This window comes from Amblyraja radiata, chromosome 30 (genome assembly GCF_010909765.2).
Source record: "Amblyraja radiata isolate CabotCenter1 chromosome 30, sAmbRad1.1.pri, whole genome shotgun sequence".
Classification (NCBI taxonomy): domain Eukaryota; kingdom Metazoa; phylum Chordata; class Chondrichthyes; order Rajiformes; family Rajidae; genus Amblyraja; species Amblyraja radiata.
Genome location: NC_045985.1, coordinates 19,284,671 through 19,356,380, shown reverse-complemented (window position 1 = coordinate 19,356,380; position 71,710 = coordinate 19,284,671). Strand labels below are relative to the sequence as shown.

The 71,710-nt window shown below is 49.8% G+C and overlaps 1 protein-coding gene and 2 long non-coding RNA genes across 3 annotated transcripts; 1 reads left to right on the top strand and 2 right to left on the bottom strand.

Annotated features, from left to right (window-relative positions):
* Positions 1-5,335: 5,335 nt before the first annotated feature.
* Positions 5,336-6,565, bottom strand: LOC116989995. Its single transcript, XR_004416379.1, has 2 exons — positions 6,464-6,565; positions 5,336-5,512 (listed from the first exon to the last, which is right to left on the bottom strand). It is a non-coding gene; the product is annotated as an uncharacterized LOC116989995 (long non-coding RNA).
* Positions 6,566-38,067: 31,502 nt separating this feature from the next.
* LOC116990017 (helicase SKI2W-like) lies at positions 38,068-50,547 on the bottom strand. Its single transcript, XM_033047541.1, has 9 exons — positions 50,001-50,547; positions 47,829-47,965; positions 45,387-45,546; positions 44,296-44,422; positions 43,219-43,429; positions 41,746-41,856; positions 40,501-40,719; positions 39,411-39,551; positions 38,068-38,289 (listed from the first exon to the last, which is right to left on the bottom strand). Exons 1-9 carry the CDS (start codon positions 50,545-50,547, stop codon positions 38,089-38,091), a joined length of 1,854 nt encoding a protein of 617 aa, XP_032903432.1. The 3' UTR covers positions 38,068-38,088.
* Positions 50,548-51,550: 1,003 nt separating this feature from the next.
* Positions 51,551-59,022, top strand: LOC116989989. Its single transcript, XR_004416374.1, has 3 exons — positions 51,551-51,638; positions 57,922-57,960; positions 58,933-59,022. It is a non-coding gene; the product is annotated as an uncharacterized LOC116989989 (long non-coding RNA).
* Positions 59,023-71,710: the final 12,688 nt, after the last annotated feature.

Genomic DNA, 71,710 nt, shown 5'->3' with positions numbered 1-71,710 from the left:
ATAAATGTCTTGATCTCGAAGCTCGCTCAATACGCCAAAATTTACGAATACTGGGAGTAACAGAGGGAGCAGAGGGGAACAACGCCCATGAGTTCACTGCCAACTTAATCAAACATGTACTCAATTTACCTGTGGAACCGGAAATTGAAGTGGCACATCGAATACCCAGATTTAAGCCAAGATCACAAGCAGATCCAGCCCATCCACGACAGATCATAGTCAAACTTCGGGACATTTCAGCACTTGAAGAGCTGATGAAAAAAATCAAATACGGAGTGAAGATGACGTTTGGAAACGACTTTATCAAACTCCTCCGGGATTATCCCTATGAGATCGTGCAAAAGAGAAGAAAGTTCTCACAGACAAGACAGATTCTCCATGGAGTTAAAGATGTCAGATGTGGCGTTTTTTATCCGGCCAGGATGCGCATTACTTTCAAGGGAAAAGAGAAAACTTTCACTAATTCGGACACATCTTATAAATATGCCCAAGAGATTGTGGCAGAAACAGAAGATTAATCAGGGCAGCGGGACGGTATGGACAAATTCTTTCCGTTTATTACTTCACAGAGAACACCCGAAGATAAGGGAAGAAACACCATTTTCTAAAAGTTTAAAATGGAAGAGCATTTCCACGTGCGCTGGTCTAGACACCTTATCTCCTTTGGACGCTTTGGAATTCAACTCAAGGACTTTCTTTGTTCAAAATGACACATTTAGTCTCTGCAAACTTGTTTTTCCATAGTTCGACCACAGGTGCACAGTATAAAGTGGTGTGCAATATGCTCTAAATAGCGACATCTTCACCACATCTGTACACGCACCAAATTTACGCAAGAAGGCATCCGCCTGTACATACAGCATGCGTCGTTGCCTATAAATATCCTCATCATCTGTCATTTGTTCTGTAATAAAATGCCCTAGATATTTTACCTTATTACAGACACTAAGAGTATTGTCAGACAATTTAAAATCAGGAAATTTTAGACATTCATCCTCTTTGGTTCTACGGATCATAACAGCGCTCTTACAAGCATTATATTTAATATCATGTTCCACACACACACAGAACATAGAGTAACGAGATGCTGTAGACCAGCGCTAGATGGACTAAAGACCACAAGATCATCTGCATACATAATATGGTTCACTAAAATATTACCAACCATGCACCCAGATCTGAAACTTGATCTGAAAAGGCACACAATCACATTCAGGCATCGTTTCTTCCCAGCTGTTATCAGGCCATTGAATCACCCTACCACAACCAGAGAGCAGTCCTGAACGACTATCTACTCCTTTGGTGACCATTGGTCTACCCTCTATCAGATTTCTATGATTTTAAGACGGTTAACACGGACTGAGCAGAGGTGTTCAGGGATCGCTGGTCGGTACGGACTCGGTGGGCCGAAGGGCCTGTTTCCACGCTGCATCTCTAAACTAAACTAAACTAAGCTAAACTAAAAGTTAGTGACGCCAAATGTGGAACGGCAAGTCTGTATGTATTGGATGTATAATGGTAATAACAGCGAGAATGTCAAATGGTCGATTCTAGCTATCGTCTTCTGAAACCTCAAGGAGCGTAGTTCAAAGATAGGGAAATTAATAGGTTGACAACCGGTACTAACTGGCAGCTTGTTTTAATGTATTGATGAATTGTACACCTTCAATAGCTTTTGGGATATCCACATGACTCAGTGTGGTCCACAGTCTTACCATCTTGTACCATCTTGCAGTGTTGTCAATGAACAAGACCTAATGCAAATAAGAGGAATATCAATGCATAGAGGAGAATGCACATAGTCCTTTACCCAGAGTGGGGGAATCAAGAACCGGAGGGCATTGGTTTAAGATGAGTGGAGGAAATATTCAAGGAAGCCAAGAGGTATTTTTTCCACACAGAAGGTGATGGGTGCTTGGAATAAGTTGCCAGAGCAGGGAGTTGAGGCTGGGACTACAACACCATTTGAAATACACTTCGACAGGTACCTGTGTAGGAAATATTTAGAGGGATATGGGCCAAACGTGGGCATGTGGAACTAATATAGATGGGGCATCTTGGTCGGCATGGACAACATGTGTCGAATGCCCTACTTCCGTGATGTATGAATCTATGCCTTCTGGGATGAACTCTGCTGCCTTCTGGGAGGCGATACAGGTCTCTGAAGGCCCGCACTTGTAGACTAATTAACAGTTTCTACCCATGTGCCATTAAAGAAATAAACTCAAATAGATAACACTGCAGGCACCACGATACAATTCATGGTGCGATATAAAAATTTGTCTGCTGGGGTGTGCAATATAACGTGCAATATTTCTACTATCTATTTACTTATTTTATTCATTGATCTTGCCGGTAAATGTGAGAGTTTATGGTTGATTGTATTTTTGTTCTTTTAAATCTTTTTATCCTGTGACTTTTATCGTATACCACTGAAGGAGATGCACTGAAATTTCGTTGTACAGTTGCTGTGCGTTGCTGAGCGGGATTTTTGAACACGGTCAGTTTTTCGGAGCCCTGCGCGATGTCGGGACCAACTCCGCACAACTCCATATGGCTCCGGCGATTGAAGTGGGACCGGCCCCGCGAGGCCGTACGCCTCAAGCGACCACGTTAGGTCGCGCTTGCCGCATGGAGTTGCATGCTCGTGGGACAGGCCCTTAATTCTAATTCTAATTCTAATGCCTCTCTATGAATCTGATAGAGAGAGGGAGAGAGGGTACAGAGGGAAAGAGCGAGGGCATGGAGAGAGAGAGAGAAGGTTTAGATTGCACGAGGAAGAGAGAATGAAAAGGCCTGTATTGCTTTATGATTCTATGGCTCTAAAAAGAGAATTTCACTGCACTTAGGTACACATTACATTAACATGCCATTGGCCCATTGTACCATTGTAATATTTAATCATTAAACTATTGCCAATTGTATAGTGAAACGACTGGAATATGGAACCTTTGGAATATTGACCAATAGACCATTGAACCGTGGAGCGATTGAACCATAGAAACATTGGAACATTGAACCTTTGAAATATTGGAAGATTAAATATTGAAAGGTTGAACCATTTGACAACTGACCAGTGCATCATTAACCCATTGAGAACCATTCAAACATTGAATTATCGAGCCATTGAACCATTGAACCATCGAGCGATTGTGCCTTTGTATCATCGAAACATCGAGCCATTGAACAAATGAATCATTTAATTATTGAATCATTGAATCCTTGAACGGAAGGGATAAATTGGCTCGGCACGGAAACCTAGCTGAAGCTTGAACTCAGGATTAGATGAAAAGTTATACTTTATAATTTACGAACCTATCTCCAATGACGTATTATTAGTAATTCATTCCACTCTTTTTTCTTTTTTGACATTTGTAAGTTTTTTTTCTCTCTCTTTCTTTCTCTCTTATTTATTATCTATATATATAAAAACTAGAAGCAGAATCAATCCACAATTGCGTTTTTGTATCTTCGCCAAAAAGCGATGAAAATTTTAGAGAATATATATGTGTGTGTGTGTGTGTGTGTGTGTTTGTGTATTCACACACATTGAACTTTTTTTCTCATTCATTATATTGTGTACAGATTACTAGAGTATGTTTATATATTCTGTTGTGTTGCTGCAAGGAAGAATTTCATTATTCTGTCTGGAACATATGACAAGAAAAACACTCTCTCTGACAGTATTTCCTAAGATTTCTCACACTATATTTTGAAAGAGACATAGATTCCCACATCACAGAAACAGTTTTTTGGCCCATCTATCCCATGTCCCTCAGCACTAGTCCCATTTGAACCATATCCCCTACACCTTTCCAACCCACGCACCTGTCCAACTGGCTGTTATAGTACAACCCTCAAAAATCTCCTCTGACAGCTCATTCCATATACCCACCACCCTCTGCGTGGAAAGGTTGCCCATCAGGTGATCGCTGGTCGGTGCGGACTCGGTGGGCCGAAGGGCCTGTTTCCATGCTGTATCACTAAACTAAACTAAATTTGTCTTTCACATTTTGGCATTGATTGAAAGCACCATGGTTAAAAATCAAAAATGTTATTGTAATTTCTGATTGGAAGGCAGCGGGTTTTGTCAAACAGGTCGAGTGAAAAAAATAAAGACTTTACAAACACGAACGTGTCAGGAATCAAGATGCAGAAACAGCGAACTTAGCAAATTGTTATTAGAGGAGTCGGCATTTTCAACGCATTTAAAGTCGAGTCACAGGGTTAAACTGGAGGGAGGGCGGCACTGCAGGGGCTGTAGGGTCAGAGGGAGGTGGGGGAGTGTGGTGGAAGAGGGGAGGGAGAGGGGAGGGAGGGGAGGGGAGGAAGGGAGGGAGTGAGGGAGGAGGAGAGAGGTGGTTGAGTGTGCAAGAAAAGGGAGGGTGGGGTGTGGGGCGTTCAAGGAAGGGGAAGGGAGAGGTAGAGGGTGGAGAGGAGGATGGGAGGGCGGAGGAGAGAGGGTCCAGGAGGATGTTGGGGGGAGGTGAAGGGAGGGGAGGGAGAGGTAGGAGGAGGGGGGGGGAGGGAGGGACAGGGAATTTAGAAGGAGAGTGGGTGTTAGACGGTTAATGGGGAGGGATGAAGTTAGAGGGAGGGCAGGTTGTTGAAGGAGGGGAGGAGGAGGGCTGGGAGGGGGAGGGATGGGTTGGGGGATCTGAGGGATCTGAGGAGGTGGAGAAAGGGATATGGAGTTAAGTGAAGGAGAGGTAGGGGAGGAGGGGACAGTGGTGGGAGTTTGGGGGAGGGGTGAGAGAGAGGTGGAGGGACGTGGAGTGAGTTGGAGTGAGGGAACGGGAGGAGGTGATGGAGTTAGTTAGGTCATTCTACCTCCTCCCCATCCCAACTATACAGAGAGGGGGAGGGGGCAGCACAGAACGGTGTGTTGAGAGAAGGCTAAATGTAGACATTGACCCTACACCCACCCCTCCATCGCGTTCCCCCATCCCAGCCCCCCACCTCCCCCCAATCCCGTTCCCCTTCCCCACCCCTCGCACTCATTGCTCTTATTTAAGGGGCGGCACGGTGGCGCAGCGGTAGAGTTGCTGCATTAGAGCGCCAGGGACCCGGGTTTGATCCCGACTATGGGTGCAGTCTGTACGGAGTTTGTACGTTCTCCCCGTGAACTGCGTGGGTTTTCTCCGAGTGCTCGGGTTTCCTCCCACACTCCAAAGACGTGCAAAGGTTTGCAGGTTGATTTGCCTCGGTAAATTGTAAATTATCCCAAGTGTGTGTAGGATTGTGTTAATGTGCGGGGATCGCTGGTTGGTGTGGACTCGATGGGCCGAAGGGCTGTTTCCGCGCTGTATCGCTAAACTAAACTGAACTAATTTCAAAACAAGCGCATTCTGTGGGTAGAGGATAGATTTGCAAAGAAGCGATTTTCAGGCCAATGGAACGATGCGATGCTGTTTTATCCAGAGGTTGTTTCCTGCAGGAATTGGATGATCACAAAGCAGCCTCGTGCTGAAGAGGAAGGACTTACAGCTTTGACAATGGTCCTGCAAGCAGCCTGTTCAAAGATAATTAAAAAACATATTATTACCATGATACTCCCTGATGTGTATGCACCTCCCTGGTTAACTCATCCCTTCCCACCCAACCCACCTCCTCCCCAGGTACCCTGCCCTGCAACTGCAGGAGATCCAACTGCTGTTATACTTGGGACGGCATGGTGCCACAGTGGTGAAGTTACTGCCTTACATTGCTTACAGCCCCTCGCACTTTAAACTTATGTCCGATCCATCTATCTGTCTGGTTCAGTTTAGTTTAGTTTTAGTTTAGTTTAGTTTATTGTCACGTGTAACGAGGTACAGTGAAAAGCTTTTGTTGCGTGCTAACCAGTCAGCAGAAAGATATTACAATTGATCCATTTATAGTGTACAGATACATGATAAACAAATTGCGTTTAGTGCAAGGTATAGCCAGCAAAGTCTAATCAAGGATAGTCTGAGGGTCATCAGAGAGTTAGATAGTAGTTCAGGACTGCTCTCTGGTGTGGTAGAATGATTCAGTTGCCTGATAACAGCTGGGAAGAAACTGCTTCTTAAATGCTTCTTAAACGTTGCAATTGTACCCGACTCAAATACCTCGTCCGGCAGCTTATTCCACACACCCACCACATTTTGTGTGAAGAAATTACCCCTCAGATTCCTATTAAATCTTTCCTCCCTCATCTTAAACCTATGTCCCCTGGTTCTCGATTCCCCTACTCTGGGCAAGAGACTCTGTGCGTTTACAAGACCTATTGCTTTTATGATTTTGTACACCTCTATAGGATCATCCCTCATCCTCCTGCTTTCCAAGGAATAAAGTCCTAGCCTGCCCAACCTCCCCCTATAGCTCAGGCTGTCAAGTCTTGGCAGCATTCTCATAAATCTTCTCTGTAAACCTTTTCCAGTTAACATGTAAATTTAGGACAAAATGCTTGTTATGACATGATCCTGGACCAGGTACACATTACCTTAAAGTTCAACCTTCATGTGATGGGCGTGAATGGCCCGACATTCTTTCATGGAGGATGTGATGGTTTCGAAGATGCAAGTCAACACATCTGCATCTGAAGTGAAATAAGGGACAGAATCATTGCAGAAACCAAGTGCATCCAACACAATTAATGTCGTCCATCGTTCAATGGTGGTCACAAATAGCAGGAGTAACTCAGTGAAACAGGCAGCATCTCTGGAGAGAAGGGGTGGGTAACGTTTCGGGTCGAGACCCTTTCCCATGCATTTTTGAGATACATTGTGGACCCAGCCTCATGCATCCCCCCCCACCCCCTACACCTCCCCCACTACCCACCCAACTTGATCCCCAATACAGCACTCCTTCACGACAACTCTCACCAACTTCTACAGATACACCTGAGATACATCTTTATCTCAGCTTGCTTTGTGAACAGCTCCGTCCACGACCGCAAGAAATTGCAGCAAATTGTGGACGCAGCCCAGACCATCACACAGACCAACCTCCCTTCCACCGACTCCATCTACACCTCACGCTGCCTCGGCAAGGCCAGCAGCCCAGACCATCACACAGACCAACCTCCCTTCCATTAACTCCATCTACACCTCAGGCAGCCTCAGCAAGGCCAGCAGCATAATCAAGGACGAATCAAACTCTGGGCATTCCCTCTTCTTTAGATGTGGAAGCACACCGGAGGAAACTCACTTGTCACAGGGAGAACGTGTCAACTCCACACACATACACAGCACCCGAGATCAGGATCGAACCCGGGTCTCTGGAGTTATGAGGCAACGGTTCCACCAATGGATCACTGTGCCTTATAGTGCCAGAGACCCAGGTTCCATCCTGACCTCGGGTACTGTATATATGTGTGGAGTTTGTACTTTCTCCCTGTGACTGCGTGGGTTTCCTCCGGGTGCCCTGGTTTCCCCCCACATCACAAAGACGTGTGGGTTTGTAGGTTAATCGGCCCTCTGTAAATTCCCCCCCAGTGTGTTGGGAATGGATGAGAAAGTGGGATAATGTGGAACTAGTGTGTGAACATGCGATCGATGATCGGCGTGGACTCGCTGGGCCGAAGGGCCTGTTTTCCTGCTGTACCTTCCAAATTAATTCGATCAAGTGACCAAAAAGCGGGGTAAAAACTCCTGGTTTCGCACTCCTGGTCCTGGATTATATTTTGTTGGAGTGCAGGTTTTGGCTGAGGAATCGTTCCGACGGCCGTTCTGTGTGTTTTAAAAAAAAATTCGCCCAACAAGTTATTCGCTGGAGTGATTTTAAAATCAGCTTCTGAAGCCATCAACGACGACAACGAGGGTGGATTTTACGTAGGGGACAGGTAAAAGAAAGTAGTTTATTTTTATGTAAGTGTTTCTTCAGATCGATTTAATTCACATTTTAAGTTGCGAAACATTGATTTTTTCCCCCGAACGAACCAGCAGTGTATTTGCTGCCGATATGGGGGATTAAATACACCGCAACTTCAACGTTCCAAATGGTCGCGTTCCAGAAAATCCCACTCGCAAGCTGATTTAAATGGCCATTAATTTACAGGTATTAAACATTAAATTCCTTCCTTGGCCTATAAACCCATGACAATGAGATTTAAAAGTTATGTTATATTGTGAATTCTTGTGTGAATGTTATTTCACTTAGGCTATTTAAAAATGTTAATCTATTCTTAAGAAATGGATAGATGTTTAGATCTAGTAATTGAATTTTGTAATTAGCTACAATTAGGTAACTAACTAATTATATGCTTTAATTTCAAGTCATATAAGTAAGATTGTTTCATATTTGTTTCACAATGCTTCAATCTATAATAACTAAATATTTATTTCAGTTCTCTTAATTTTTAAGAAAGTTATGGGCTTTTGACTGTTCTCGATCACAGCTTTTGTGTTAAGTCAATGAAAAAGCAATAGGGTACAAGATGCTAATATCCAAGTATGAAAATGGCCATAACTTTTTCAATACTGAAGATATGAAAGTGAATTAGGTGTCAAATTAAACTTATTTTTATGCTTTATCTGAGGGGATAAATTACAGACTTGATTTATAAAATCTCAACATTTTGTAACATTGCTACCATCAGGCTATCAAACACTACAACATCCAATTAATCTCATAGACTACATAGGCTGGCATTGGTTTGGTCTTTTTCAACTATTATTGTTTGTTTGTTTTTATGTGTATGTATGTGGGTGTGTGCGTCGATATGACTAATCCTTAGAGTGCAGGATGGTGAAGGGTGATCTTATAGAGATGTATAAAATCATGAGAGGAATAGTTTAGGTGAACACACAGGATCTCTGTGATTCTGTGACTCTAACACTCTGTGGCTATATGGCTCTATGCATCTGACAATGACTCGATGACTGTGGCCACGGAGGTGTCCACAGTGGACTCGGTGGCATTAGTGGAGAGGTCGGCAATGGAGTCGACCGACGTATGAGGATGGAACACGTGGAAGTGACGACGCCGCTGCCGGGAGAAGGAACAAAGGAGGACCCGGCAAAGGGCGACTGCCGTGAGGGAGGGGGAAGAACAATGGGGGACCTGGAGTGGGGGGACCGTGGTGAGGTGGGGGGGTGAAGTACAAATGGGGACATGGCGTGGGGGGGAGGTGTAAATTTGTATACGCCCTTTATAGGCTACTATTTGCATTCCTTAGCAAAGTATGCAAGCAAAGGATTTCATTGTGATGTCACATGTGACAATAAAGTCTTCTATCTATCTATCTATAACTCCATGACTCTATAGAGTCATCGTCATAGAGTGATGCAGTGTGGAAACAGGCCCTTTGCCCCAACTTGCCCACACCAGCCAACAATGTCCCAGCTACACTAGTCCCACCTGCCCGAGTTTGGTCGATATCCTTCCAAACCTGTCCTCTCCATGTACCTGTCCAACTGTTTCTTAAACGTTGGGATAGTCCCAGCCTCAACTTCCTCCTCTGGCAGCATGTTCCATACACTCACCACCCTCTGTGTGAAAATTTTACTCCTCGGATTCCTTTTATATCTTTTCCCCTTCACCTTGAACCTGTGTCCTCTGGTCCTCGATTGCCTTACTCTGGGCAAGGGACTCTGTACATCTACCCAATCTGTTCCTATCTAAACACTATGTGCAATCTGTGCATCTACCCGATCTGTTCTAACTAAACACAAGGGCCTGTTTCTGCGCTGTATCTCTAAACTAAACTAAGCCTGTCCTATCCATGTACCTGTCTAACTGATTCTGAAATGTTGGGACAGTCCCAGTCTCAACTATTTCCTCTGGCAGCTTATACCCAATCTATTCCTCTCATGATTTTGTACAGCTCTATAAGATCACCCTCATCCTCCTGCGCTCCAGCCTACTCAACCTCTCCCCTTAGCTCACACCCTCTAATCCTGGCAACATCCTCGAAAATCTTTTCTGACCCCTTTCAAAGTTGCCAATATCTTTCCTATAACATGGTGGCAGAACTGAACACAATATTCTATATGGAGTCTCACCAGCATCTTATACAACCGCAGCATGACCTCCCAACTTCCATATTCAATACTATGACTGATGAAGGCCAAAGTGCCAAAGCCTTTTAGACCACCTTATCTACCTGCGACTCGACCTTCAAGGAATCATGTGCCTGCACTCCCTCCTAGATCCCTCTGCTCTACAACACTACCCAGAGGCCTAACGTTCACTGTGTGCAACCTGCCCTTGTTCGACGCCCCAAAATGCAACCTCTGTGTTATATTTCATCAACCATTCCTCTGCCCACCCGGCCAATCGATCCAGATCCTGTATGACTATGGCCCTATGAATACATGAATCTATGACTGGATTTCCCCTGGTCAAGGAAAATTTATCTGCAAATTCCCTTGTTGCACTGGGAGAATTTGTCTTGGAACTGAGAAAAATGGCTTTGTTGCTGGGTCAGAGGTCCCAGCCCTCTCCCCTCACACGGAATTGTCAAAAATAACAACATACAAGGTGCTGGAGACAGCAGCTGTGGAGTGAATGGACAAGTGATGTTTTGTGTCAAGAGAACGACTCAAAATTCTGGAGTAACTCAGCGGGACGGGCAGCATCTCAGGAGAGAAGGAATGGGTGACGTTTCGGGTTAGGACCCTTCTTTAGGCTGAGAGTCAGGGGAGAGGGAGACACAGAGATATGGAAGGGTAAGGTGTGAAAATTACAGATCAACGTGTGACGATGTGCAAGGAAAGATCGAATGGTTCATTGTTAGCTGAGGGGAAGGTGACAATAATACATAGAATCAGTAAAATTAATCAAGAGGACTGTGAAACTAGTCGGAGAACTAAGATGCAGAGGGATGGAGAGAGAGGGAAAACAAGCGTGACTTGAAGTTAGAGAAGTGAATGTTCATACCGCTGGGTTGTAAGCTGCCCATGCAAAATATAAGGTGCTGTTCCTCCACTTTGTGTGGGCCTCACTCTGACAGTGGAGGAGGCCCAGGATAGAAAGGTCAGTGTGGGACTGGGAGGGGAAATTAAAGTGTACAGCAACCGGGAGACCTAGATGGACTGAGCGGTGATGGTCAGCGAAACGATGACCTTGGTTTTTGCGATATTGTTGGGATTTCTTCAGACTGTTTTGTTTAGTTTAATTTAGAGATACAGCGCAGAAACAGGCCCTTCGGCCCACTGAGTCCACACTGGCCAGCGATCCCCGCACATTAACACTATCCTACACACACTCGGGACACTTTACATTGATACCAAGCCAATTAACCTACAAACCTGCAGGCCTTTGGAGTGTGGGAGGAAACTGAAGAACATACAAGACAGCACCCGTAGTCGGGATCGAACCCGGGTCTCTGGCGCTGTAAGCGCTGTGAGGCAGCAACTCTACTGCTGCGCCACTGTGCCGCCCCTGTTCAATAAACACTTCTGCAAAACAAAACGTTCTTACCATTCATCCACAGCGATTCAGAAACATCAACACAGGGTTTCATTTCATCAAACCACAGATCTATCGAGCACTCCAAAAAATCTGTACATATAAAGGAGAAAGGTGATTTTTAAAGCATCAATCACCATCACATACAGCAGAAAAGCAGGCATTTTACCTCAACATGCTTTAGTTCATAGATATAGCGTGGAAACAGGCCATTCAGCCCACTGAGTCCATGCCGACCAGCTATCCCCGTACACTAGCACTATCCCATACATTAGGGACGATATACAATTTTAACCAAATACAATTGGCCTGCAAACCTGCACGTTTTGGAATGTGGGAGGAAACCAGAGCACCCAGGGAAAACCCACGCAGGTCACGGGGAGAACGTGCAAACTCCGTGCAGACAGCACCCGCTGTCAGAATCGAACCCGGGTCTCTGGCGCTGTGATGCAGCAACTTTCTACCGCTGCGCCACCGTGGCAAACACTTCTATCCCTTCTATCTCGCGAGAATTTAGAAGATTGAGGGGGGATCTTATAGAAACGTACAAAATTCGTAAGGGGTTGGACAGGCTAGATGCAGGAAGATTGTTCCCGAAGTTGGGGAAATCCAGAACAAGGGTCACAGTTTAAGGATAAGGGGGAGGTCTTTTAGGACCGAGATGAGAAAAACTTTTTTCACACAGAGAGTGGTGAATCTGTGGAATTCTCTGCCACAGAAGGTAGTCGAGGCCAGTTCATTGGCTATATTTAAGAGGGAGTTAGATGTGGCCCTTGTGGCTAAAGGAATTAGGGGGTATGGAAAGAAGGCAGGTACAGGATACTGAGTTGGATGATCAGCCATGATCATATTGAACGGCGGTGCAGGCTCGAAGGGCCAAATGACCTACTCATGCAACCTATTTTCTATGTTTCTATGTTTCTATCCCTTTGTCCACTCCATGGGCATTAGCGGCAATTCACGTGGGGTGGGGGGGGGGGGGGGGATTGGGGAGACCTTATCCTACCAACCTGCACGTCTTTGGGGTGTGGGAGGGAACCGGAGTGCCTGTTTGTCAGGGGTTACGGGAAGAAGGCAGGAGAATGGGGTTGGGAGGGAAAGATAGATCAGCCATGATTGAATGGCGGAGTAGAGTTGATGGGCTGAATTCTGCTCCTAGTACTGATGAACATGAATTGAACTCACCACGAGTGGTTTTGCTGCTCTGGACAGGATAATCAGGTTCATCTGCAAAAGAGATAAAGAAGGCACATATCCAATTAAACCTTGCCGCCCACTTCATTTTGAAGAATTAGTTCCTCTGCGGTACTGTTCTCATTCATGGTGGCTAGCATTGAGGCAGTGGGTTTAGGGGCATGTTTCTGTGCTGTCGACTCTATGATTCTGATTCTATGAATCAATAATGTTTTATTATTAATATTTAATGTATTATGTGTCATTCCTAACTGTCAATGTGTGTCATGTTGACATTTACGGGAGGAGCACCAAGGCAAATTCCTTGTATGTGAAAACTTGGCCAATAAACATTCATTCATTCTATTCCCCATACTGTCCATATCTCCCCATTCCCCTTTCCCCTGGCTCTCATTCTGAAGAAGGGTCTCGACCCGAAACGTCACCTGTACATTTTCTCCAGAGATGCTGCCTGTCCCACTGAGTTACTCCAGCACTTTGTGTATTTCCAGTGGTATGAATGTTGATTACTCTAATTTAAAGTAATGCCCTGCATTTCCTCTCCTCACACCCCCCCCCCCCCCCCCATCCTACTCATTCTACTAGTTCCACTGTTTACATCCATGTATCTCTTCGTAATATCCTCTTCCCCAGCCAACAATGGGCCATCCTTGGTCAACTGTTGCCGGCCCTGCTTTGTTCTGGCCTTTTCCAACCTCCAGTTCCCTCCCCTCCACTTTCAGTCTGAAGAAGGATCCCGACCAAAAACATCACCCATCCCTTTTCTCCAGAGATGCTGCCAGACCCAATGAATTACTCCAGCACTTTGTGTACATCTTACATTTGGTTTAGTTTATTTCAGTTTCATTTAGTTATGGGGTTACCGGGAGAAGGCAAGAGAATGAGGTTGGGTGGGAGAGTCAGATCAGCCATGATTGAATGGTGGAGTAGACCTGATGGGATGAATGCCCTAATTCTACTCCTATTCCTTATGAGTTTATGACTGTTAGACTGTGATCCACTTACCGAGATAATCGTACAGCTTGAACAGAGCAGGTTTAAAGCACACCTTCATCTGGATTAACGTTTGGTGAATGGAACAGTCTGGAGAAAAAAAAACCACATTCGTCCACTTTCAAAGAAAAATAATATATAATTTTAGTTTAGAGGTACAGCTCGGAAGCTGGCCGTTCAGTCCACCTAGTCCGCGCCAACCAGCGAACCCTGCACACTTGCATTTTCCTACACACACGCACACAAGGGACAATTCACAAACCTACAAACCTGCACGACATTGGGATGTGGGAGGAAACCGGAGCACCCGGAGGAAACCCCTACGTGGTCACGGGCAGAACATACAAAATGACACAAAGCTGGGTGGCAGTGTGAACTGTGAAGAGGATGTTAGGAGGTTGCAGGGTGACCTGGACAGGTTGAGTGAGTGGGCAGATGCGTGGCAGATGCAGTATAATATAGATAAATGTGAGGTCCACTTTGGCGTCTAAAACATGGGGGCAGATTATTATCTCAATGGCGTTAGGTTAGGTAAGGGGGAGGTACAGCGAGACCTGGGCATCCTTGTACACCAGTCACTGAAAGTTGGCGTGCAGGTATCAATCAATCCATCAACCTTTATTGTCATCTTGCAAGCAACAGCGGTACAGTGCAAAATGAAAAGACGTTTCCCAGGGAATACCGGAGCAACGCACATGAAATTTAAAACATTTCACACATAATAACACTAAAAACAATCAGATCCCTGATGGAACAGTATAAATAGTTAAAAGCAGGTAAAACAACAACGTTAAAATACAGTAAAACCAATCATAAAAATGTCCGGGGCAGCTGATTTGAGTGGCCAGTGCCAGTTATTAAAGTGGCCAGTGCCAGTTATTAAAGTGTCCGTGCCAAGCCGCAGAATCAGGTGACTGTGAGTACAGAGTGACTGTTTAGCAGCCTCACAGCCTGTGGCAGGAAGCTGTTTAGCAGTCTTGTAGTCCGGGCTTTGATGCTGTGATATCTCTTGCCTGATGGCAGGAGATCCAGGTGTGTGTGGAGGGGGTGCAGTTTCTCCTTAGCAATTCTCTGAGCTTTTTTCAGACAGCGGCTCTAGAACAGTTCTTGTACTGAGGGTAGGGAGACGCCAATGATCCTCTCTGCTCCCCTCACTGCCCTCTTCAGAGCCTTCCTGTCCGAGCAGTTGCAGGTGGAGTACCACGTATTTATGCAGTATGTGAGTACAGACTCCACCGTCCCCCTGTAGAAAGGGTACAGCAGGCAGTGAAGAAAGGTACAGCAGGCAGTGAAGAAAGCTAATGGAATGTTGGCCTTCATAACAAGAGGATTTCAGTATAGGAGGAAAGAGGTTCTTCTGCAGTTGTATAGGGCTCTGGTGAGACCACATCTGGAGTATTGTGTACAGTTTTGGTCTCCTAATTTGAGGAAGGACATCCTTGTGATAGAGGCAGTGCAACGTAGGTTCACAAGATTGAACCCTGGGATGGCGGGACTGTCAAACGAGGAAAGATTGAAAAGGCTACGCTTGTATTCACTGGAGTTTAGAAGGATGAAGGGGTTCTTGTAGAAACATATGAAGTTATAAAAGGAGTGGACAAGCTAGATGCAGGAAAAATGTCCCCAATGTTGGGCGAGTCCAGAACCAAGGGCCAGTCTTAGATAAAGGGGAGGTCATTTAAGACTGAGGTGAAAAAAAACTTTTTCACCGGAGAGTTGTGAATTTATGGAATTCCCTGCCACAGAGGGCAGTGGAGGCCAAGTCACTGGATGGATTTAAGAGAGAGTTAGATGGAGCTCTAGGGTCTAGTGGAGTCAAGGGATATGGGGAGAAGGCAGGCACGGGTTATTGATAGGGGATGATCAGCCATGATCACAATGAATGGCGGTGCTGGCTCGAAGGGCCGAATAGCCTCCTCCTGTACCTCTTTTCTATGTTTTTAACTGGACAATGAGAACCGGAGTTCAGGATGGAACCCGGGTCACTGGTGCTGGAGGCAGCAACTCTACCGCTGCGCCACCTTGTCGCCCAATTACGACTTTACTAATGTATATAAATAAAAACATATACTAAAAAAATATATATAGTCAAAATTACAATATTTACTATTTTCCATTGCATTCCACTATGGAGTTCAATGCAGATAGTGAGAGGTGTTTCATATTGTCCATGCTGTATGGATGGGTAACATTTCGGGTCTTCTCCATGTTCTCCAGAGATGTTGCCCGACCCGCAGAGTTACTCCAGCACTTTGCGTCTTTTTTTTTTTACAAACCAGCATCTGCAGTTCCTTGAGGTTATTCCTTTTATCGCTTATCTCTACACTGTGGACGTCTCGATCATAATCATTCATTGTCTTTCCTGCTGATTGTTTTTTCACATTGGCGCACGTGACCATGATACCACCAGGGGGCGCCACAGCATGGCAGCCTCACCAACCGCCTATCTGTCTTTTCGCCTAATTGTTGTTATTTTTGATGTGTTTTAAAAGTTTGTTTTAATGTTCCCTGTTTTGTTTTATGTGGGAAGTGGGGGAGCAGGGAAACTGTTTTTCAATCTCTTACCTTGCCGAAGATGCGATTGTTTTCTGGATCGTATGTCCGGTCGCTCTGCGGCCTAACCTCATGGAGCTGGCGGCCTTGGTCGGGACAGACTGTGAGCCTCACCGAGAGGCCGTGGACTTACCATCGGAGCCTATGATCCCTTGCCTGGGATCGACGCTCCATCGCCTGCTGATTTCACCATCGAGGAGTTTGCAGTCTTGGGTAGAGACAATTTTTTTTGACAAAGCCGATAAACCTACAAACCTGCAACTCCTTGGGACATGGGATGAAACCGGAGCACCTTGAGTAAACCCACCCGCTCACAGTGAGAATGTGCAAACTCTGTACAGACAGCACCCGAGGTCAGGATTGAACCCAGGACTCTGGCGCTGTGAGGCAGCAACTCTGCCGCAGTGCCATCGTGCCGCCATTCTCCCTGCACAGAAGTCGCATTTTTTTGTTTTTGCTCTTTGCAAAATTTCAGCATGGGAGACAGTCGGCTCACAGAAATCGCATGCACCAAAAATAATACTTACCCATATCAGGGTTCGAAGCACAATTTATTAGATCCAATTGAGCCCCCATGTAGCACCCTGTGAATATAAATAGATTGTTACTGCATGGGATAGAGCACTGGCTATCTAATATGCAAAAGGACACAAAGTGCTGGAGTATCTCTGTGAAATTTACACAAACACAGATGTAATGCTGAGGCTCTATAAGGCATTAGTCAGGCCGCATTTGGAGTGCTGTGAGGAAATTTGGGGACTATATCTGAGGAAGAATGTGCCGGCTCTGGAGAGGGTCCAGAGGAGGTTTATAGGAATGATTCCAGGAATGAGTGGGTTAGCATGTGATGAGCGTTTGTCGGCACTGGGCCTCTACTCGCTGGAGTTTAGAAGGTTGAGGGGGACCGCATTGAAACTTACAGAATAATGAAGGACATAGATGGAGAGGATGTTTCCACTGGTGGAAGAATCTAGGACCAGAGGACATAGCCACACAATTTTTTTAATTTTTTAATTTTAATTTTATTAGAAGTACAGTAAATTACAATAATACACATCAGATATATCTTATTACATTTGTTGTACCACTTCGTTTTTCGAGCTTTAAAAAAGATAGAAATAAAAGAAGTAAGGAAAGTGAGCAAGAGTCGTGAAGGAGCAGGAAAGTGTTGGGGAAAGAAAGCCCCTTAGGGAAAAAGTTAGAGAAGGAAGTAAAGAAAGGAAATAAGACCCTAGAAGGAAAAGAAAAAAAAAAAGGAAAAACAATCGCTCTATTATAACACAAAATTCCGCAAAAAAGGATATACCATTTAAAAAAATTAATTATTTCATACCAGATCCTGGTACCATTTAAATTTTAAATTACTATTGCACCTTTTGCTTGTAATAGTTCCATAAATGCAGACCACGTCTTTTGGAAGTGGTCTGCTTTGCCTGCTAGGATGAGTCTTATTTGTCGGCACTGGGCCTGTACTCGCTGGAATTTAGAAGGTTGAGGGGGACCTCATTGAAACTTACAGAATAATGAAGGACATAGATGGAGAGGATGTTTCCACTGGTGGAAGAGTCTAGAACCAGAGGACATAGCCACACAATTAAGGGGCACTCTTTTAAAAAGGCGGTTAGGAGGAACGTCTTTAGTCAGAGGGTAGTTAATCTGCGGAACTTATTGCCACAGACGGTTGTGGAGGCCAAGTCAGTGGATATTGTAAAGACAGAGATAGACAAATATTTGATAGGAATTGATTTCAATGGTTATGGGGAGAAGGCAGGAAAATGGGATTAGGTGGCAGAGATCAGGCATGATTGAATGGCGGAGTAGACTCGATGTGCCGAATGGCCTAATTCTACTCCTATAAATTGTGAACTCAGTGGGTCAGGCAGCATCTCTGGAGAACTTGGATAGGTGATGTTTCGGGTCGGGACCCTTTAGTTTAGAGATGCAGCGTGGAAACTGGCCCTGCGGCCCACCGAGCCCATCACGACAAGCGATCACCCCGTACACTAATTCTAGCTCCCCCACTGGGGTCAAGTTACAGAAGCCAATTAACCTGCAAACCTGCACTTCTTTGGAGAGTGGGGGGGAAACCGGAGCACCCGGGGAAAACCCACGCAGCCACGGTGAGAACGTACAAACTCCATACAGACAAGCACCCACAGTCAGGATCGAACCAGGGTCTCTGGCGCTGTGAGGCAGCAACTCTAACACTGCGCTACAATGCCGCCCTACTTCAGACTGAAGGTGCAGAGGGGAGAAAGCTTACGGAGAGAGGTGCGGGGAAGGGGTGGGAAGGAATACTGGGGTCCCTGGGTGGAGGTGAGAGAGGAGGTACAGAGAAAGTAGAATAGAATAGAATAGAATAGAATAGAATAGTTTCTTTATTGTCATTGTAACATGAACCATGTACAACGAAATTGTAAAAATGTCAGCCAGTCAGTGCACCATTCAAACATTTCTAAAAGCTAACGATACATACAAAGTAAAATATTTAAAAAGATAAACAACTAAAATAAATATCATAAAAATAGCACGCATAAACACCCAGCCCTACATCCTTCTGTCGATTTCATGTATGTATGTATCGCCCCTGCGTTCCTTGGCGGCTACATTTAGTGCCTTTATAGCAGTGGGGTAAAAACTGTTTTTAAGTCTGTTTGTCCTTGTCCTTGTAGATCTGTACCGTCTGCCTGACCACGTGACAAATGTCCAAGGTGAGAGGACAGAAGGTGTGAGACAAAAGCAGTGAAGAGTCTCGAATTGTGAAGCTGGAGGATGGAATGTAGGTGGAAGGGGAGGGAGAGGGGGAGGGGGGCATATTAGTGCTAGGCTTTGTCCTGACCCTCTTCTCTTCCAGCTTTCTTCCCCTCCCCCCCACCAACCAAACCCCACACTGTCTGGAGAAGGGTCCCAACCGAAAACGTCACCTATCCATGTTCCCGAGATGCTGCCTGACATAATGAGTTACTCCAGCACTCTGGGTCCTTTTGTGTAAACCAGCGCCTGCTGTTCCTTCTTTCCACAATTAATCGGAAAGTTTGTTCTTCTGAACTACTGAAAATGGAAAATCCACTTATTCATTCCTAGTGATATCTCTATTTAATGCATGCATTGAATCCTAAATGCAGTTGGTTCAGATTCCCGGGAAGGAATACTGTACCTATTGTGGGCTGAAGATTGTGGGCCACAATATTGTGGGCTATTGTGGCCCGTTCCTGTGTGCTGTTATTAGAGTCTTAGAGTCATAAAGGGATACAGTGTGGAAACAGGCTCTTCAGCCCAACTTGCCCACACCGGCCAACATGTCCCATCTACACCAATCCAACCTGCCTGCGTTTGGCCCATAACCCTCCAAACCTGTCCTATCCATGTACCTGTCTAACTGCTTCTGAAATGTCCGGACAGTCCCAGGATCAACCTCAACTACTTCCTCTGGCAGCTTATACCCGATCTATTGCTCTCATGATTTTATACACCTCTATAAGATCACCCTTCATCCTCCTGCGCTCCAGGGAATAGAGACCCAGCCTACTCAGCCTCTCCCTGTAGCTCACACCCTCTAGTCCTGGCAACATGCTGGTAAATCTTCTCTGTACCATTTCCAGCTTGACAACATCTTTCCTACACAATGGTGCCCAGAACTGAACACAATACTCTAAATGCGGCATCACCAACGACCTCCCAACTATTCTTTGTTCTGCTTTCTAAAGCATTACTAATACTACTGCTCTTATTTCAAAATAAAGTTAACCTACTCACTTCTCTTATTGAACATAGAAACATAGAAACATAGAAAATAGGTGCAGGAGTAGGTCATTCGGCCCTTTGAGCCTGCACCGCCATTCAATATGATCATGGCTGATCATCCAACTCAGTATCCCGTACCTGCCTTCTCTCCATACCCCCTGATCCCTTTAGCCACAAGGGCCGCATCTAACTCCCTCTTAAATATAGCCAATGAACTGGCCTCAACTACCTCTGTGGCAGAGAGTTCCAGAGATTCACCACTCTGTGTGAAAAATGTTTATCTCATCTCGTTCCTAAAAGATTTCCCCCTTATCCTTAAGCTATGACCCCTTGTCCTGAACTTACCCCACATCAGGAACAATCTTCCTGCATCTAGCCTGTCCAACCCCTTAAGAATTGTGTAAGTTTCTATAAGATCCCTCCTCAATCTCCTAAATTCTAGCGAGTACAAACCGAGTCTATCCAGTCTTTCTTCATATGAAAGTCCTGACATCCCAGGAATCAGTCTGGTGAACCTTCTCTGCACTCTCTCTATGGCAATAATGGCCTTCCTCAGTTTTGGAGAACAAAACTGTACGCAATACTCCAGGTGTGGTCTCACCAAGACCCTGTACAACTGCAGTGGAACCTCCCTGCTCCTATACATGCATGCAATTAAATTGCAATGTCGAAACAAAGAACTGCAGATGCTGGTTTATACCCAAGATAAACACAGATTGTCACAAATATTTAATAAGAATCTGAAGGGTAACGTTTTCACGCAGTGGGTGGTGGGCGTATGGGACGAGCTGCCGGAGGAGGTAATGGAGGCAGGGGCCAGGGCAACATTTTAACGAGACATTTGGACCGGTACATGGATCAGACAGGTTACGAGCAATATGGGCCAAATGCGGGCAGGGGAACTAGTGTAGAATGGACATGTTGGCCGGTGTGGGCGAGTTAGACTGAAGAGCCTGTTTCCGTGCTGTAAGACTATGACTCTATGAGTATGGCTCTAAGTGCTGGAGTAACTCAGCGGGTCAGGCTGCAACCCTGGAGAAAAAGGATAGGTGACGATTCGGGTCGGGACCCTTCTTCAGACTGAAAGTAAGGGATGGGGAGCAGGAGGGGGTAAAGAGGTGGAGGTGAAACAAGATCAGGGCCGGCCACTAATTACTACAGGTAGGGCGGTGCCTGGTAGCTCCATTGTTGGTGTGATCTGAAGAGGGATAGATTGTGGTGAACCATGGAACTAATTGAACTATGATGGAGGAATGGGGAAAGTGGGGAGGGGGTGGGGGGTGGACAGTCGGTAGAAGTAACTTAAAATTTTATAATTCAACGTTGACCCGCTGGGGTTTAAGCTGCCCAAGCAAAATGTGAGATGCTGTTCCTCCAATTTGCGTTGGGCCTCACTCTGACAGTGGAGAAAGGTCAGTGTAGGATTGGGAAGGGGAGTTAAAATGGTACAACACTGACATCTCAATACTTCAATAGTTACCTTTCAGATTACACTAAATATGCATCTTTCTGCATTTAGATTTAAAGGTTTATTCAGTTTAGTTTATTGTCACGTGTACCGAGGTACAATGAAAAGTTTTTGTTGCATGCTATCCAGATAGCAGAAAGACAATACATGATTACAATCGAGCCATTTACAGTGTATAGATACATGATAAGGAAATAAAGTTCAGTGCAAGGTAAAGCCAGCAAAGTCCAATCAAGGATAGTACAAGGGTCACCAAAGAGGTAGATAGTAGTTCAGCACTGCGGTCTGGTTGTGGTAGGATGGTTCAGTTGCCTGAAACCAGCTGGGAAGACACGGTTTCTGAATCTGGAGGTGTGCGTTTTCACACTTCTGTACCTTTTGCCGGATGGGAGAGGGGGGAAGAGGGAGTGGCCAGGGTGTGACTCGTCCTTGATTATGCTGCTGGCCTTGCCGAGGCAGCGTGAGGTGTAAAAAGAAGTAAAAATTACCTTGCAGATCGATGAAATAGTAGATCATTTGTAACATGCCCATCGAGCCCACTGCAAAGTGAAGGAACAAAGTTAGTTTCGGCGTAATGCGAGTTAAAATGGAGGCAGACTAAAGTAAGTTAACTCACCAAGAGGGATCAGGAGGGCAATTAAAAATATTCCTCTCATGATGAGAAAGATGCGATCGTTCAATCGGAGGTCTCTTCAGTGCTTATGGGCTTTGCCACTGACTTTTTGACGAGTCTTCTGCCGTTTCCGTACCATGGCTGGGACTTTTTATACTGTTACCACACCCCGAAACTAGATCTCAATCAAGTGCCTAGAGGTGAACCAGTGGCGTCTAGTTTCATTTTATGCCTTCAAAACCACCCTGGTGTTTAGAAAAATAATGGGTGGACTACATTGAAACTTTCCGAATAGTGAAAGGCCTGGATAGAGTGGATGTGGAGAGGATGTTTCCACTGGTGGAAGAGTCTAGGACCAGAGGGCACAGGCTCAGAATTTCTTCAGTCAGAGGGTGGTGAATCTGTGGAATTCTTTGCCACAGAAGGCTGTGGAGACCAAGTCAGTCGATATCTTTAAGGCTGAGAGATAGATTCTTAATTAGTACGGGTGTCAGGGGTTACGGGGAGAAGACGGGGGAATGGGGTCAGGAGGGAGAGATAGATCAGCCATGATTGAATGGTGGAGTGGACTTGATGGGCCGCATGGCCTAATTCTTCTTCTATCCCTTATGAACTTACAAACGACCGGTTTTCTTGTTCCTTCCCCCCCCCCCCCCCCATCTACGCACGGAACCTTCCTTGGGGGGGGGGGGGGGGGGTTGGGGGACACCTTGTTTAATATCTTACCCTGACGGAGATGCAATTTTTTTACGTATGGTATCTCCGTCCACACTGCGGCCTAACATCGAGGAGTTGGCAGCCTTTACTGAGGACCGACTTTGGGAGCTCCAGCCACGGTAGCCTACAGGACTTAACATCATGGCGCGTGCAGGCTACAACCTCGCAGCTCCAACCACGGGAGCCTACAGACGTTCACATCTTGGAGCTCGCGTTCACTGGCTTGAGACCGACTTTGGGAGCTCCAAGCCACAGGAGCTTCGACCGTCCCGACGCGGGAGCTTTGATCGCCCTGACACGGGGGCTTCAATCACCAGCTTTGGATGGTTCGAGTGCCCCGACATTGGGAGAATAAGTAGGAAGAAGTTTGGACTTTATTTCCTTCCATCACAGTGAGGAATGTGGGGAATCCGCTGTGGTGGATGTTTATGTTAACTTTTATATAGCTGTGTATCTTGTTGTTTTTTTTTAGTATGGCTGTGTGGCAAACGAATTTCACTGGACCTTAATTGGTACTTGTGACAATAAACTGACCTTGAAATCTTGAGCCTTGAAATCTTGAGTTCAGAAGAATGAGGGGGGACATCATTGAAACCGAATACTGAAAGACCTGGATAGAGTGGATGTGGAGGATGTGGAGAGGCCTAATTCTCCTCATATCCCTTATGAATTTGCAAATTACAGGTTTTCTTGTTCCTTTCCCCCCCAAGACTAACCACGAAACAGCACAGAAACAGGCCCTTCAGCCCACCGAGTCCGTGTCGACCAGTGATCCCCGCACATTAACACTATCCCAAACACAATTTACATTTATACCAAGCCAATTAACCTACAAACCTGTACGTCTTTGGAGTGCGGGAAGAAACCGGAGCACCCGGGCGAATACCCATGCAGGTCACGGGGAGAATGTACAAACTCCGTAAAGATAGCACCCGTAGTCGGGATCATACCGGGGTCTCTGGTATTGTAAGACAGTAGGCTCTGTGTCGCCCACCATCTTCATTGCAAGTCCCTGAATGCTTGAAACATCCAACAAAACAAATTTCCAACAAAAATTCAGGAAATATTTTGGGTTGCATAACCTTTCTCTACTGAGCCCTATTGCATCAAACCACCTTTTTAAACCATCAACTCAGGACCCTGGCTTTAAAGAATGGCATAGGAAGGGTATTGTGCCTTTCAAGGACCTGCTTATGGGTGACACTGTAGCATCATTTGAACAATTAAGCAACAAATTCAATCTTCCAAAGTCAGATTTTTTCCGATACCTGCAAACAAGACATTATGTGTTCTATAAACTGCCCAGCTCTTCTATAAGAACAGACACAACCCATGTTGATACAGTTCTTTCTTTAAACCCATCTCAGAATAGACTTGTCTCAGCTTTATATGGCAGGACGTTGGATCTAAGGCGGGAAGCTCAAGGCAGCATGGGAGGAAGATTTGGGCTCCTCTCTCTCGGAAGATACATGGAGTTCCATTCTTAAACTGGTTAATTCCACCTCTCTATGTGATTGTCACTGTCGGATCCAATTCAAAGTGGTACATAGGGCTCATATCTCAAAAGCCAATATATCTACTTTTTACCCTGAGGTTAGTCCATTCTGTGTTAAATGTAAAATTTCTGAAGCCTCTCTTATCCATATGTACTGGTCATGCCCCAGCCTTAACAAGTTCTGGCTAGAGGTCTTTCATACATTATCCCAGGTGTTAAACATCAAATTGGAACCAAAGCCTCTAATCGCACTTTTTGGGGTCACTGGTGAGGAGGTTAAATTAACTGCAGATAAATGTCGCACTATATCATTTGCTTCTCTTCTGGCTCGGCGAACAATCCTGCTCAGGTGGACGGAACCTACCCCGCCCACTCACATGTGAAGAGGATGTGGTGAGTGGATGTGAAGAGGATGTGAAGAGGCCTAATTCTGCTCATATCCCTTACGAATTTGCAAATGACAGGTTTTCTTGTTCCCCCCCCCCCCCCCCCCCCCCCCCCCCCCCCCATCTACGCACGGAACCTCCCTTGGCCTGTGTGACTGTCATTTCTCTGTCTCTGCTGAACTCCATCCACACAGTTAGTTTTGTTTTCCCCGTCCTGCTGAGATTCTCTGCATCAGATTCCATCCGTAACAACAAAGCATGAATCAGCAGCCTGCCTCCTCCCTCCCTCCCCCTCGGGCCTTGAACAGATCTGCCTTCTATCATGGTTAGAGATACAGCACGGAAATAGGCCCTTTGGCCCACCCAGTCCGTGCCGACCGGCAATCCGGAATGAGCGGGTTTACCTCGGATGAGCGTATGTCGGCACTGGGCTTTTACCCGCTGGTCCGCCTGGTGGCGCCAACAATGGCTGCCGCGCCAACAGTCTGTCTGCCCCTTCCTTCTTTGTTGTTTGATAGTATGTGTTAATTGTATATTTTAGTGTTCTAGTTAGATTGTCAGGGTCCCGTTGCAGTGTGTTTTGTGTTGGGGGTTGGGGAGGAGGCATAGTAGGTTGATGGAAACCTTGTTTAATCTCTAACCTCGACAGAGATGCAACTTTTTTCCGTATCGTATCTCCGTCTGCACTGCGGCCTAACATCGAGGAGTTGGCGACCTTTGCTGAGGAGCAACTTAGGGAGCCCCAGGCGCGGGAGCCTGAAGTACGCTGCATGGCGTTTGCGATCCCTTTGCCAGGGATCGACCTCGGAGCTCCAACCACGGGAGCCTAAAGACTTTAACATCGTGGAACTCCGTGTGCAGACGTGGCGCCGAAGGACGAGAAGCCGAAGCGAAGAAGTGGAAGAAAATATCCGAACGGAAACAAAGCCGAAAAGCCAAATAACCAAAAGCGTGCAAAGCCGAAAAACCAACTAACTGAAATGACGGGATACCTAAAAGCCAACTCACCGAAAGGCTGCAATGTCGATTCTGCGTTGGCCGCCTAGATTTTGCGTCCCTAGGCTCAGCCCATGAAGCCTAGTGGTAAATCCGGCTCTGCGAGGCCCCCCTAGATCTCGAGGCCCTAAGCTTCAGCTTGTCAAGCTTATACGTAAAACCGGCCCTGCATGCTGTCAGGATGCATCACAGCTTGGTTTGGGTAAAGCTCCGCCTAAGAAATTGCAGAGAGTTGTGGATGTAGCCTAGTCCATCACACAGACCAGACTCCCCCACCATCGACTCCATCTACACTTCACGCTGCCTCGGGAAAGCAGCCAACATCATCGAAGACTTACGGGCAGTTACGGTGGCGCAGCGGTAGAGTTGCTGCCTTACAGTGAATGCAGCACCGGAGACCCGGGTTCGATCCCGACCACGGGTGCTGTCTGTACGGAGTTTGTACGTTCTGCCCGTGACCTGCATGGGTTTCATCATGATCTTCAGTTTCCTCCCACACGCCAAAGACATACAGGTTAATTAGCTTGGTAAATGTAAAAAAAATTGTCCCTAGTGGGTGTAGGATAGTGTTCATGTGTGGGGATTGTTGGTCGTCGCGGACCCCGTGGGATGAAGGGCCCATTTCCGTGCTGTATCTCTAAACTGAACTAAACTTGTCCCACATCGGTCGTTCCTTCTTCTCCCCTCTCCCATCCGGCAGTAGTTTGGTTTAGTTTAGTTTAGTTCATTATTGTCACATGTACCAAGATACAGTGAAAAGCTTTTGTTTGCATGCTCTCCAGTCAGAAAAAAGGGGTTGAGGGAATGGTTTAGAAAAGGCAGAATAGTTTAGTGTAGTTTTATTTATTGTCACGTGTGCCGACGTACATGGAAGTCCATTTATGTTGAGTATTATCAAGTCAGTGAAAAGACTATACATGATTACAATTATGCCGTCCACAGTTCACAGATGAAGGATAAAGGGGACAACATTTAATGCAAAATATAACATTAAAGTCCGTAAAAGACCTCTGAGGTACAGAAGTTTGAAAGCGCGCACCACCAGACTCAGGAACAGCTTCTTCACCTCTGTTATCAGGCTTCTGAACGGCCCTTCCGTAAGCTAGGGTACTGTAAAAGTCCACTCTACCCCATTGCGGACATTGGACTCTGTCTCTGGATCCGTTACGCTACAATGCTGAGAACTATATTCTGCACTCTGTGTCTTTCCCCTTTGCTCTACCTATTGTACTGGAGTGTGGCTTGATTATATTCATGTACAACAGAGTCATAGAGTGAGGCAGCATGGAAACAGGAGCCAGCCAGCCAGCCAGCCAGCCAGCCAGCCAGCCAGCCAGCCAGCCAGCCAGCCAGCCAGCCAGCCAGCCAGCCAGCCAGCCAGCCAGCCAGCCAGCCAGCCAGCCAGCCAGCCAGCCAGCCAGCCAGCCAGCCAGCCAGCCAGCCAGCCAGCCAGCCAGCCAGCCAGCCAGCCAGCCAGCCAGCCAGCCAGCCAGCCAGCCAGCCAGCCAGCCAGCCAGCCAGCCAGCCAGCCAGCCAGCCAGCCAGCCAGCCAGCCAGCCAGCCAGCCAGCCAGCCAGCCAGCCAGCCAGCCAGCCAGCCAGCCAGCCAGCCAGCCAGCCAGCCAGCCAGCCAGCCAGCCAGCCAGCCAGCCAGCCAGCCAGCCAGCCAGCCAGCCAGCCAGCCAGCCAGCCAGCCAGCCAGCCAGCCAGCCAGCCAGCCAGCCAGCCAGCCAGCCAGCCAGCCAGCCAGCCAGCCAGCCAGCCAGCCAGCCAGCCAGCCAGCCAGCCAGCCAGCCAGCCAGCCAGCCAGCCAGCCAGCCAGCCAGCCAGCCAGCCAGCCAGCCAGCCAGCCAGCCAGCCAGCCAGCCAGCCAGCCAGCCAGCCAGCCAGCCAGCCAGCCAGCCAGCCAGCCAGCCAGCCAGCCAGCCAGCCAGCCAGCCAGCCAGCCAGCCAGCCAGCCAGCCAGCCAGCCAGCCAGCCAGCCAGCCAGCCAGCCAGCCAGCCAGCCAGCCAGCCAGCCAGCCAGCCAGCCAGCCAGCCAGCCAGCCAGCCAGCCAGCCAGCCAGCCAGCCAGCCAGCCAGCCAGCCAGCCAGCCAGCCAGCCAGCCAGCCAGCCAGCCAGCCAGCCAGCCAGCCAGCCAGCCAGCCAGCCAGCCAGCCAGCCAGCCAGCCAGCCAGCCAGCCAGCCAGCCAGCCAGCCAGCCAGCAGCCAGCCAGCCAGCCAGCCAGCCAGCCAGCCAGCCAGCCAGCCAGCCAGCCAGCCAGCCAGCCAGCCAGCCAGCCAGCCAGCCAGCCAGCCAGCCAGCCAGCCAGCCAGCCAGCCAGCCAGCCAGCCAGCCAGCCAGCCAGCCAGCCAGCCAGCCAGCCAGCCAGCCAGCCAGCCAGCCAGCCAGCCAGCCAGCCAGCCAGCCAGCCAGCCAGCCAGCCAGCCAGCCAGCCAGCCAGCCAGCCAGCCAGCCAGCCAGCCAGCCAGCCAGCCAGCCAGCCAGCCAGCCAGCCAGCCAGCCAGCCAGCCAGCCAGCCAGCCAGCCAGCCAGCCAGCCAGCCAGCCAGCCAGCCAGCCAGCCAGCCAGCCAGCCAGCCAGCCAGCCAGCCAGCCAGCCAGCCAGCCAGCCAGCCAGCCAGCCAGCCAGCCAGCCAGCCAGCCAGCCAGCCAGCCAGCCAGCCAGCCAGCCAGCCAGCCAGCCAGCCAGCCAGCCAGCCAGCCAGCCAGCCAGCCAGCCAGCCAGCCAGCCAGCCAGCCAGCCAGCCAGCCAGCCAGCCAGCCAGCCAGCCAGCCAGCCAGCCAGCCAGCCAGCCAGCCAGCCAGCCAGCCAGCCAGCCAGCCAGCCAGCCAGCCAGCCAGCCAGCCAGCCAGCCAGCCAGCCAGCCAGCCAGCCAGCCAGCCAGCCAGCCAGCCAGCCAGCCAGCCAGCCAGCCAGCCAGCCAGCCAGCCAGCCAGCCAGCCAGCCAGCCAGCCAGCCAGCCAGCCAGCCAGCCAGCCAGCCAGCCAGCCAGCCAGCCAGCCAGCCAGCCAGCCAGCCAGCCAGCCAGCCAGCCAGCCAGCCAGCCAGCCAGCCAGCCAGCCAGCCAGCCAGCCAGCCAGCCAGCCAGCCAGCCAGCCAGCCAGCCAGCCAGCCAGCCAGCCAGCCAGCCAGCCAGCCAGCCAGCCAGCCAGCCAGCCAGCCAGCCAGCCAGCCAGCCAGCCAGCCAGCCAGCAGCCAGCCAGCCAGCCAGCCAGCCAGCCAGCCAGCCAGCCAGCCAGCCAGCCAGCCAGCCAGCCAGCCAGCCAGCCAGCCAGCCAGCCAGCCAGCCAGCCAGCCAGCCAGCCAGCCAGCCAGCCAGCCAGCCAGCCAGCCAGCCAGCCAGCCAGCCAGCCAGCCAGCCAGCCAGCCAGCCAGCCAGCCAGCCAGCCAGCCAGCCAGCCAGCCAGCCAGCCAGCCAGCCAGCCAGCCAGCCAGCCAGCCAGCCAGCCAGCCAGCCAGCCAGCCAGCCAGCCAGCCAGCCAGCCAGCCAGCCAGCCAGCCAGCCAGCCAGCCAGCCAGCCAGCCAGCCAGCCAGCCAGCCAGCCAGCCAGCCAGCCAGCCAGCCAGCCAGCCAGCCAGCCAGCCAGCCAGCCAGCCAGCCAGCCAGCCAGCCAGCCAGCCAGCCAGCCAGCCAGCCAGCCAGCCAGCCAGCCAGCCAGCCAGCCAGCCAGCCAGCCAGCCAGCCAGCCAGCCAGCCAGCCAGCCAGCCAGCCAGCCAGCCAGCCAGCCAGCCAGCCAGCCAGCCAGCCAGCCAGCCAGCCAGCCAGCCAGCCAGCCAGCCAGCCAGCCAGCCAGCCAGCCAGCCAGCCAGCCAGCCAGCCAGCCAGCCAGCCAGCCAGCCAGCCAGCCAGCCAGCCAGCCAGCCAGCCAGCCAGCCAGCCAGCCAGCCAGCCAGCCAGCCAGCCAGCCAGCCAGCCAGCCAGCCAGCCAGCCAGCCAGCCAGCCAGCCAGCCAGCCAGCCAGCCAGCCAGCCAGCCAGCCAGCCAGCCAGCCAGCCAGCCAGCCAGCCAGCCAGCCAGCCAGCCAGCCAGCCAGCCAGCCAGCCAGCCAGCCAGCCAGCCAGCCAGCCAGCCAGCCAGCCAGCCAGCCAGCCAGCCAGCCAGCCAGCCAGCCAGCCAGCCAGACGACAATTTTCACCCAGCCAATTAGTCTACAAATGTGTATGTCTTTGGAGTGCGGGAGGAAACCGGAGCACCCGGTGAAAACCCACGCAGGTCACTGGGAGAACGTACAAACTCCTTACAGACAGCACCAGTAGTAGGGGTGGAACCCTGGTCAATGGCGCCACAAGGGCCACATCTAACTCCCTCTTAAATATAGCCAATGGACTGGCCTCAACTACCTGTGGCAGAGAGTTCCAGAGATTCACCACTCTCTGTGTGAATATATTTTTTTCTCATCCCGGTCCTAAAAGACTTCCCCCTTATCCTTAAACTGTGACCCCTTGTTCTGGACTTCCCCAACATCGAGAACAATTTTCCTGCATCTAGCCTGTCCGACCCATTAAGAATTTTGTACGTTTCTATATGATCCCCCCTCAATCTTCTAAATTCTAGCGAGTACAAGCCAAGTCTAACCAGTCTTTCTTCATATGAAAGTCCTGACATCCCAGGAATCAGTCTGGTGAACCTTCTTTGCACTCCCTCTATGGCAAGAATGTCTTTCCTCAGATTAGGAGACCAAAACTGTACTCAATACTCACCAAGACCCTGTACAACTGCAGTAGAACCCCCCTGCTCCTATGCTCAAATCATTTTGCTATGAAAAGCGGGGCTTTTTCTCACATTTCCAATTTCTGACATAATCACTACTTTCTGTTTTCATTTCTCGCATCTATGCGGTTTCTTGTAACACAATTGAGGAAGTGGTGAAGGCGTAGTCATAGAAACAGAGAAAATAGGTGCAGGAGTCGAACATTCAGCCAATCGAGCCAGCACCACCATTCAGTATGATATTGGCTGATCATCTTAAATCAGTATCCCATTCCTGCTTTCTCCCCATATCCCTTGATTCCGTTAGCCCGAAGACCTAAATGTAACTCTCTTGAAAACATCAGTGAATTGGCCTCCACTGCCTTCTGTGGCAGAGAATTCGACAGATTCACAACTCTCTGGGTGAAATAGTCATAGTCATAGACATAGAGTGATACAGCATAAAAACAAGCCCTTCGGTCCAACTTGCCCGGTATTTGTGACAATAATAAACTAAACTAAATTAAACCACTCTCATGTCCCATCTGCACTAGTGCCACCTGCCCGCATTAGCTTCATATCCCTCCAAACCTGTCGCTATCATTGTACCTGTCTCAATGTTTCTTAAACGTTGGGATAGTTCCTGCCTGAACTACCTCCTCTGCCAGCTTGTTCCATACTACATGTAATGCAAAATATAACATTAAATTCTGATAACATCCGATTAAGGATAATTCAAAGTTCTCTGAGGTACAGAAGCTTGAAAGCGCGCACCACCAGACTCAGGAACAGCTTCTTCCCCTCTGTTATCAGGCTTCTGAACGGTCCTTCCGTGAGCTAGGGTACTGTCCGATTCACCTCTACCCCATTGCGGACATTGGACTGTGTCTCTGGATCCGTTACGCTACAATGCTGAGAACTATATTCTGCACTCTGTATCTTTCCCCTTTGCTCTACCTATTGTACTGGAGTGTGGCTTGATTACATTCATGTCCAACAGTCACAGAGTGATACAGCATGGAAACAGGCCCTTCGCCCAACTTGCCCACACCAGCTAACATGTCCCATCAACACCAGTCCCACCAACCTGCGTTTGCCCCTTTTCCCTCCAAACTTGTCCTATCCATGTACCTGTCTAAATGTTTCTTAAACATTGCGATAGTATCTGCTCCACATGTTTTTAATTTAGTTTAGAGACACAGAGCAGAAACAGGCCCTTCGGCCTAGAGTTTCGAGATATATGGGCCAAACGCAGACAGGTGGGACTAGTGTAGCTGGGACATGTTGGCCGGTTCAACATGTGATAATAATAAACAAAACTAAACTGGCCAACATGTCCCAGCTACACTAGTCCCACCTGCCTGCGTTTGGCCCATATCTCTCCAAACCTGACCTATCCATGTACCTGTCTAAATGTTTCTTAAATGTTGGGATAGTCCTGGTCTCAACTATCTCCTCTGGCAGTTGCACACAATACTCCAGTTGTGGTCTCACTAGAGCCCTATACAACTGCTGACAAATGGAGTCAATGGAAGGGAGGCTGGTTTGTGTGATGGGCTGGGCCATGTCCACAATTCGCTGCAATTTCATGCGGTCTTGGATGTAGGTGTTCCCAAACCAAGCTGTGATGCATCCTGATCAAATGCTTTCCTTGGTGCGTCTGTGGAAGTGTTAAACTGAACAGGTTTTACAGGTGAGATAGGCAGGGGCAAGACAGGATAAGAGGAATATATGATAGACTGAAGTAAGTTAATGCATGAAACCTGAAGTCAGGTCATGGATTAGTCCATGGAACTGGGAGATCATAGGCATGAAAGAAATATGTTTGGGGGAAGGGGCAAGACTAACCACGAAACAGCACAGAAACAGGCCCTTCAGCCCACCGAGTCTGCGTCGACCAGTGATCCCCGCACATTAACACTATCCCAAACACACTAGGGACAATTTACATTTATACCAAGCCAATTAACCTACAAACCTGTACATCTTTGGAGTGTGGGAAGAAACCGGAGCACCCGGGCGAATACCCATGCAGGTCACGGGGAGAATGTACAAACTCCGTAAAGATAGCACCCGTAGTCGGGATCATACCGGGGTCTCTGGTGCTGTAAGACAGTAGACTCTGTGTCGCCCATGATCTTCATTGCAAGTCCCTTGAAACATCCAACAAAACAATTTTCCAACAAAAATTCAGGAAATATTTTGGGTTGCATAACTTTTCTCTACTGAGCCCTATAGCATCAAACCACCTTTTTAAACCATCAACTCATGACCCTGGCTTTAAAGAATGGCATATGAAGGGTATTGTGCCTTTCAAGGACCTGCTTATGGGTGACACTGTAGCATCATTTGAACAATTAAGCAACAAATTCAAACTTCCAAAGTCAGATTTTTTCCGATACCTGCAAACAAGACATTATGTGTTCTATAAACTGCCCAGCTCTTCTATAAGAACAGACACAACCCATGTTGATACAGTTCTATCTTTAAACCCATCTCAGAATAGACTTGTCTCAGCTTTATATGGCAGGATGTTGGATCTAAGGCGGGAAGCTCAAGGCAGCATGGGAGGAAGTTTTGGGCTCCTCTCTCTCGGAAGATACATGGAGTTCCATTCTTAAACTGGTTAATTCCACCTCTCTATGTGATCGTCACTGTCTGATCCAATTCAAAGTGGTACATAGGGCTCATATCTCAAAAAACAATATATCTACTTTTTACCCTGAGGTTAGTCCATTCTGTGTTAAATGTAAAATTTCTGAAGCCTCTCTTATCCATATGTACTGGTCATGCCCCAGCCTTAACAAGTTCTGGCTAGAGGTCTTTCATACATTATCCCAGGTGTTAAACATCAAATTGGAACCAAAGCCTCTAATCGCACTTTTTGGGGTCACTGGTGAGGAGGTTAAATTAACTGCAGATAAATGTCGCACTACATCGTTTGCTTCTCTTCTGACTCGGCGAACAATCCTGCTCAGGTGGACGGAACCTACCCCGCCCACTCATACTCAATGGCTGACAGATATTATGTCCTGCATAAAGCTCGAGAAAATCAGGTACTCACTTCAACATTCAAATGGAAGGTTTCCGAAAGTGTGGGTACCTTTTTTAAATGTATTCAAGGCTTTGTAAATGCTTGATCATCAAGCACATTTTAACAGTCTACCCATTCACTTATCGTGGATTATTGTTGGGAGAGGCTGATAATTGCATATACTCACTGGCAGTGACTGGGGAGGGATTATTTTTGGTATCTCATTTTTCTTTTATTGTTGTTGTCTTGTTATATGTTGGCATAAGTTGTTTTTTATTTATTCTTTTCATACACTCTGTTTGAATTTTTCTAATATCTTCTTTAGAGAAAATTGAATACTTTTTGGAATATGTTGAGTAGGGGATTTTCATTCTGTTAAAATTCAATTCTAAACCTCATTATATTGCACAATATATATGCATCAGATGTTATTAGTTTCCATTCTTTTAAAAAGAATTGTAACCTACCCCCAATTTGTAAGTAGGACACATCTGATATGTTTCTTTCAGAACCAGAACCACCTACCTCAGGGTTTACCGATATCACTTTTTGTACCTTGCCCCTTTTGGGAATACCATGTCCTCCACGTCCTGGGGTTTTATTCAGTTCTCCTTCGGTATGGATATTGCCTTCTAGCTGTGCTACCAAATATCGGTGGCTTCATCATCCCGATGGTTATTGATTCTTCGTTGAGAACCTTCAGTTTTTTGGCAAGCACCACTCCAAAGGATAAGTGTGGCAATTATATATTAGATGGCTTACAAAGCCCTGCAAACTTAGGATGCACGTTAGGTCTTATCAGGAGGAGGAGCCATCTCAGGAGGAGGAGCCATCTCGGTGAACGGCTGCTAGCAGCAGCCGTCCGTCTTAAATTCGTTTTTTTTTTTGGTTTTTGGTGAGTCCTGTTTTTTTGTTTGTAGGGGATATGGTCTTTTGGTGTGGGGGGGTAGGTGTTACTTTATTTGTGGGTCCCTACCTGGTCGGTGTGGCAGCCTTTTTTCCGGGCTGCCCGTCGACCCGTCGGCGTGGCCTACCAGCGGGCTTGGAGCGCCGTTTCTTGGCGGGAACCACCCAGCACCTCGGCCTGCGTGGCGGCACTGCGTTGGGGCGCTGGAGCGGAGCGGGCGATGCCTTGCCTGGGTCGCCGCGCTGGAGCTCTGGCGAGCTGGACCGCCGTGAGCAACATCTCCGGGCTGCGGGTTTGCGGAGCGGAGAGGCGGCGTGCGGAGAGACGGCGTGCGTAGAGGCGGCAAGGAGGCAGTGAGGAGAGCGGGCGCCGACTTTATCATCTGGAGCCTAGGAGCGCCAAACCGGCGCGGCCTTGTCGGCTTCGGCAGCCGCGGGCTCCAACCAGGAAGCGGCCGTTCCAAGTGGCCCAGCCGCCGAAAGGACTCTCCCGACGCCGGGGCAAGACCACCCGGTGAGAACGGCCAGGGACATCGGGCCTCCGTAGAGGCAATTGCGGTGGCCCCAATAGGCCTGACTTTGGGGTGAACATGGGGTGGGGACTGGACATTGTGCCTTCCTCCACAGTACTATCCACTGTGGGGGGATGATTTTTTTTTGTGTCTAACTGTAGTCTTGTAGGTCTGTGTCCAAGATGGCTGCCGTGAAGGGAGAGTGGACGCTGGCACGAATTGGTTGCCGCTGCTCTCTCTTCACACTGTGTTTTTGATTTTCTGTTTTTGGATTGAATTCTGTTTTTAATTTGTGTCTCTGTGATGTCTTTAATTACTTGTTATATTCCGATTATATGTTTCTATTCCGATTACTATGTAAGGTGTCCTTGAGATTTTGTATGAAAGGCGCCCATTAAATATAAAATTTATTATTATTATTATTATCACAGACTTACTCCAAAATGTGCATTACACATCATTCCCATCACATCCTGTTGTGACATTGACACATTTCCTTCTTCCAGATCTCTGGCAAATGCCTTAATGCTTGACCCCATTAATTTTAATACCCGCTGTAATCTCATTTCTTGAGCTCTTACTGCAGTGCCCATATAATTCCACACTTCTTTGTTAACAGCTGGAACTCCTAACCGAGCACAGTTCTGCGGGATTTTATATTTGTTCACAATTTCATCCATCGTTGGTCTTCCAACTGATGGGAAAGCAGGTAATTTATACTCTCTGCTATCTCCTCTGATCGAGGTTGTCCCTGTTTCTGGGACTAGAGAACTTTTGGGCCAGCCCTGGCAATTTTCTTTTTTGCATTGGCTCTGGTCCTCAACTGATTCGTTATCAGAGTATTCTGGATATTCCTCCTCATAATGGGTTTCACCTGGATTTCCATATCGGGTATTACATGCGATGGCTCTATGATAGGCCTACGCTTTTTTGTCCCTCTTTGGGGGTACATCAAGCTCTTCCATTGAACTGTATATTGGCAGCCCATTTTTGGGTGCTGCTCCATATTCTCGGTCTCCTGTAGACCAACGTCTGTGTAGTATCTTTCAGACGTTTCTGGTGCTGCCTCCGTGTCAGGCCAGCCCTTTTTTCCTCTTTGAGGTACATCAGGTACATACAGTTTCTTTTAGAAACTTACAAAATTCTTAAGGGATTGGACAGGATAGATGCAGGAAGATTATTCCCGATGTTGGGGAAGTCCAGAACTAGGGGTCACAGTTTAAGGATAAGGGGGAAGTCTTTTAGGACCGAGATGAGAAAATCATTTTTTACACAGAGAGTGGTGAATCTGTGGAATTCTTTGCCACAGAAGGTAGTTGAGGCCAGTTCATTGGCTATATTTAAGAGGGAGTTAGATGTGGCCCTTGTGGCTAAAGGGATCAGGGGGTATGGAGAGAAGGCAGGGATGGGATACTGAGTTGGATGATCAGCCATGATCATATTGAATGACGGTGCAGGCTCGAAGGGCCGAATGGCCTACTCATGTACCTATTTTCTATGTTTCCATCAAGCTCTTGCATTGAGTTGTATATTGGCAGCCCACTTTTGGGTGCTGCTCCATATTCTGGGTCTCCTGTAGACCAACACCTGTATTGTCTTTCAGACATTTCTGGTGCTGCCTCCCTGTCAGGTCAGCCCATATATTCATCTTTATCATCAGGCATTTCGGTCGCTGGCTCAAATCTGGGCCAACGTTTCCCAGAACCTCTTCTGGGTGTTCCATGCGGTTGCTCTTTAAGCCCGCGTCTTTAATACTCCTAGTGTTTGTTTTACCCATGAGGAATTCCAGTTTATAAATTCTATAGTTCAGACTCCTCTGAGTCTTCCAGGCCTGTTATTTCTTTATGGCCTTGCTCCCTATGGGAGTTTCAACGGGACTTTTCCCCTCCCGTGTAAAATAGTTATTTCTTTACAATCGACGTTTTAGTCGGGTGCCCGCTACTCTCAGACACGTTGTCTTATTGAGTGCTTACTGCGGTGCGCTTACTATTCTTCCTCCCACCTTTCTCCATACATAAGACTTGCCTGTGTCTCTGCACATAGTCTCCGGAGAAAAGCAGCCTGAAAGTAAAAGTAGAAAATACTTACATTCAGGTTTTCATTCACTCATCGCTTGGAGGTTCCACACCTCCTACCGTGGTCGCAGCGCAATGCGTCTGACGAGATGACGCGCATTCGCCTGAACGGCCTTCTTCACGTAGTCACTCACGTGACTCTGAAGTAAAATTGACTATCCCTCAATACAGCAACATTGTTCTTGATGTTGCTGTACTGAGGGATAGCCAAGTCTATCTTTCTTGGCTATCAACCTCACCCTCGGCCTCCAAGATGCAGGTACATTTTCGTGCCTTATTTTTGGGTAAAAAATAGCGTCATCATTGCCGGGAAAAACAGTATTTTAAAAACATAAAGCTCAAAGAAATCTACCGACCACATTATTTGTACACGAACTCTTCTTCTCTCTTTGTTTCTCAAGATACTCTTAAGATAATGACAATCCTTGTTTGGAAAAACCTGCCAAGAAACTTGCGGTGCATGCGCAGTACGGCAGTCCACGCTGCAAAGGCAGAATTTCAGCTGCCTTCAGCTCTCCCTGTCTTTGCGGCTTGAAGCAGCGTCGATGGCACGTGGGCTGCACAGACTTTCCCGTGTTAGATGTACAGCGGATGAAAGGCACGGAGAATTATGCCTCCCTGAGAGATCGATCTGTTAGGTCGGCATAGAAACATAGAAACATAGAAAGTAGGTGCGAGAGTAGACCACCAGGTCCGTCGAGCCCGCACCGCCATTCGCTCATGGCTGAACACTAAACAGACACACTTACCCACAAACAGTAGACACAAGACACAGAACACAAGACACTACCCTCCCCTTTATACCGCTATCACCCCTCTCCACCCCAAGAACCGCGTGATCTCCTGGGGGAGGCAAAAAACCGGATAAAAACCCAGGTCCAATTCGGGAAAAAAATCCGGGAAATTCCTCTCCGACCACAATCCAGGCGATCGACACTTGTCCAGGAGATCACTCAGGTCTTACTATACTAACCATACCTAGGTCCATATCCCTGCCCTCTCCCCGTAGCCCCTTATCCCTTTGGCAGCTAAAAAACCATCTATTTTAGTCTTAAATATATTTAAAGTTTCTGCTTCCACTGCTCCCTGGGGCAGTGAATTCCATAAATTAACCACCCTCTGGGTGAAGAAGTTCTTCCTCATCTCAGTTTTAAAAGAGCCCCCCCTTATTCTGCAACTATGTCCCCTAGTTCTAGTTTCTAGTTTCTCCCGTGCCTTTGCTATTTATATTTAATAATGACCATTTTATCATTTTAGTCAGGGTAGGCAGTGGATTATTTCCGCGGTGTGTACAGAGGGGAGGACGCGGTGACTGTGTGGACGAGCTTGTTTATTCACTGGGTGTACAGGCTGGCGGCGAAGACGATGTCTCGCTTGATCAGCTGCGACGCCTGCTCCATCTTGGCGTGCAGCGTGGGGTCGCCGATGATGCGGGCGGCGCTGCGCACGTCCCGGCACGTCTCGTTCAGCCGCTGGATACAGCGCACGATGATCCCCTCCTGCACGTCCGTCAGCCGCGTGATCTGGGCAAACGGCTGCCGCGGGGAGAGAGAGGGGGGAGTGGAGAGGTGAGGGGGAGAGATGAGGGGAGTGGACAGGTGAGGGGGAGAGATGAGGGGAGTGGACAGGTGAGGGAGAGAGATGAGGGGAGTGGGGAGGTGAGGGGGAACGGGGAGTGAGAGGGAATGGGAGAGGGGAGAGGGATGGAGAGGGGGGAGAGTGATGGAGAGGGATGGAGAGGGGAGAGAGATGGAGAGGGGGAGAGGGATGGAGAGGGATGGAGAGGGGGAGAGAGATGGAGAGGGGGGGAGAGATGGAGAGGGGGAGAGGGGGGAGAGGGATGGAGACGGGGAGAGGGATGGAGACGGGAGAGGGATGGAGACGGGAGAGAGATGGAGAGGGGGGAGAGATGGAGAGGGGGGAGAGATGGAGAGGGGGGAGAGATGGAGAGGGGAAGAGAGAGATGGAGAGGGGGGAGAGATGGAGAGGGAGGAGAAAGGGAATGGGGGAGGGGCGAGGAGAGGGAGAGAGAGGAGAAAAGGGGAGGGGGAGGGGGGAGAGAGTGGAAAGAACATAGGTGGGAGAGGAAGAGAGTGGAGAGGGGGAAGAGAGTGGAGAGGGGGAAGAGAGGAGGGGGGAAAAGAGGGGGAGAGAGAGGGGAGAAGGAGAGAGAGAGGGGGAAGAGAGGAGAGGGGGAAGAGAGTGGAGAGGGGGAAGAGAAGAGAGGGGGAAGAGAAGAGAGGGGGGGAAGAGAAGAGGTGTGAGAGTCCCCCATTCAAACGCTCGGCCCATCCACCCCCTCACTAGCCATCTGTCTCCCGGGAAAACCGGGTCTGTCTCCCACATTTCCCGATCCCTCTGGTCGCGTAGCACAAACTCCCCCACCCTTCTCCCCCCACCGGAGGACTGCAAACACAGCTCTCTCCCCCTCTCCCCCAAGATCTTCCCAGAGAGGTGAAAAGAACAGAAAAGAAAAAGAGCTCTTTCCGCTCTCTCTCCCCTCTCCTTCCCCAGAACTCTCCAACAGGGGAGAAACCCTCTCACCACTCCCCCCTACTCCCACTCGCTCTCCCCCCTCACCTCCCCTCTCTGTGTTCCCTCCATCCCCTCCTCCTCTCTATCTCCCCGCCCCCCACCTCCCCCCCCCGCCACTCACCATGCCGCGGGCCCACTCATACACCACATGCACCAGGCCGAACCGCAGCTGCTCCACGTAATCCTCGCCCGTGTCCCGCACCCCGCAGTCCCGCTGCAGCGCCGTCACCCGCTCGGCCACCGCCCGGATCCGCTCCACGCCCTGTCCACACGGGGTAGACACGGTGGGTCAGCCCCCGGGGAGAAAACACCACCCCCCACATACTCCACCCCCCCGTCCACACACACTGCCCCCCCCCCCCTCCAGCCACACTCTCCCCGCCAACACCCCCCCACACATACCACCCCACACACACTCCTCCCCACACACACTCCCCCCCGCACACTCTCCCCACACACAACCCCCACACACACCCCCCGCACACACTCTCCCAACACACACCCCCCACACACACACCCACCGCCCACACACACTCCCTCCCCGCCCACACCCCCCCACAACCCAAGGTACTACAAACACCCCAAAACAAACCCACACCCCGCGACACACACTACACCCACACACAACACCCCACAAAACTCCTCCCCCCACCACACAACACACCACACACCCCCCCCCCCACACACACACCCCCCCACACACTCCTCCCCCCACGCACTCACAACGCAGACCCCCTCATACACACACCCCCCACACACACTCCCCCCGCCCCCCACGCTCCAGAGCAGTGAAGAAAGCGAATGGCATGTTGGCCTTCATAACAAGAGGAATTGAATACAGGAGCAGAGAGGTCCTTCTGCAACTGTACAGGGCCCTAGTGAGACCACACCTGGAGTATTGTGTGCTGTTTTGGTCCCCTAATTTAAGGAAGGACATTCTTGCTATTGAGGGAGTGCAGAGTAGGTTTACAAGGTTAATTCCCGGGATGGCGGGACTGTCATATGCTGAGAGAATGGAGCGGCTGGGCTTGTACGCTCTGGAGTTCAGAACGATGAGAGGGGATCTCATTGAAACATATAAGATTGTTAAGGGTTTGGACACGCTAGAGGCAGGGTTCCCTGGCACAGAGTGGCTGTAGCTGGATTCTCTCTCTCTCTCTGTGCTCCCCTCTCTCTCCCTCTCTCCCTCCCGCTCTCCCCCCGTCTCTGACCTGCTGCAGCGTTGCACTGAGCTGCGGCTGCAGCTGGCTCTTCTGCGGGAAGACCATGCAGGACAGCAGGGCCACGATCTCCTCGGGCTGCAGCTCCGTCAGAACGTTCTCCAGCACCATCTCCGTCACCAGCAGCTCGTGGCTGCTGATCTCACAGGCCACTCGGCCCTTCAGCTGCACCGCACTGCTGCTATCCACATAGTGCAGACGCTTCAGAACCTGGGGGGCGGGGAGAGAGAGGAGGGGGGAGGGAGAGGAGGGAAGAGGAGATGGAGGGGGGAGGAGAGGGAGATAGGGGGAGAGAGAGGGGGAGAAAGGGGGGAGGGACAGGGAGAGGAGGAGAGGGAGGAGGAGGAGATGGAGGGGGAGAGAGGGTGAGAGGGGGAGGGAGAGGGAGAGAGGGACTGGGGGGAAAGGAAAAGAGGGGGAAGGAGAGGAGGGTGGGAGACGAGAGCGGAAGACGGGGCGGGAGAAAGAGGGGGGGAGAGAGCGGGGAGAGAGAGTGAGGGGAGAGAGGGGGAAAGAGGAGGGGAGCGCGAAAGGGGGGGAGAGAGAGTGAGAGTGGGGGAGAGAGGAAGGAGAGAGAGGGGGAAGAGGAGGGGAGAGAGAAAGGGGGATAGCGGGAGTGGGGGAAGAGAGGGAGAGGGGGGAGAGAGAGAGGAGGGGGGAGGAGGAGAGAGAGCAAGACGCAGTGAAGTGATACGAAGGGTTCCAATCTCACTCACTCCCCTCACCCCTCAACCCCCTCCTCTCTGCTCCCCCAAACTCCCCCCCCCCACTCACTCCTGCCCCCCCACTCCCGTCGAACCCAGCCCTTCCCCTCCCTCTACCCCCTCCCACGGTGGCGCAGCGGTAGAATTGCTGCCTCACAGCGCTGTGGATCCGGGTTCAATCCTGACTACGGGTGCTGTCTGTACGGAGTTCGCACGTTCTCCCCGTGACCTGCGTGGGTTTTCACTCGCACCCTCCCCTCCCCGACTCTCCTCTCTCCCTCTGTCTCCCCGTTCTATACAAAACCCAGCACTCCTACTACGATGCCCTCCCTCACGGCTCACCACCGTCTCTAACATCCATCTCTCTTCTCCATCTACCTGTCCCCCCTACACTCCACCCTTACCCCCCCCTCTCCAGTCCTCCTCTCACCCTAATGATCTCCTCTCCTCCTCTCCCCCATCTCCCCCCTCCCTCTCCCGTCCCCTCCTCTCTCCCCCCCATCCCCCACCCCTCTCTCCCTCCCCCCCTCACCTGGATGCGCTGCTGGTACTCTGGCAGTAACAGGAGGCTCTGGTCTGACACCAGGTAACACAGTCGCTCCAGCTCATCCTTGATCACCATCCGCTCGTGTATCCGTGTGTACTGCGGGGGGAGAGAGAGAGAGGGGGGTTAGATAATAGGTTAGATAGTAGGCCATTTGACCCTTCGAGCCAGCACCGCCATTCAATGTGATCATGGCTGATCATCCACAATCAGTACCCCTGTTCCTGCCTTCTCCCCATATCCCCTGACTCCGATATCTTTAAGAGCCCTATCTAGCTCTCTCTTGAAAGCATCCAGAGAACCGGCCTCCACCGCCCTCTGAGGCAGAGAATTCCACAGACTCACAACTCTCTGTGAGAAAAAGTGTTTCCTCGTCTCCGCTCTAAATGGCTGACCTCTTATTCTTGAACTGTGGCCCCTGGTTCTGGACTCCCCCAACATCGGGAACATGTTTCCTGCCTCTAGCGTGTCGAATCCCTTAATAATCTTATATGTTTCAATGAGAATTCCCTCTCATCCTTCTAAATTCCTGAGTGTACAAGCCCAGCTGCTCCACTCTCTCAGCGTATGACAGTCCCGCCATCCCGGGAATTAACCTGGTGAACCTACGCTGCACTCTCTCAATAGCAAGAATGTCCTTCCTCAAATTTTGTGTGTGTGTGTGTGTGTGTGGAGTGGGGGGGGGGGGAAGGAGAGATGGGTCGCTGTGCGAGGGGAGAGAGATTACCGTGTGGGGGAGAGAGGGGGTGAGGGGGAGAGGGTGAGGGAGGTGAGGGGGTTGGGGTGTGGGTTCCCACCTCACTGAAGAAGCGGGGGCTATGTACACTCTGATTCATTGTGCGGGGATTGGGGTGAGGGAAGAGGGGTTGGGGGGGTGTGGGGGAGAGATGGGTCTGTGTGGGGGTGAGGGGGAGATGTGGGGAGTGGGGAGGAGGGGAGTGGGGAAGGGGAGAAGGGGAGTGGGGAGGGAATTGGGGGGGTGAGGAGGTGTGGGCGGGGTGAGGGGATTGGGTGTGGGGGTTGGGGACACCTCGCTGGAGAAGCGGGGGCTACGTACACACTGTGTCGCTGTACGGGTGATTGGGGCGATTGGGTGTGGGGGAGAGATGGGTCTGTGCGGCGGAGAGAGGGGGTGAGAGGGAGGTGAGGGAAGGAGGGGAGGAGGGGGGGGAGATTGGGGGTGTGTGGATTGGGTGCGTGAGGTGGTGTGGGGGTGGGGATTGGGAGGGTGAGGGGGTGTGGGAGGAATGAGGGGATTGGGGGGGTGTGGGTTGGGGGTTGGGGACACCCAACTCGCTGGAGGAGCGGGGGCTATGTACACACTGTGTCACTGTGCGGGGGATCGGGGTGAGGGGAGAGGGGTTGGGGGGGTGAGGGGCGTGTGGGGGAGAGATGGGTCTGTGCGGAGGAGAGAGGGGCTGAGGAGGGGAGGGGAGGGGATTGGGGTGAGGGGACACCCACCTCGCTGGAGAAGCGGGGGCTATGTACACACTTGTAGCTGCTCAGGGCCTCCCCGAGCCGGCGAGCTCGGCTGTAAACCTCCACCAGCTCCAGGTCTCGGAGCTGCAACTCGCTGACGGGGTCGAGGCTGGCCACCCCGCCCGGGCTGCCCTCCGCCAACCTCACCAGTTCCTGCGTGGCTGCCGTCACCGACGCGCCCGGGGCATCGCTCCTGGGGGGAGAGAGAGAGAGAGAGCGGGGTGAGACCCCCACCCACTGGAGCTGACCCAGCAAAACACCCACCCAACCGCCCACCCACTCTCCCACCCACCCACCCACTCACCCAACCGCCCACCCACTCTCCCACCCACCCACTCACACCCCCCACACACACACCCAACCACTCACACACCCCACACACCCACCCACCCACCCACTCACTCACTCATCCACCCACTCACTCACTCTCCCACTCACCCACTCTCCCACCCACCCACCCACTCACTCTCCCACCCACTCACTCGCCCACCCACTCTCCCACCCACCCACCCACTCACCCACCCACTCACCCACTCACCCACCCACTCACCCACTCACTCTCCCACCCACCCACTCACTGACCCACCCACCCACACACTCACCCACCCACTCACCCACTCACCCACCCACTCACCCACTCACTCTCCCACCCACCCACTCACTGACCCACCCACCCACTCACTGACCCACCCACCCACACACTCACTCACCCACTCTCCCACCCACCCACTCGCTCATTCACCCACCCACTCACTCTCCCACCCGCCCACCCACTCACTCACTGACCCACCCACCCACACTCACTCACCCACTCACTCATTCACCCACTCACTCACCCACTCACTCACTCACCCACTCACCCACCCACTCACTCACCCACTCATCCAAACCAACTCACCCACCCACTGAGTCACCCACAGGTGTGTGGCTGGGTGGCGCGTGGGTGGGTGAGCGGGTGTGTGGGGCGTGGGTGGATGGGTGGGTGTGTGGGTCAGTGGGTGGGTGGGTGGGTGGGTTAGTGGGTAGTGGGTGCGGGGGTTGGCTGACAGGGCTGGGTACCTGAAGCGTGGGATCTGCCGCTTCTTGAAGTCGTCGATGATCTTGTCGGCGTTGATCCGGAGAGTCTTGACCGTCACGCTGCCGATGTCCGCTGGGGTCAGCTTCACCACCGCGTGGCCGCAGGGCCCTGGGGTCACAGGTCAAGAATGGCCGGGGTCACAGGTCAGCAACGGCCGGGGGTCACAGGTCAGCAGCAACGGCCAAAGCTCACAGGTCAGGAACGGCCGGAGGTCACAGGTCAGCAATGGCCAGGGGTTACTGGTCAGCAGCACGCCGGGGGTCACAGGGAAGCAGGCCGGGGTCACAGGTCAATGGTCAACGGCGGCCACCCCCCACTGACCCATTCACACATGATCGCACAGCCATGCCGACCCCCTCCCTCTCCCCGAACCCCCTCCCCACAAGCCCGACTGAATGTAATACCCCTCCGAAGAGGAGAGGGGTGGAGAGGGCAGGGGAGGGGCGGGGAGGGAAGTAGAGGGGGGGTGAGGGGATGAGAGGGTGAGAGGGGGGAGAGAGAGGGGGGGGCGGGGAGGGAAGTATAGGAGTGGTTGAGAGGGGACGAGACGGTGAGAGGGGAGAGGGAAGAGAGGAAAGGAGAAGAGGGGGAGAGGGAAGTAGAGGAGGGGGGAGAGAGGAGAGGAGAGTGTGGAGGGGGAGAGAGGAGAGGGGGAAGAGGGGGAGAGTGGGGGAGAGGAGGAAATAGGGTGAGAGGGGGAGAAGAGGGGAGAGGAGTGGAGAGGAGTGGAGAGGAGGGTGGGGGGGAGAGAGAGAGGGAGGGGAGAGAGGGTTGGGGGGGGAAGTAGAGGAGGACGTGAGAGGGGACGAGATTGTAGAGGGAGAGAGAGGGGGGAGGAAAGGGTAGAGAGGGGAGAGGAGAGACGGGAGGAGAGGGGGAGGGAGAGAGGAGAAGGGAGGAGAGGGGAGAGAAAAGAGGGAGAGAGGGGAGTGGAGAGGGCGATAGTAAGGGGGGTGAGGATGGATGAGGATGAGGGTGAGGATGAGGGTGGGGTGGGTGAGGGTCGGAATGGGGTGAGGGGGGGGTGAGGGTGAGGGGGGGGCGGCCCACATGCCGCGTGCCAGACACTCACCCTCTGGCAGGAAGAGCTTGTTGGTCAGCAGCTGTTCGGGGGTGGGGGCTGTGGGTTCTTCCTCCAGCGTCCCCCCATCGTCCTCCCCCTCATCGGCCCCCCGCCGGGCCTCACACAGCACCAGCGCGGTGAAGGTGCGTCCACCAGAGTCCGTGGAGACCTGCGGTGAGAGGGGGCAGAGTGAGGGTGGAGGGGGGGGGGTGGGGAGAGGCACCGTGTCCGATAACCTGACCAGCAGTGTACCGCATGGCTCGGTACTGGGACCAGCAGTGACTAGTGGGGTACCGCAAGGCTGGGTGCTGGGACCAGCAGTGACTAGTGGGGTACCGCAAGGCTGGGTGCTGGGACCAGCAGTGACTAGTGGGGTACCGCAAGGCTCGGTGCTGGGACCAGCAGTGACTAGTGGGGTACCGCAAGGCTCGGTGCTGGGACCGCTGCTATTTACAATATACAATAATGAAGGGATTAAAAGTAACATCAGCATATTTGCAGATGACACAAAGCTGGGTGGCAGTGTGAACTGTGAAGAGGATACTATGCGAATGCAGGGTGACTTGGACAGGTTGGGTGAGTGGGCAGGTGCATGGCAGGTGCAGATTAATGTGAGGTTATCCACTTTGGTAGCAAAAACAGGAAGGCAGATTATTATCCGAATGGTGTGAAGTTGGGAAAAGGGGAAGTACAACAGGATATGGGGATCCTTGTTCATCAGTCAATGAAAGTAAGCATGCAAGTACAGCAGGCAGTGAAGAAAGCGAATGGCATGTTGGCCTTCGTAACAAGAGGAGTTAAATATAAGAGCAAAGAGGTCCTTCTGCAGTTGTACAGGGCCCTGGTGAGACCACACCTGGAGTATTGTGTGCAGTTTTGGTCTCCAAATTTGAGGAAGGATATTCTTGCTATTCAGGGAGCGCAGTTTAGGTTCACCAGGTTAATTCCCGGGATGGCGGGACTGTACCACATGCTGATAGAATGGAGCGGTTGGGTTTCTACACTCTGGAGTTTAGAAGAATGAGAGAGGATCTTATTGACATATAGGATTATTAATGATAGGGGATTAAATATAGGATTAAACATATCGGATTATTAACGGATTGGAAACGCTACAGGCAGGAAACACGTTCCCGATGTTGGGTGAGTCCAGAACCAGGGGCCACACAGTTTAAGAATAAGGGGTAGTCCATTTAGAACGGAGATGAGGAAAAACTTTTCCACCCAGAGAGTTGTGATTCTGTAGAATGGGAAGGGGAATTAAAGTGTTTAGCAGCCGGGAGATTAGGTTGGTTAGGCGGGCTGAGCGAAGGTGTTGAGTGAAACGATCGCCCAGTCTGCGTTTGGTCTCGCCGATGTATAAGAGTCCACATCTTGAACAGTGGATACAGTAGATGAGGTTGGAGGAGGTGCAGGTGAACCTCTGTAGGCATATCTTGAGGAGATTTCACAGTGGAGCATACGAAATGTACCTTCTTTGTACCATCCTTCTAAACACCAGCGTAGGCACAAAATGTTGGAGCAACTCAGCGGGTCAGGCAGCATCTCTAGAGAGAAGGAATGGGTGACGTTTCGGGTCGAGACCCTCCTTCAGACTCGAAACCTCACCCATTCCTTCTCTCCAGAGACGCTGCCTGTTCGGCTGAGTTACTCCAGCATTTTGTGTCTGTCTTCGGTGTAAACCAGCATCTGCAGTTCCTTCCAATCCTGCACTTTCTGTCCTGGGCCTCCTCCACTGTCAGAGTGAGGCCCAGCGCAAATTGGAAGAGCAGCACCTCATATTTCACTTGGGCAGCTTACACCCCAGCGGTATGAACATTGACTTCGCTAACTTCAAGTAACCCTTGCTTTCCCTCTCTCTCCATCCCCTCCCCATTCCCAGTTCTCCCACCAGTCTTACTGTCTCCGACTACATTCTATCTCTGTCCCGCCCCCTCCCCTGACATCAGTGTGAAGAAGGGTCTCGACCCGAAACGTCGCCCATTCATTCTCTCCAGAGATGTTGCCTGTCCCGGTGAGTTACTCCAACATTTTGTGCCTAAGCTGGTGTTTAGAAGGATGAGTGGGCACCTCGTTGAAACGTACTGAACCTCGACATCCTGGGACAGTTTGGATTTTCAGTTTTATGAACTGCAGAGAATTGTGGACGCAGCCCAGAGCATCACCCACGAACCGACCTCCCTTCTATCGACTCCATCTACACCTCACGCTGCCTCGGCAAGACCAGTAGCATCAAGGACCAGTCTCACCCCGCTCACTCTCTCCTGGGTGGGGTAGTGAGTGGGTGAGTGAGAGGGTGAGTGAGTGAGTGGGTGAGTGAGTGAATCCTCCAGAATCTTGTGTCGACAGACGGATTGTGTCGTTGCGTCCTATACAGTCAACATCTGATCCATTACGCTCAGCCTCCCCACCCGTCCCACCCCCCCCCCCCCTCCCCTCCCCCACACCTACCTGCAGGATAACCCCCAGAGCATTATTGTGCTGCCGGTTCTTCACCACCACCACTCGGCCCGCCGACAAAGCCTTCAGCACACTGGTCGACTCCATGATCATCTTCTGCGGGGTCAACGGGACGGAGTTTGTACGTTCTCCCCGTGACCGGCGTGGGTTTTCTCCGAGAACTTTGGTTTCCTCCCACACTCCAAAGACGCTGTCGTCCACTGGGCCCGCGGTCGGGTCGAGTGGCCGCTGCCGCCGGAACGTTCCCCAGCTCCGAGTTCTGGTCGCCGCTGTCCCAGCTCCAAGGCCAGGTCGCCGCTGCCGCTGCTCCAGCTCCGATGCCGTGTGGCCGCTGCTGCTGCTAGGGGTGGTGGTGGCAAATACGATAGCGGCGTTTAAAAGGCTTTTAGATAGGCACATGGATATAAGTTGCTATAAGTGGGGCAGAGAGGGAAAAATACATCAGCTATGATCGGATATCAAATAGCTTACTATTTGATCGATTACTCCAGCTTTTTGTGTCTTTCTTTGATTTAAATCATCGCCTGCCGTTCTTTCCTACACATATCTTGATCTTGTTTTAACTCGTGGGAGATGTCATGCATTGTGTGAAACGTCATACCAATTGTTACACTTTATTGACTACAGGACATGACCAACTTTTCTCTAACTTACCAATCAATGTTGTTTTTAAAAATCTGGACCAATAAAAGAGTCTATCTGTCTCCCTAGTCGAAGCACACAGTAGGAATAATTTAGTTTTGTTCGTGGTCACGAGTACGGAGGAACAGTGAACACTTTTTGTTGTGTGCTACCCAGTCAGCGGAAAGACAATACATGATTACACTCGAGCCGTCCACAGTGTACAGATATATGATAAGGGAATGGTACACACAATTGCTGGGGAAACTCAGCGGGTGCAGCAGCATCTATGGAGCGAAGGAAATAGGCGACGTTTCGGGCCGAAACCCTTCTTCAGACTATGATAAGGGAATAACGTTCGTGCAAGGTTAATCTAATAAATTCCGTAAAAACAATAGTCCGAGGGTCACCAATGAGGTGGGTAGTAGTTCAGCACTGCTCACTGGTTGTGGTATGATGCTTCAGTTTCTTGATAACAACTGGGAAGAAACCATCCATGAAACTTGAGGTGTGCGTTTCCATATTTCTATACCGTTTGCACGATGGGAGACGGGAGAGGGGAGAAGAGGGGAGAGGGGAGAAATCCTTATACTCTAATGGGCAATTTGGAGAGTCCACTTATCCTACAAAATACATAGGATGTGGAAGGACATGTAGCACCGAGAGGAAACCCACGCGGTCACATAGAGATTAGCTGATCTTGCCATCGCGTTTGGCATGGACATTGCGGCACGGACATTGTGTTCCAGTGTTAAGTTCCAAGTTCTAAGTACAGGACATTATCACAACGTTCAATAAATATTGAGACAAGTACATGGATATGACATACCTTGAGGAGGATAACCTCTTCAAAGTAGGCATCTCTCCCCCCCTTGCCTCCATCCAAGGACCCAAGCAGTCTTTCCAGGTGAGGCAGAGGTTCACCTGCACCTCCTCCAACCACATCTATTGCATCCGCTGCTCTAGGTGTCAGCTGCTCTACATCGGTGAGACCAAGCGCAGGCTTGGCGATCGCTTCGCCCAACACCTCTGCTCGGTCCGCAATAACCGACCTGATCTCCCGTTGGCTCAGCACTTCAACTCCCCCACCCATTCCCAATCCGACCTTTCTGGCCTGGGCTTCCTCCATGGCCATGGTGAGGACCACCGTAAATTGGAGGAGCAGCACCTCATATTTCGCTTGGGCAGTTTAGACCCCAGCGGCATGAACATTGACTTCTCCAATTTCAGGTGGCCCTTACTTTCTCCTCCGCTTCTCAGCTCTCCCTCAGCACTGGCTCCACTTCTTCCTTTCTTCTCCCCCCACCATCCTCACATCCGTCCGAAACGTTGCCTATTTCCTTCGCTCCATAGATGCTGCCTCACCCGCTGAGTTGCACCTGCATTTTGGATATGACATGTTTGGAGGGATATGGGTCAAATGCAGGCAGGTGGGATTAGCGTAGATGGAGCATGGTGGCCAGTGTGAGCAGGTTTGGCTGAAGGGTACCCCTCAGGTTCCTCGTGAATCTTTTCCCCTCACCTTAACACCTATGCACAGACCAGCGCAGGGGGATGTGAGCAGGGCGATCATCTGCGTTCTGAACCTGCTCTGGGTGAGCGCGAACACACAGGTGTTTGTGCAGGAACCGAGGCACTTCAGCAGCATCGCGACTTGCACGGCCGCGTACAGCGAGCGGGTGCCGCGGAACATCACCGTCTCGCTCACCCCGACCCAGGCGTGGATCACCGTGATGGGAAGCGCCACGAAGCTCCCGGAGACGGCGAACAGCAGGGCGACCGACGCCCTCCAGCTCCTGACCTCGGGGTCGTCGTCCCCGCCCACCTGGCGAGGGCCCTTCAAGGCCAGCCGGGCAGCACGCCAGAAATAAACCAGACCCAGGTCGTGGCATGCACTGATGCCAAGTAGGGATTCAGAGTTGGGCTGGACAATGTAGAACATAAGGTTTTTTGTTTGTTCATTGACAGTGCATTTCAGACCAGCTTTTTCCAGAGGGTGAAGGACCTCCCCCCTGTAGGCATGCAGGGTGGAGGAGTCATTTTTCATCAGTTCAGTGTTCCTGATCTTGTTGAACTCTCTGAGTGACATTACATTGACCGAAGCAGTTCTGCTCTCAGCTTGCGGTCGCTCATTCCTCCCACAATCTTGTCATATACGAATTCATTAGTTAATTCACCGAAACGGCTTCGTGTAGCCATGTGTCGCAGGTCATTGATAAATCGTTCGACAGGTTCGGCTACCTGTTGCTGTCGGGCGAGGAAATGTGTTCTCTCGAGGATGCGGTTCGAGGGCAGGTCGCATGGCTCTCTGAACTTTCTGAGTAGGACCGTCGGATTGTCGATAGTTTCTGCTGGCACCAGGACCTGACCTTTAGCGTCGAGGAGTGCCGGAGCGAACTTGAAGTTGCCTGCACGGATCATTGCTTCCGGCCCCGCTAGATTGAGCAATAACGATGCCTTCACATCGTCGGGGTCATTCCGGTGAACGATGTGGATGTAGTGAGCAAAGTCCCGTTCAAACATCCGCCAGCGATCGGCTATGTTGGAATCAAGCATGAGGGGACTCAGTTTTCGGCAGGAGTTAGCCATGTCAGTGAAAAACAATCACAAATAAAAACTGGTAAAGAAAATAAATCGCGGTTAACAGACGAGGGTTGGACCAAGTTTTCTGACACCATGTAAATATTTAAATCTTAACAGGTTAAGGTATAAGCATCTTTAATGTTCATTCGACTATCACGTGTGCAGTACATCATAAGTCAGTCTACTGCAGCTACTGAAGACAGTAGGCGAGTTCTTACACTATAAAGCATGCATTGGGTGGAGTTATAATTACTAAGCATTATAATTGGCTAACATGCATAGCCAAAAACATGCAGGTTTGTAGGCTAATTGGCTTGGGTTAAAATTATATATTGTCCCGTGTATGGGATAATGCTAGTGTACGGGGATTGTTGGTCGGCATGGACTCAGGGGGCCTGTTTCCACCCTATATCTCTGAACTAATGCATGGTGAGTTGTAATGCCTGCTTTTCTGCTGTATTTGATTGTGCATGATGCTTCAAAAATCACCCTTCTCCTTTATATGTACAGGTATTTTGGAGTGCTCGATAGTTCTGTGTTTTGATGAAATGAAACCCTGCATTGATGATGCTGTATATGAATGGCTATGGCCGGATGGTAAGAACGTTGTTTTGCAGAAGTGTTTATTGAACAGAGGCGGCACAGTGGCGCAGCAGTAGAGTTGCTGCCTTACAGCGCTTTCAGCGCCAGAGACCCGGGTTCGATCCTGACTACGGGTGCTGTCTTGTATGTTCTTCGGGTTCCTCCCACACTCCAAAGGCCTGCAAGGTTGTAGGTTAATTGGTTTGGTATCTGTAAAGAAGTGTCATCAACACACTGTAGCTTTACTTCTTTTATTCATACTGTAACATTACAGATAGCACTAGCTGTACGTGGTCTGTCACGGAAGCTAGAGAGCGATCAGTGGGTGGGGAGGTTGTAATTATACTTGTGATATGGGGAGTGGTTAGTAGTGATGAGGTAGCTATATTAAAGGTACACGCACATATCATCTACATCCTTCCCCTTAGAAACGAAAGGCAAACAAAGCAGTGACAGGGCGACCACGTCTCATGCGCTATAAACGGTTACGCAAAGTCACCATAGCGGACAGGCGGCTTGACAACACGTCCCGACCGGGTTCGCATCTCGCCATCTTTCCTCCCTGCAGGAAAAAGTGGAACAGATGCAGACGGCCGAACCGGAACGGGGGAGCTGGGAGGGAACGGAGAAGACGGAGGGGAGGCGGGCACAGCAGCGGGCAGGCGAGGGAGGATGAGCCGGAGGAGGAATGGGCTGATAGAGCTGAGAGGGCAGAGACCGAGGCATGCGAGGAGTGGCGGGCGGAGCAGCGGCCGGAGGCCGAGATTGCAGCGGGGGAGCAAAAGGGTCCGCGGGTGGTGGTGGAGGCTCGTTGACGAGCCGCAGGTGTTGGCGGGGCCGGCGGTAGACGGTTCCCGCATGGTCGACGAGATAGGACCTAGGCGACCCAGCAGAGCCGACGACGGTGGCTAGCCTGGGGTGACCGGAGGGGGACTGGATGCGGATGACTTGACCGGGGAAAAGGCGCGGAAGCGGGCGGCAGGACTTATCATGGGAGCGCTTCTGGACATCGTGCTTAAGGGCAATGCGTTCCTGGACAGCAGCGGGCATGAGGACGGAGGGCATGAGGGAGCGCTGGGCCACCGGGATCGGGGGTCTGGTGGTGCGAGACATGAGGCGCTGAGCAGGGGAGCCCATGGCAGGGTCGCGGGAGATGTTGCGAAGGTTAAGGAGGGCTAGGTAAAAATCGTAGTGTGACAAGCGACACTGTTCCAGCAAGTTCTTTGCACTGCGGACGGCGCGCTCGGCCAGAACGTTGCTTTGCGGGTACTCAGGGCTGCTTGTGAAGTGGCGGAAGTTCCAGCTGGCCGCGAAAGCCCAACACTCGGAGCTCGTGAACTGGCTGCCGTTGTCCGACTGCAGGCTGGCCGGGGAGCCGAAGGTAGAGAAGTGGCGGCGCAGCTTATCGACAACAGCCGAAGAGGTGATGGAGTGCAGCTGGTCAACCTCGAACCAGTTGGAGTAAGAGTCGACAAGGACCAGGAAGTGTTTGCCTCGCCACTCGAAACTGTTAGTGGCAACCGCCATCCAGGGCAGTTCGGGAGCAGGCTGCTGCAGAAGCGGCTGTCGTTGCTGGTGGGGGGCGAGGCTGTTGCAGGTGGAACACGAGGAGACCCTCTCCCGGATGTATTGAGCCATACCAGGCCAGTGGAACTGGCTCTGGGCATGAGACAATGTGGCCTCGGCCCCAGGATGACCGCGGTGAGCGGTCTGAAAATAGTGGTCGTGCAGCGCAGGAGGCACAACAACCTTGGGCCCTTTCACAACCACGCCGTCGTGCAGTACGAGCTCATCACGGACCAGGAAGTAGGGCACGGCACCAGCCTGCAAAGCGGAACGACGGTTGGGCCAGTACTGCTGGATGATGGCAGCAAGCTGTTGCAGGGCAGGATCATCGGCAGTGTGCTGGACCAGGGACTTCATCTGCTGCGAAGGGACATTATTGACATTGAGCACCATCAGGTCAGACATTTCATAGGGGTGGCGATCGGTGGACGTTAGCGGTGCGCGGGATAGCGTGTCGGCCACGAACATGTCTTTGCCCTTACGATAGATAATTTCGAAAGTGAAACGCTGGAGCTGCAGCAGCATGCGCTGCAGTCGGGATGAGGCAACATGAATCGGCTTGTTTAGGATGGTGACAAGCGGCTGGTGGTCGGTTTCAATGGTGAAGGTGTTGCCTAGAATGTAGTCCTTGAACTTTGAGCAGGCAAACCCCACAGCCAGCAACTCCTTCTCGATCTGAGCATAGCGCTGCTTGGCAGGGGTCATGGTGCGGGACGCGTAGGAAACAGGCAGCTGCAGGCCGTCATGGAGCTGTAGACAAGCGGCCCCGAGCCCGAACTGAGAGGCGTCGCAGGTGATGATAATGGGACGCAGCAGGTCAAAAAATTTGAGTGTGGGGGTACTGATCAGCCTGGATTTTAGGATCTCGAAAGCTTTCTGGTGCTGAGGGAACCAAGCCCAGGCCGTGTCCTTCTTTGTCAAATCCCTCAGGGATGCGCTCAGCTCGCTGAGGTCGGGGATGAACTTTCCCAGGTAATTAACCATGCCCAGGAAACGTTGCAGGCTGGGCACATCAGTAGGTGACGACATCCCGGAGATGGCAGCCGTTTTCTGCGGGTCGGGTTTCAGCCCCGAGGCTGTGAATACATGTCCAACATATGTGACCTCTGGGACGCGGAATCGGCACTTCTTGCGGTTTAGTTTTAGGTTGATCTTCTGGGCCCGGTCTAGGACTTGGCGGAGGTTGAAGTCGTGCTCAGCGACATCCTTACCGTAGACCAGGATGTCGTCAACAATGATGGCGCACGGTAGACCGGCAAACAGTTGCTCCATTGTCCGTTGGAACACCTCGCTGGCAGAGTTGATCCCGAATGGCATTCGGAGGAACCTAAACCTGCCGAATGGGGTGCTGAAAGTTGTCAGGTAGGAGGACTGCTCGTCAAGCGGTATCTGCCAGAAGGAGCTGATTAATTTTACTGATTGTATGCATTGTTGTCACCTTCCCCTCAGCTAACAATGAACCATTCAATGTTTCCTTGCTCATCGTCACGCTTTGATCTGTAATTTTCACACCATACCCATCGTTATCTCTCTGTCTCCCTCTTCCCTCACTCTCAGCCTAAAGAAGGGTCCCAACCCGAAAAGTTATCGATTCCTTCTCTCCTGAGATGCTACCCGTCCCGCTGAGTTACTCCAGCATTTTGAGTCGATCTCTTGACACAAAACATCACTTGTCCATTCCCTCCACAGCTGCTGTCTCCAGCACCTTGTGTTTTGCTATTTTTGACAATTCCGTGTGAGCAGATGTGAGGGAAGAGGACTGGGGCCTCTGACCCAGCAACAAAGCCATTTTTCTCAGTTCCAAGACAAATTCTCCCAGTGCTACAAGGGAATTTGCAGAGGGAACTTGGCCAGGGGAAAGCCAGTCATAGAGTGATGGATTCATAGGGCCATAGTCATATTGAATCTGGATCGATTGGCCAGGTGGGTGGAGGAATGGTTGATGGAATTTAATACAGAGAAGTGTGAGGTGTTGCATTTTGGGACGTCGAACAAGGGCAGGATGCACATAGTGAACGTTAGGCCTCTGGGTAGTGTTGTAGAGCAGTGGGTTCTAGGAGTACAGGCACATGGTTCCTTAAAGGTCGAGTTGCAGGTAGATAGGGCGGTCAATAAGGCTTTGGCACTTTGCCCTTCAACAGTCAGAGTATTCAGTATAGAAGTTGGGAGGACATGTTGCAGTTGTATAAGATTCTGGTGAAACCGCATTTAGAGTATTGTGTTCAGTTCTGGGCACCATGTTATATGAAAGAGATTCATTGAAGGGGCTCAGAAAAGATTTATGTTGCCAGGATTAGAGGGTGTGAGCTAAGGGGAGAGGTTGAGCAGGCTGGGTCTCTATTCCGTGGAGCGCAGGAGGATGAGGGGTGATCTTATAGAGGTGTATAAAATCATGAGAGGAATAGATTGGGTAGATGCACAGAGTCTCTTGCCCAGAGTAGGAGAATCGAGGACCAGAGTTCATAGGTGAAGGGGATAAGATTTAATAGGAATCTGAGAGGTATCTTTTTCACACAAAAGGTGGTGGGTGTAAGGAAAAGCTATAAGAGGAGGTAGTTGAGGCTCAGATTATACCAACGTTTAAAAAAGTTAGAGAGATACATGGATAGGACAGGTTTGAAAGGATATGGACCAAGCGTAGGCAAGTGGGACTAGTGTAGCTGGGACATTGTTGGCTCGTGTGTGCAAGTTGGGCTGAAGGGCCTGTTTCCACACTATATCACTCCAGGACTATGACTCATGAATAGATAGATAGAAGACTTTATTGTCATATGTGACAATTCTTTGCTTGCATATCTTGCCAAGGTATGCAAATAGTTGCCTATAAAGGGCACTTACAAGTTTACAACCCCCCCCCCCCCCCCCCCCCAGGTCCCCTTGTTCTTCCCCCCTCCTCCACCTCACGGCAATCCCCCCACACTGGGTCTTCCTTTTGTTCCTTCCCCCGGCAGCGGCTTCCTCACTTCCACGTGATCCGTCCTCATCCGTCGGTCGGCTCCATCATTGCCCGCCGCACCGATCTCTCCACTAACGCTGTCTTCTTCACTCCTGGGCTTTCGAGTTGCCAACGAGGCGGCACGGTGGCACAGCGGTAGAGTTACTGCCTTACAGCGCCAGAGACCTGGGTATGATCCTGACTACGGGTGCTTGTCTTTACGGAGTTTGTACGTTCTCCCCATTATCCGTGTGTGTTTTCTCCAGGGAGCTCCGGTTTCCTCCCACCCTCCAAAGACGTTCAGGTTTGTAGGTTAATTGCCTTGGTACAATTGTAAATTGTAAATTGTCCCTAGTGTGTGCGTGTAGGATAGTGTTAGTGTACATTTGTCAGCGCGAACTGAGTGGGCCGAAAGTCATATTTCCCCACTGTATCTTTAAATCTAAAGTCTACAGTCTAAACATTATTCCCTTTATCCTGTATCTGTACACTGAGCTAAACCAAGCCATGATGCAACCAGTCAATATGCGCTTTACCCATGTACAAGTTCAAGAGAGTTCTCTCTGACATACCATGGGTGGTTCCTAATCTATATATCTACTATCTATATATCTATTTCCATATATATACTCTCTATATTATATTATTATTATTATATACATAACTAAAACTGTTCTTGTTATCTTCCGGTTTGGCGGTCTTTCTATTTGCGCAAAAACGGTTCGCGATAACACTACGATTTCCCACCGGTTCACTCACCGTTCTCCTGTACTGTGAGTGCGCCAAGTTTCGTTCCGATCAGTTGAATGCGGTAAAAGTTAGCGAGGTTTAAAAATCTTGAAAACCGCGCGTACGCAGTTTGATCTGTTCTGCCAGTCGGCGCCGGGCGGAATAGTCGCTTCCCCTATCACTACCTGGGATGGTCCCACCCCTTCCTGCACCATCGTGGTGGAGCTGAGGATGGCCGGCGGAGAACGACCAGCGACCAGCGCCCGCTGTGAGTCCCCATCATACCGCCAATTCCAGCCACTACCCCTCTGGTCCCGCAGCTGGCTCCTCCCCCTCCCATGTGATGTCCCGCATGGCTCTTCCCCTGACATTTCAACGAGCTCACTCCCCTCTGCCCACACCTCCCTGCTCACATCCTCCGCACACACCCTGCCGCCAACACACCCCCTCGCACACCCCGCTCCATAACCCCCTCCCCCTAACCCCCCCTCCCAAACCCCCACATCCCCCCGCCCCAATGACCACCCGCCCCCGCACCCCCCTTGCCCGCATAACCCCCCTCCCCCAAACCCACCCGCACAACCCCACCCGCCCCCACAACCCCTCGCACGCCCACAACCTCCTCCCGCCCACACAACCCCTGCCCCCACAAAGTGGAGGGCTCGGGGATGAGGGGAAATGAGCCGCGCCTGCGCAGTTAGGAGCTATGGGTGAGTGGTGGAACGGGTTTCGTTGGGGGAACGGGTTTTGTTGGGGGAACAGGTGAGTAGTGGAATATTGTGTTGGGGAATGGATTGCGTTGGGGGACCAGGATTTCCGTGTGACTGGGGCCCAACAGGTCCCACTTAGTTTAGTATATATATAAACTTAGTCTAGTATACTATTAAAAGCCCAGTTTGAGAAGAATAACTGTCACTCTGTCTGTCTATCACTCCTCTCAATTAATTCCACATCCTGAAGCTCCCTCACCATTAACCTGCCCTAAACTACAACTGATATTTCAAAAGATGGAATAACATGCTTTTTGTGTCATTTTTCCTTCTATACATGATACCATCTGATCACAAGGAACCACTAAAGGCGATGTCGATGAATATCTTTTTATTGGTAAGCACTGACTCAAATCTCTGAAACCTGTAACATGTTGGGTTCAGCTTCAGGTTTATTGTGACCTCTAAACCAGGATACAGTGTAAAGCTTTTTGGTCGGGTGATCGAATTAGTTTGGAAGATACAGCAGGAAAACAGGCCCTTCGGCCCACCTAATTCACGCCGATCATCGATCACAGATTCACACAGTAGTTCCACGTTGCCCCACTTTCTCATCCATTCCCTACACACTGGAGGGAATTTACACAGGGCCGATTAACCTACGTCTTTGGAATGTGGGGGGAACCCAGAGCACCCGGAGGAAACCCACGCAGTCACAGGGAGAAATTACAAATTCCATCTGAGGTCAGGATGGAACCTGGAACAGTGATGCATTGATCGAGCCGCTGCCTCACAATGACCGAGACCCGGGTTCGATCCTGACCTCGGGTGCTGTCTGTGTGTGTGGAGTTAGCACGTTCTCCCTGTGACAAGTGGGCTTCCTCCGGGGGCTCCGGTTTCCTTCCACGTCTAAAGATGTGCGGGTTTTTGGGTTAATCAAATCTCTAAATTGCCCCCTAGTGTGCAGGGAGTGGATGAGAAAGTGGGATAATGTAGAACTCGTGTGAAAGGGGTGATCGCTGGTCGGCGAGGACTGGGTGGGCCGAAGGGCCTGTTGCCACGCTGTATCTCTAAACTAAATTAAAGCGGCACTGTGTCGCCCCATCTTAATGTGGTGCAAAGGGGAAGATACAGTGTGTTTTGATTAGTTTATTGTCACGTGTACTGAGGTACAGTGAAAAGCTTTGTTGCATGCTAACCAGGCAGCGGATGGGTTGCATGCTTACCCATCCCTTCTCTCCAGAGATGCTGCCTGTTCCATTGTTACTCCTGCTATTTGTGACCACCATTGAAAGATGGACGACATTAATCGTGTTGGATGCACTTGGTTTCTGCAATGATTCTGTCTCTTATTTCACTTCTGCTGTAGATGTGTTCACTTGCTTCTTCGAAACCTTCACCTCCTCCTTGAAAGAGTGTCAGGCCATCTACGACTATCATCTGACGAACAAACCTTAAGGTAACGTGTACCTGGTCCAGGTTCATGTCACAACAAGCATGTTGTACTAAATTTACATTTTAGCTGGAAAAGCATTACAGAGATTTACGGGAATGCTGCCAAGATTTGACAGCCTGAGCTCCAGGGGGAGGTTGGGCAGGCTAGGAGTTTATTCCTTGGGACGCAGGAGGATGAGGGATGATCTTACAGAGGTGTACCATATAACCATATAACAATTACAGCACGGAAACAGGCCATCTTGACCCTTCTAGACCGCGCCGAACACGTATTCTCCCCTATTCCCATATACCTGCGCTCAGACCATAACCCTCCATTCCTTTCCCGTCCATATAACTATCCAATTTATTTTTAAACGATAAAAACGAACCTGCCTCCACCACCTTTTTAAAAAAAATTATTTTTTTAACTTTATTTATATAGCACATTTTTAGTCAACTTGCATTGACCCCAAAGTGCTTCACACAATTACTTCCACACAGACAGGCAAAGGTGGGTGAAGTGTCTTGCCCAAGGACACACACAGGCAAAGGTGGGTGAAGTGTCTTGCCCAAGGACACAACGACAGTATGCACTCCAAGCGGGATTCGAACCAGCTACCTTCCGGTTGCCAGCCGAACACTTAGCCCATTGTGCCATCTGTCGTCCACCTTCACTGGAAGCTCATTCCACACAGCCACCACTGTGTACAAAATCATGAAAGCAATAGATCTTGTAAACGCACAGTCTCTTGCCCAGAGTTGGGGAATCGGGAACCAGGGGACATAGATTTAAGATGAGGGAGGAAAGATTTAATAGGAATCTGAGGGGTTATTTCTTTGCTCAAATGGTGGTGGAAGTATGGAATAAGATGCCGTTGGAGGTATTTGAGTCAGATACTATTGCAATGTTTCGGAAGCATTTAATAATGTTTTTCTTCCCAGCTTTTCTTCCCATTAAGAATGCTTTTCTTCAGAAGCATTTAAGAATGCATTTCTTCCCAGCTGTAATCAGGCAACTGAATCATCATACCACACCAGAAAGCAGTCCTAAACTACTATCTAACTCTCTGATGACCGAAGGTACACAAAAATGCTGGAGAAACTCAGCGGGTGCTGCAGCATCTATGGAGCGAAGGAAATGGGGAATCGGGAACCAGGGGACATAGACCAGGGGACCAGGCAACATTTCGGGCCAAAACCCTTCTTCAGACTCTCGGACTATCCTTGATCAGACTTTGCTGACTTTACTTTGCACTAAACGCTATTCGTTTAGCATGTATCTGTACACTGTAAATAGATCAATTGTAATAATAATAATAATAATAATAAATTTTATTTATGGGCACCTTTCAAGAGTCTCAAGGACACCTTACAAAAATTTAGCAAGTAGAGGAAAAACATGTAAGCGGAATTAAATAAATAGTAGAGACATGACTAGTACACAAATTAAAGACAGAAATCAATTCAAAACACAATATGAGGCAATTCAAGCACAGATGAAAAGGGAGGGGGACGTGAGGCTAAGGATAGGCAGAGGTGAAGCGATGGGTTTTGAGGCGGGACTGGAAGATGGTGAGGGACACGGAATTGCGGATCAGTTGGGGGAGGGAGTTCCAGAGCCTGGGAGCTGCCCTGGAGAAGGCTCTGTCCCCAAAACTGCGGAGGTTGGATTTGTGGATGGAGAGACCGGCTGATGTGGATCTGAGGGACCGTGAGGGTTGGTAGGGGGAGAGGAGGTCAGTGAGATATGGGGGGGCCAGATGGTGGAGGGCTTTGTAGGTGAGGACCAGGATTTTGTAGGTGATCCGGTGGGATATGGGAAGCCAGTGAAGTTGTTTGAGGACTGGAGTGATGTGATGCCAGGATTTGGTGTGGGTGATGAGTCGGGCGGCTGCGTTCTGGACCAGTTGGAGTCGGTTGATGTAAGTGGAGCTGATACCAAGGAGAAGTGAGTTGCAGTAGTCCAGTCGGGAGGAGATGAAGGCATGGATGAGTCTTTCAGCAGCGGGAGGTGTGAGAGAGGGTCTGATTTTGGCGATATTGCGGAGGTGAAAGAAGGAGGTTTTAATGACATGGCGGATGTGAGGCTCAAGGGAGAGGGTGGAATCAAAGATCACGCCAAGGTTGCGGGCCTGGGGAGATGGGGAGACAGTGGTGTCGTCGATGGTGAGAATATCTTTCTGGTGACTGGTTAGCATGCAACAAAAGCTTTTCACTGTACCTCGTTACACGTGACAATAAACTAAACTAAACCAGACAGGTACATGGATCGGACATAGGTTTAAAGTGCGAGGGGCTGTAAGCAATGTAAGGCAGCAACTCTACCACTGCAACACCATGCCGTCCCAAGCAGAACAGGTGTAGCATCTCCTGCGGTTGCAGGGCAGGCAGGGTACCTGGGGAGGAGGTGGTTTGGGTGGGAAGGGATGAGTTAACCAGGGAGGTGCATATACATCAGCGTGTATCATGGTAATAATATATTTTTAAATTTACTTTGAACAGGCTGCTTGCAGGACCATCGTCAAAGCTGTAAGCCCTTCCTCTTCAGAACAAGGCTGCTTTGTGATCAAACAATTCCTGCAGAAAACAACCTCTGGATAAAACAGCATTGCATCGTTCCATAGGCCAGAAATTAGATTTTTTGCAAATCTCAGAAATTCGCTTGTTTCGAAATTAGTTCAGTTTAGTTTAGCGATACTACGCGGAAACAGTATCCCCTTCGGCCCACTGAGTCTGCACTGACCAGCAATCCCCGCACATTAACACTATCCTCCACACACTCCCCAGGGGAAGGGGTGGGTGTAGGGTCAATGTCTACATTTCGCCTTCCCTCAACACACCGTTCTGTGCTGCCCCCTCCCCCTCTCTGTATAGTTGGGACGGGAAGAGGTAGAATGACCCAACTGTAACTCCACCACCCACCCCCTCTTTTTCCCTCCCTCCAACTCACTCCACATCCCTCCACCTCTCTCACCCCTCCCCCAAACTCCCACAATTGTCCCCTCCTCCCCTACCTCTCCTCCACTTAACTCCATCCCCCTCCCTCCACCTCCCCAGATCCCTCAAATCCCCCTACCCATCCTTCCCCCTCCCAACCCACCTCCCCCCCTTCTTCCACAACCTGCCCTCCCTCTAACTTCCTCCCTCCCCGTTAACTCTCCCTCTAAATTCCCTCTCCCTCCCTTTCCCTCCACCCGCTCTTTCCACCTCTCCAACCCCTCCCTTCACCTCCCGCCAACATCCTCCCGGACACTCTCTCGACCGCCCTCCCACCCTCATCTCCACTCTCTACATCTCCCTTCCCCTTCCTCGAACGCCCCACATCCCTCCCTCCTTTTTCTTGCACACTCAACCACCTCTCTCCACATTCCTCCCTCCCTCCACCATTCCCTCCCTATGTCCTTCCCTCCCTCCCCTCTCGCTCCCCCTCCCACCACACTCCCCCACCTCCCTCTAACCCTCCAGCCCCCGCAGTGCCGCCCTACCTCCAGTTTAACCCTGTGACTCAACTATAATGCGTAAAAAATGCCGACTCCTCTAATAACAATTTGCTAAGTTCGATGTTTCTGCATCTTGTTTCCTGACACGTTTGTGCTTGTAAAGTTTTTTTTTCACTCGCCCTGTTTGACAAAACCCACTGCCTTCCAATCAGAAATTACAATAAAATTTGATTTTTGTGCTTTCATTCGATGCCAAAATGTGAAGGACAAATTTAGTTTAGTTTAGTGATACAGCATGGAAACAGGCCCTTCAACCCACCGAGTCCGCGCCGACCAGCGATCACCTGATGGGCAACCTTTCCACGCAGAGGGTGGCGGGTATATGGAATGGTGGCCGATTAGGAAAAGGGGAGATGCAACGAGACCTGGGTGTCATGGTACATCAGTCATTGAAAGCAGGCATGCAGGTGCAGCAGGCAGTGAAGAAAGCGAATGGAATGTTAGCATTCATAGCAAAAGGATTTGAGTATAGGAGCAAGGAGGTTCTACTGCAGCTGTACATGGTCTTGGTGAGACCACACCTGGAGTATTGCGTACAGTTTTGGTCCCCTAATCTGAGGAAAGACATTCTTGCCATAGAGGGTGTACAGAGAAGGTTCACCAGACTGATTCCTGGGATGTCAGGACTTTCATATGAAGAAAGACTGGCTTGTACTCGCTAGAATTTAGAAGATTGAGGGGGGATCTTATAGAAACTTACAAAATTCTTTAAGGGGTTGGACAGGCTAGATGCAGGAAGATTGTTCCCGATGTTGGGGAAGTCCAGAACAAGGAGTCACAGTTTAAGGATAAGGGGGAAGTCTTTTGGGACCGAGATGAGAAAAAAAAATTTCACACAGAGAGTGGTGAATCTCTGGAATTCTCTGCCACAGAAGGTAGTTGAGGCCAGTTCATTGGCTATATTTAAGAGGGAGTTAGATGTGGCCCTTGTGGCTAAAGGGATCAGGGGGTATGGAGGGAAGGCAGATACAGGATACTGAGTTGGATGATCAGCCATGATCATATTGAATGGCGGTGCAGGCTCGAAGGGCCGAATGGCCTACTCCTGCACCTGTTTTCTATGTTTCTATGAGCTGTCAGAGGAGATTTTTGAGGCATGTACTATAACAGCATTTAAAAGACAGTGGACAGGTGCGTGGGTTGGAAAGGTGTAGGGGGATATGGTTCAAATGGGACTAGTGCAGAAGGACATGGAGAGATGGACCAAAAAACTGTTTCTGTGTTGTCAGACTGTACTTCTCTTTCAAAATATAGTGTGAGAAATCTCAGGAAATACTGTAAGAGTGTGTTTTTCTTGTCATATGTCCTAGACAGAATAATAAAATTCTTACTTGCAGCAGCACAACAGAATATATAAACATACTCTAGTACTCTGTAAACAATAAATGAGAAAAAAAGTTCAATTTGTGTGAATACACAAACACACACACATAGATATTCTGTAAAAATGTCATCGCTTTTTGGCGGAGATACAAAACGCACACATATATATATCTATCTATCTATCTATCTATTATTATATAAAACTCTCGCCCCAGATTCCGAAACGGAACTCCGTCCGGCCGTCCGTCCGGCAGCCTGGCCCACTCCCTTTGCTGGCGCGCTCCCTTTGATTCTCCGCAACTCCGAAACCGGACGCAGGACCGCCCGCGTCTTTTCAACTTCGGCAGAGATTTCGCTTTTCTTTCTAAGTATGCGCTTCTCATTCCATTCCGTCGTGTTTAAGCGCACGTTTTAAATCAAAACCTTACCAACCCCCCCCCCCCCCCCCAAAAAATCTCACAACTAAACTGGCTTCTCACCCACACAAGCCTCACCAGCACCAGCCCCTGCTGAACATTCCATCGTGTGATGTCACAATGCCCAATGCTCACAGATGACCAATCGGAATGGATCCATTTACATATGCCATCACCAGCCCCAGCCATTGGAGAACATTCCATCGTGTGATGTCACAATGCCCGATGCTCACAGATGCCCAATCGGAATGGATCCATTTACATATGCCTATGCAGGAGCCCCAGCCAATGGTGAACGTTCCATCGTGTGATGTCACAATGCCCAGTGCTCATAGACATCGTTGCCATAGTGACAGTACAGAGAGTCAGATGTGGGGAGGAGCCTTCAAGACAACATGAGATGTTCCCATATTGTGTGAAAATATTTACGTCATTCACCCCTGAACCTCGATAAGAACACCACCTGCACATCTTAATTAAATTAGAGAAAAACGGAAAAGAGGTCGGGCATTTACACTTTTAAGGCTCTGTGTGTGTCGAAGCTTCGTGTGTGTGATGCCGCACCGCGAACCCCCCCACCACCCCCCCCACGCGTTGCCGAGACGGACCCGACTTCGACGACTTCAAGATACGCTATTTTAAGACGGCAGGGACCCGACTTCGACGACCAAATCTCCCCTGGGGGCTACAGGTAGGGAACGGTCTTTATGCACTTTTCCAACTCTGTGTGTGGGGGTGGTTAGTGTGTGTGAGGCCCCCCCCCCCCCCATTGGGGGCTATTGGGGGCCGCAGGACCGCCCACGTCTTTTCCACTTCGTCAGAGATTTCGCTTTTCTTTCTAAGTATGCGCTTCTCATTTCATTCCGTCGTGTTTAAGCGCACGTTTTTAATGGATAACCTACCCCCCCCCCCCCCCCCCCCAATACTTCAAAACTAAACTGGCTTATCACCCACACAAGCCCCGATGCTCAAAGACATCGTTGCCATAGTTACCGTACAGAGAATAGCCTGTGAGCCGAGGAGCTTTCAAAACAACATGAGATGTTCACATATTGTGTAAAAATATTAACGTGTTTCAAACCCCTGAAACTCGATATGAACAACACATGCACAACTTAATTAAATTAGAGAAGAACGAACAATATGTCGAGATTTTAATATTCCAATCAATGCACGTTTGACATTGAGTTGTCTGCCAGTTGGCCAATCACGCGCTTTGTTTCAGGCCAGCACACAAAATGGCTGAGAGGGCTTCACAGATGCCTGTTTTACTGGAGATTCAAATGTGTTGTTCTGTGGAATAAATGTCATGGAAACTTGCAGCAGCTTCATTGTATTTAGTGCAAAAAACATAAAAAAAGACAGAAGAAAGTGCTGCGAAGTGGATAAAAATGCAAGAGAACAGGGTCCATGCTGATGTGCTGGAACACAAATGAACCCATGAATCACCTACCTGAAAGGAAAGACTAAAGGCCGGAATTTATGAGCATCTAACTGTATGGACTTTAATTAATCTAATTGCACCCTTTATAACGTTAATAGATTCATTCATTCATTCATTCATTCCTTATTCATTCACTCACTCACTCACTTACTCAGACATTCATTCATGAAATTGAGGGCCTGAACTATAACGCGGTGAATTGAACATTGTCACTAATGCCAGCCTGTTGTACAGTTATTAGTCTATAACAGATAATCTCGGAGCTTCATGCGAAAACATGCAGGGACAAAATGCTCCGATCGCGTAACTTACGAACTCGCGGCAAATAGCAATCAATTTCACTCCCTTTTTCTCCCGTTATCATGGTCCGAAAACGAGCAAACTAACAATACTGACGACCACCCCCCCCCCCCCCCCTGCCCGGCCACAGATATGATCCTCGCCTCCACGATCGCCAATCGGCCGCTTATTAATTGAGACCGCTTCTTCACTTTACCGCGAGTACCGGTAGGTTTTCACAGGAAGCACCGAGCTTATTTCTTAACGACTAATTACTCTACAACACGCTGGCATTAGTGACACTGTTTACTTTACTGCAATACTTTACTCTCGCCCCATCCGTCCGACATCCGTCCGGCTGCCTGCCTGCCTTTCGATTCGTTCCCGCCGTGCGATGTCACAATGCCCGATGCTCGCAGACGTCCAATCGCGATGCCCGAGGCTCGCAGAATTCCAATCGGAATGGATCCATTTACATGTACGGCTTCCGGCCTGGCTTCCGGCCACATTTCTTCCATTGATTCCCTGCAACTCCGAAACCGGACGCAGAATCGCCGACATATTTTCCATTTCGGTAGAGATTTCACTTTTCTTTCTAAGTATCCGCTCCTCATTACATTCCGTCGTGTTTAAGTACACGTTTTTAATCAAATCCTTCCCCCCCCCCCAAATATTTCAAAACTAAACTGGCTTCTCACTCATAGATTCAGCTTCAGCACCAGCCCCTGCTGAACGTTCCATCGTGTGATGTCACAATGCCCAATGCTCACAGATGTCCAATCGGAATGGATTCATTTACATATGCCTATGCAGGAGCCCAAGCCCATGGTGAACGTTCCATCGTGTGATGTCACAATGCCCAATGCTCAAAGACATTGTTGCCATAGAGAGGGATTACAGAGAAGGTTCACCAGACTGATTCCTGGAATGTCAGAACTTTCATATGAAGAAAGACTGGATAGACTCGCCTTGTACTCACTAGATTTTAGAAGATTGAGGGGGTATCTTATAGAAACGTTTAAAATTCTTAAGGGGTTGGACAGGCTAGATGCAGGAAGATAGTTCCGGATGTTGGGGAAGACCAGAACAAGGGGTCAAAGTTTAAGGATAAGGGGGAACGCTGAATCGCCGACATCTTTTCCATTTTGGTAGAGATTTCACTTTTCTTTCTAAGTATCCGTTCCTCATTACATTTCGACGTGTTTAAGTGTACGTTTTTAATCAAATCCTAAACCCACCCCCCCCCCCCCCAATATTTCAAACCTAAACTGGCTTCACACCCACAGAAGCTTCACCAGCCCCAGCCCCTGCTGAACGTTCCATCGTGTGATGTCACAATGCCCAATGCTCACATATGTCCAATCGGAATGGATTCATTTACATATGCCTTTGCAGGAGCACAAGCACTTGGTGAACGTTCCATTGTGTGATGTCACAATGCCCAATGTTCAAATACATTGTTGCCATAGAGGGAGTACAGAGAAGGTTCACCAGACTGATTCCTGGGATGTCAGGACTTTCATATGACGAAAGACTGGATAGACTCGGCTTGTACATGCAAGAATTTAGAAGATTGAGGGGGTATCTTATAGAAACTTACAAAATTCTTAAGGGGTTCGACAGGCTAGATGCAGGAAGATTGTTCCAGATGTTGGGGAAGTCCAGAACAAGGGGTCACAGTTTAAGGATAAGGGGTAAATCTTTTAGGCCCGAGATGAGAAAAACATTTTTCACACAGAGAGTGGTGAATCTCTGGAATTCACTGGCACAGAAGGTAGTTGAGGCCTGTTCATTGGCTGTATTTAAGAGGGAGTTAGATGTGGTCCTTGTGACTAAAGGGATCAGGGGGTATGGAGAGAAGGCAGGTACAGGATACTGAGTTGGATGATCAGCCACGATCATATTGAATGGTGGTGCAGGCTCGAAGGGCCGAATGGCCTACTCCTGCACTTAATTTCAATGGTTCTATGTTTCCCTCTCCACACCCCTCTCCCACCCATCCCTCTCTCCCCCACCCCCCTTCCCTCTCTACGCCACCCCCTTCCTCCTACCCCTCTGTCCCTCTTCCATCACTCCCCCTACCCCTCTCCACCTCCCTCCCCACTCTTCCACCTCTCCCCCATCCCCCTCCACTCTCCCTCCCCACTCTTTCCCCTCTCTCCCCCACCCCTCTCCCCCTCCATCCCTCCTCCCCTACATCCACATCCTCCCCCTCCCCCACATATCTCTTCCCATCCCCCTCTCTCACCCCCTACCCCGCTCTCCTTTCCCTCCCAAATCTGTCCCATTTCCTCCACCTCCTCTCCCCTCCCTCCCCTCTTCACATCCCCCCCCCCCCCCCCACCTGTGTGTTTGGGGGTTGGTTAATATGAGTTTGATGCCGCAGCCCCCCCTCCCCCCCCCCTGCAAAACGCCGTTGGGGAAACAGACCCAACGGGTCTGCACTTGGTCTAGTTATTCTATAAAACTCTCGCCCCATCCGTCCGACCGGCTGCCTGCCTGCCTTTTGATTCGTTGACTTTCTGCCTTTTGATTTGTTGACGGCTGCTCCTTCCTATCAGCTTCCAACACACTTCCAAACAGCTTCCAACACACTTCGAAACAAACTTGCAAGACAGGAACACTCTGAACCTTTCACTGCTGCAGCAGGCAGGGGAGGTGATTTTTTTGCAGGGGAGTGCTGGCATCTTACATTTGGGAACGGCTTCAGTTCCATTGGAGGAGACGAGTGCATGGTGGAATATTGGGTTGGGGGATCACACCATTGGGGGAGCAGTCCCAACGGGTCTGCACTTGGTCTAGTACTTATTAAAAGTCTGATCGTGTAAGTGTGTATATGTGTGTGGTTATTGTCTTTACATCTACGCAAAAACACTGCGGTAACGATAACATTTTTTACATATTCTGATTGACATATTTCCCGTAGAGGCCGGAATCACCTTATCTGAACATTCTGTGCTTTAGTTCTCGACTTAATCTCGACTCATTACTGATGAAAAGTCTAAAAAAGACAAAATACTTTGAAATGAAAACCACCAGCTTTAACTGATGACGTCACAATGGCTCTGCTGCCAGTGATAAGGCTCATCCTATATTTGACATGTTATTTGCGATTAAAGCTTTAGAAATGCCAACATTCACAAAGTTTTTACCTATTCTGATTCACATTTTTCACCGCCAGGCGGAGATCACTTTCACTCAACATTTAATGCTTTATTTCTTGACTTTTACTGATTAAAGTAAAATAAAAAATAAAAATTATACGTTGAAGTACAGCAGGCAGTGAAGAAAGCGAATGGCATGTTGGCCTACATAACAAGAGGAGTCGAGTATAGGAGCAAAGAGGCCCTTCTGCAGTTGTGCAGGGCACGAGTGAGGCCATACCTGGAGTATTGTGAGCAGTTTTGGTCCCCTAATTTGAGGATGGAAATTCTTGCTATTAAGGGAGTTTACAAGGTTAATTGCCGGGTAATATGCTGTGAGAATGGTGCGGCTGGGCTTGTATACTCTGGAATTTAGAAGGATGAGAGGATATCTTATTGAAACATATAAGATTATTAAGAGTTTAGACATGCTAGAGGCAGGACACATGTCCTCGATGTTGGGGGAGTCCAGAACCAGGGGCCACAGTTTAAGAATGAGGGGTAAGCCATTTCGAACGGAGATGAGAAAACACCTTTTCACACAGAGAGTTGTGATTCTGTGGAATTCTCTGCCTGGTGGCAGGTTCTCTTGATACTTTCACGAGAGAGCTAGATCGGGCTCTTAAAGATAGCGGAGTCAGGAGATACGGTGAGAAGGCAGGAACGGGGTACTGATTGGGGATGATCAGCCATGGTCACATTGAATGACGGAGCTGGCTCGAAGGGCCGAATGGCCTACTCCTGCATCTATTGTCTATTAAAACATTGGAATAATATTCCATTCTGTGCCCCGTTCTAAAACAGTGAATTCAGTGACTGCAGTTAATGTTATTTACTCCGTGCAGACGAGATTTCTCCCCGCTTTAAATGGACCCAATGAGAACAGAGTTTGTGATCAACCAGATTAAAGGACAAATGGTTCAATGGTTCTTTTATTTTTTTTAAATAATATTTTTATTAGAAGCAAACATAGCATGGTAAAGTATAATTACATATTATAGTAAAAACTTTTCATGTATATCAATCATACATTATTAAAATTTTCAATTGTGGATTGATTCTGCTTCTAGTTTATATATATATAGATAATAAATAAGAGAGAAAGAAAGAGAGAGAAAAAAAACTTACAAATGTCAAAAAATAAAAAAGAGTGGAATGAATTACTAATAATACGTCATTGGAGATAGGTTCGTAAATTATAAAGTATAACTTTTCATCTAATCCTGAGTTCAAGCTTCAGCTAGGTTTCCGTGCCGAGCCAATTTATCCCTTCCGTTCAAGGATTCAATGATTCAATAATTAAATGATTCATTTGTTCAATGGCTCGATGTTTCGATGATACAAAGGCACAATCGCTCGATGGTTCAATGGTTCGATGGCTCGATAATTCAATGTTTGAATGGTTCTCAATGGGTTAATGATGCACTGGTCAGTTGTCAAATGGTTCAACCTTTCAATATTTAATCTTCCAATATTTCAAAGGTTCAATATTTCAATGTTCCAATGTTTCTATGGTTCAATCGCTCCACGGTTCAATGGTCTATTGGTCAATATTCCAAAGGTTCTATATTCCTGTCGTTTCACTATACAATTGGCAATAGTTCAATGGTTAAATATTCCAATGGTACAATAGGCCAATGGCATGTTAATGTAATGTGTACCTAAGTGCAGTGACATTCTCTTTTTAGAGCCATAGAATCATAAACCAATACAGGCCCTTTCATTCTCTCTCTCTCGTGCAATCTAAACCTTCTCTCTCTCTCTCTCCATACCCTCGCTCTTTCCCTCTGTACCCTCTCTCCCTCTCTCTATCAGATTCATAGAGAGGCATTAGAATTAGAATTAGAATTAAGGGCCTGTCCCACGAGCATGCGACTCCATGCGGCAAGCGCGACCTAACGTGGTCGCTTGAGGCGTACGGCCTCGCGGGGCCGGTCCCACTTCAATCGCCGGAGCCGTATGGAGTTGTGCGGAGTTGGTCCCGACATCGCGCAGGGCTCCGAAAAACTGACCGTGTTCAAAAATCCCGCTCAGCAACGCACAGCAACTGTACAACGAAATTTCAGTGCATCTCCTTCAGTGGTATACGATAAAAGTCACAGGATAAAAAGATTTAAAAGAACAAAAATACAATCAACCATTAACTCTCACATTTACCGGCAAGATCAATGAATAAAATAAGTAAATAGATAGTAGAAATATTGCACATTATATTGCACACCCCAGCAGACAAATTTTTATATCGCACCATGAATTGTATCGTGGTGCCTGCAGTGTTATCTATTTGAGTTTATTTCTTTAATGGCACATGGGTAGAAACTGTTAATTAGTCTACAAGTGCGGGCCTTCAGAGACCTGTATCGCCTCCCAGAAGGCAGCAGAGTTCATCCCAGAAGGCATAGATTCATACATCACGGAAGTAGGGCATTCGACACATGTTGTCCATGCCGACCAAGATGCCCCATCTATATTAGTTCCACATGCCCACGTTTGGCCCATATCCCTCTAAATATTTCCTACACAGGTACCTGTCGAAGTGTATTTCAAATGGTGTTGTAGTCCCAGCCTCAACTCCCTGCTCTGGCAACTTATTCCAAGCACCCAT

What these genes read in the sequence shown, in the direction of transcription:
- LOC116990017 (XM_033047541.1), bottom strand. Translation starts at nt 50,547, where the DNA reads ATGTCACTCAGAGAGTTCAACAAGATCAGGAACACTGAACTGATGAAA. An exon ending in GCTCACATCCCCCTGCGCTG is followed by an intron (nt 47,966 to 50,000) that starts GTCTGTGCATAG and finishes GGTCACGGGGAG; the next exon opens with AACGTACAAACTCCGTCCCG. An exon ending in CGGCAGATCCCACGCTTCAG is followed by an intron (nt 43,430 to 44,295) that starts GTACCCAGCCCT and finishes CTCTCCCCCCAG; the next exon opens with GAGCGATGCCCCGGGCGCGT.